The sequence below is a fragment of the Lynx rufus genome, unplaced genomic scaffold (assembly GCF_022079265.1).
Source record: "Lynx rufus isolate CCGP_SWC_20201006 ecotype Redwood Valley unplaced genomic scaffold, mLynRuf1.p SCAF_2, whole genome shotgun sequence".
NCBI lineage: Eukaryota > Metazoa > Chordata > Mammalia > Carnivora > Felidae > Lynx > Lynx rufus.
Window position 1 is genome coordinate 146832728 of NW_025814834.1, and position 72089 is coordinate 146904816.

General features: G+C 39.1%; 1 protein-coding gene across 2 annotated transcripts; it reads left to right on the forward strand.

The window, feature by feature from the left end:
- Window positions 1–19883: 19883 nt before the first annotated feature.
- LOC124515004 (guanylate-binding protein 6-like) lies at window positions 19884–40073 on the forward strand. 2 transcript variants are annotated; one of them, XM_047083475.1, is made up of 12 exons: window positions 19884–20015; window positions 27308–27436; window positions 28129–28345; window positions 29572–29699; window positions 31302–31411; window positions 31613–31809; window positions 33903–34148; window positions 35273–35553; window positions 36256–36468; window positions 38198–38300; window positions 38622–38815; window positions 39809–40073. In XM_047083475.1, exons 2-12 carry the CDS (start codon window positions 27416–27418, stop codon window positions 40034–40036), a joined length of 1938 nt encoding a protein of 645 aa, XP_046939431.1. In that variant the 5' UTR covers window positions 19884–20015; window positions 27308–27415; the 3' UTR covers window positions 40037–40073. The 2 variants fall into 2 exon arrangements, with proteins under 2 accessions (XP_046939431.1, XP_046939432.1); XM_047083476.1 differs by lacking the exon at window positions 27308–27436 and having other exon boundaries at window positions 19885–20015.
- The last annotated feature ends 32016 nt before the right edge of the window (window positions 40074–72089 follow it).

Here is a 72089-nt window from a genome sequence, read left to right on the forward strand (position 1 = left end):
ACAAACACAATCGCAAACAGAAATTCCCAACTTCAGAGATTCTGTGGCCACTGATCCTTTCCACATAATGTGAGCCCTGTGGGCTAGCAAGTTCATTCTGATGTGTTCAAAGCCTTAATTCTGGAGCAAGAGATCAAAGATACACTTTCGGGGGTGTGTATCTACAGTTATCTAAATATTTATTTCACTCTGGAGGCACAGTTATTTAAATATGACCGTGTATACCAGACAGGACTATTGCACAAAGACAGATCTCTATCTCTAGGAACAAATATTCTGAAAAAAGCAACCATGGAGAGGTATTAGACAGAAGGCATTTTGCTCTAAGTACAGTTGGCGTGGCATAATCTTTTGCAGCGGCCACGTCTGCCTTGAGTACCAATCTTCTAGAGAGATACATGTCCATTTACCATTTTTCATATTCTTGGTCTCACCTGCCCTGGTCATTTGGGTCTCAGGAAGTAACCTAAAACTCATCAGATCCAGGTGTAAAGTATCCACAAGGTGTAACGGCGGGCTCTCCCAGCGATATCTGCATTTGAACAGAAATCCCAGTCTCAAACTGAAGATGTGGCTCTGCAAACTGGGCAGCGATCCCTTCTGAAGCCCCTAAAATTGTAACTCACATTCCATTTACGCACCATCTCAGTTTTGGAACAAAGGAAAGGATGGCAGCAAAACCAAAACACTCAGCTGGTTAGACTTGCCATCAATTAAAAAAAGTGTGCTGTAACCAGGTTGCCTGCAGTGACTACAAACTCAGTGCATCGCTGTGCCTTTCTGCCAGCCCAACAGGCCAGCTTTGCGCTGAGACTGTGAGACTGCGAGTGAATGGTATGGAGGTTGTCAGTCCTCTCCCCACTCCTCTCCTCCCGCCCTTCTGCAGGAGAGTGAGGAGGGGTCCGAGCACAGAGTTCCAGGAAGGCTGTGGGACCCACCCGAGCACATCCTGGCCTTCCTGGCTCAAAGCCCATCCAAGAGAGGGGAACTCTGAGGGTCATACCCTTGGATCCGTCCTAGGTAATTACAACCGCCTATAAAAATACATCATCTGGAAGGTATCTGGCATTCTCCAAGGAAAATTTGGCTTCAGTCAACCTTTCTGAAAAGTAACCAGTCACAGAAGAGGTTACTTCCAGTTAAATCAGTAAATTCGGAAGATATCACTTCACTACTACAGTAGTTCAACTGTAAGGAATATGACGGTTGTTTTGGTTGAATTTCACTCAATATGATTCAACTTAAGCTTTGACAAAAAGCTTAGGTCAACAATTAGTCAGCACCTTGGTTTCTGCCAAGTGTAGACTGAATTTTCCAAAGCCAAGTTGGGGGTGGAAAGAGCCAATGGGAAAAAGAAAGCAAGGGGTCACACTGAGTTCAGCCCAGGATTTGGGGTGTGCTTTCCCAAACTCTGCCATTCCATGTTGCCCGTGGATTAAGCAGGGCAAAATGATTAACGGAAGTGTATGTATGTGTGTGTATTAGAGACACAGTCAACCATTTCAAAAATGCCCTGACTGACAAGAATGCATTTCTCAACCATGGATCAAGAGGAAAATGATCACACTTCATAGCAGATTTTGGACATGCCCTGCTTGCTTCTGGTGAAAGTTCCAGAAAATTAACTAGGGAGCTGAATAACTTCTACTCTGTCCCTTAAAGACAATGGCTTATTTGTTTTGATTCCCTAACATGCAGCACAATGTCCAGCGCATAGTAAGTGCTTAATTAATATTTGTTAAATGATGGGATAACATCAACAGACTAATGCAGGGGAGCAACTTCATAATCTGGCTATGCTGTGAGGTTCCTCAGCAGAGAAGGATGTGCACATGTAAGTGCAATGGAAGGAAAAGCCTTCTAACTTACAGCCATCACTTCTGTGCTTAGAAACCACAGCACAAACCACATAAAGCCATATATGAGTTTATCACAGACGACAGGTATCACCTGGCATTGGATCCTAAGGAATGTCATTATTTAGGACAGAGTGGAGAGCAGAAATCGGTGCGAGGGGAAAACGTCTGGGGCCTGAGTGCAGAGAAGAGAGAAGAAGGCACTTTAAAGGAAAAAGGGATTAGAATGCCTAAGAGGTCAGAGGACACAGTTCTACAGTGTCCACAGTGTTCCACAGTGGATGATGGGCCTGCCCTAGTGGATATTCAGACTTCTGAGCTTGTAAGACTATGAGAACAGGTAGGCTTCAAAGCCTTAAAACAGTCCAGAGAGCAGAAAGCAAACGGTCTTGTTTTTATTCAAACATTTAATACAATGCAGCATTGAGCAAGAGGAATGGTATGGGAAAAAAATGAAACCTACAGACAACACATCAAATTTACTTTCTCCATGATAATTCCTCTCCCTTTTTCCCATTAGATGTTGACACGGAAGCTCTTGTCTTGAGTGTTCCTGCCCTACTTTTCTGCCACGTCGGCCTCTGTGATCAAGGAAACGGATGGAAGGGGTTTTAAGTGGAAAGCCAAGGGACTTGGAGGCTCATACCTGGATAATAAACCTCTGGGGAGAAAATCAGAATCAGACATGATTGAGGAAGGATGGGATTCTCTGTCCCTTTCCCCATTCGTTCTTCCCATTCTCTAGTTGATGAGGGTCTGTAAGACCTCTCTGTAGTTATGTGACAAGGGGTGGTCATGACCACTGGGGGAATCGTGTTGTTGATGAGCCCCACTTGAGCACTGTAAGGGTGTGACTTTGCCTTCACACATTTCAGCCAGGAATGGCAGTCCTGAGCCTCAAATGGACCTATGTGGGTCTCTTTGGGTTTTACCACAGGCCTTTTGCAACTCGGTGCTTGATCTCATTTGTCTAAAATGGCACAGTGGTTGCTTTCTGGGGTCTTGGCTCTCCCCTGTCCCCCAGGCTTCAGGGACCCGTATCTTTTCTTGTTACCCCTCCCCCTTCACTCCACCACTCCCAGGAAATCCTTTCCTGGACTGGGACAATCTCCCTATCCTACTTACTTCATCCAAGATACTCTACTTATAAATTCTCTTTTATATTTTTTCTCCTCCACACATCTAAATTTTCCCATGGGCTTACGTTTTGTGAAATAAAACCTAGAGACTATTGCTTTGGGTTCTGCTACAGACTTCTCCAAAACCAATGAAGCAGAGCCTACTTGTTTGAAAGTGGGAAAGGAAAGAAAAAAATAGGGTGAAAAAACTCTAATTAAAGGTCTAAAATATATTTTTTCAAGTACCTATGTATTTGTAGGTGCTTTAATCCCAAATAATCATAGAACATAAAGGCATAAAACTTTGGGCACTTGAAGGAGAGATATCTATAGACAGATAGGACTTACAATGTCCCTCAGACGCTGCTATATATGAATATAAAACTACCCCTGAGTACAATATCCTTGAATATTTGGTTTGCTGACTAATATTTCCTGCCATCTCCCAAAAAGTTGATCTTTCTTTATTCTCAACTTCCTTTTATCTCTTTTTTGTTTTCTTAATAGCAGGTTCTGGTGGATCAGATTTCCTTACCTCTTTCTTCTAGCATCTTTGGCTTGTTTGTCCTGAATCTCTTATGTTACAATCTTTTACAAATCTTACAAGAAGTTTGTAAATTTCTTACAAACTTGCGTGTGTACAAAATTTATTTTAAAATCTCTCCCTCTCCCTCTCCCCTCTGTCTTCCTCTCTCAAGATCTACAAATGACCCCAGCTCTTAAAAACAAAAACAAACGTCCGGGGCTAAAAGCAAAAAACCTTCTGCTGCCCTCTTGTGGCTATCTTCTGACAAGCAGGCATGCTCCTCAAAATGAGTCAAACTAGTTGACAAAGTGGTTAAGGAAATTTGGTGAGATTATTACCTGGCTCCCACCAATGGGAGTTGCTTCCCTCTCTGGCAGCAGTTGGGACATCAACCTGAAGTCACAGCTACACTAGTTCTTTGATTTAATTTGATAGACTCAGCTAGTTTCCTGTTGCTGGTAGCATATTAGTAGTTTCTTTTTTCCTGTCTCAGTCCCAAGGTTTGGAGTCCAGGAAGAAAGCAAAAGCATTTCTTCATTAAAAATGTATAAAGCCACTCCTTGTGGAGAGTAGATGCCTCACTTTGGAACAGGGCAAGTTGCCACTTGGTGGACTGTCACCAGGTGGGATCAGAATGGTCATTCTCTGGTGTCCCGACTGACTTTCATTCTGGGCATCCGAGAGTTACTGGGGGCTACTTCTGCTGCTGTTTTTTTAGCTTTTATCCCCAGGGTGAGGCATAAATCTTCATTTTATTTATTATTATTATAATAAAATAACACATTTATTTGTATATGCTTTAGGAAAAGCAGATAGTGAAAAACAATAAAAAGTCACCTGTAAATGTCAACAGACTGCCATGCTGTTGATAGTTTGCACTACATCATTCTATATGCATACATATCTCCAAAACAATATATCCTACTGTAGAAGTGGTTTTACATCACTCTGTTCACACAATGACATTCCACAAGCACCTTTCTATGCTCTGATACATAATTTCCACCAACCTTTCCAAGTTGCGAAGACTTTGTCACACTCACATTAGTGCCTGTGCGCTGGGCTTTCCTTTGTGAAGACAGGAATATTAGGAAGGCGTCCCCTTGATGGGCTCCTCACTGTCATTGAAATCTCAGCTCAAATACTGCCACAGCATGCGGTCTTCCCTAACCCCTCAATCTAGGGAGCCTCTTTTGACATTTGGCATTCCCTTCGTGCCACCTGTCATTCCTGAGACGATCTTGCTCATTTGTTGGCTTGTTGTAGCTGCTCCCCTAGGAGAAGGTAGACTCCGGGAGAGCTGAGACTTTATCTTCTTTATGACTCTATCCTCAGGGCTTAGAATTTGGTGGGACAATATTTATTGACTGAATTCATTCTATGGCTGGACTGATTATCATGCTTAAGCAATTTCTTATTATAGAGTGTACCCAGTGTTTTAATATTTTAACAGCAGTCTAAGAATGTTTTTGTTCACTTGGATGTTTCTTTTCTCCCTCCCAATGTTAAACTGAAATATTTTACGGGGCACCTGGGTGGCTCCATCGGTTGAGCCTTGGACTACAGCTTAGTTCATGATCTCACAGTTTGTGAATTCAAGTCCTGCATCAGGTTCTGTGTTGAGAGCTCAGAGCCTGGAGCCTGCTTCAGATTCTGTGTCTCCCTCTCTCTCTGCCCTGCCCCTGCTCTCTCTCTCTCTCTTTCTCTCTCTCTCTCTCTCTCCAAAAATAAACATTTTAAAAAAAAATTTTAAAGAAACATTTTAAACATACAGAAAAAGTAGAAAGGATAGTGAAATGAACCTTTCATCAAGATTACATATTTGTTAATACTTTTCCACTTTGTTTGCACTTTTTTTTGGATACCATTTAAAAATAAGTTGTAGACTACAATGTACTTCACTCCTAAATGTTTCAGCATGCATCTCCTAAGAACAAATAAGTACATTCAGGGTGTCTGGGTGGCTCAGTTGGTTAAACATCTGACCGGCTCAGGTCATGATCTCACAGTCTGTGAGTTTGAGCCCCACATCGGGCTCTGTGCTGACAGGTGGGAGCCTGGTGCCTGTTTCAGATTGTCTGTCTCCCTCTCTCTCTGCCTCTTCCCTGCTCACACTCTGTCTTTCTTTCAAAAATAAATAAACATTAAAAAAAAAGAATAAGTACATTCTCCTAAATAAGCACAATGGTATTAGCACATCTTGTAAAGTTAATAATAATTAGTAATTTGCGAATATAGCCTGATAGCCTATGATCAAATTTCCTTAATTGCCTTTAAAAATACTTTTATAGATGTCCTTTTCATTTATATTTTTGATCCAGGATTAAACCATTTTTTAATTTATGTATCTGTTTATACTTGATATAGAAGAATCATTCTGTATTTTTATTATTCACTTTGAAATGCCATTGACCTTTTTGGAGGAACTACATTAGTTTTCTTATAGAATATTCCACAGAATCTACCTGCTCACTTCCTCATGGTGTCATTTACCTTGTTTTTGTTTCCCCCATATTTCCTGTCACTGAAAGTTAGATCTAGATACTTGTTTCATTATACAATTATAATGATCACTTATACTCATGATTTTTTTTTTTTGATGTTAAAATTGGCCCAAATTTGTTCACAGGGTGCTCATTAAGCTAGTTTCTCTACCCTTTTTTATATGATCCTATTCATCTTTAAGTGTGCTTTTGCTGTCTGGCACAGAAATACGTCCTAGCCACACCTTGTGTTTTCCCCTTAAACCTAGGATCTGTGATTTCACCAAGGAGCATTGTTTCTTTTTAAGTAAACAAAAATTACTTGAAAACAAAAATCCAGGTGCTGGATTTGCTCATTATTATAAGAGTGCTATTGCTACAAGAAGTTTTTAGTGGGCTAAACTATATATACGATATACATAAAATTATATATATTATATATAATTATATAGCACATATAATTATAAAATTATATAAAATTATAAAGTATAAATTATATATATGAAATATGAATATATAAAACTTTTTAATTCCAATCTATATTATAAAAGTTTTTCTTAACTTATTTTATATTTTTAACATTCAGCAGCCAAAATACACCAAGGGAAAAGTTAGATTTATTTGGCTTATTGCAGCAAGGGAAATGCACACCACAGGAAACCATGGGGGACTCTCCAATGTGGGTACTAGGGAGGGTGGGAAGATGTTGGAAGTAGACACAGGGAAGAGTCGGCAGGGGTTACCTGAAATTCATGAAGCAGGTGAATTGCTGATACAGTTGTAGTTTTATCGTTAGAACACATGAGTTCCCAATGAATTATTGTTAGATCAGTAGGACTATGGTCTTTTTCAAAACCTGTGGGCTTTTAGTTAGGTGTCTGACTCTTGATTTCGGCTCAGGTCATCATCTCATGGTTCTTGAGATCAAGCCCTGCCTCTGGTTCCACGTTGACAGCACGAGCTTACTTGGGATTCTCTTCCTCTTTCTCTGCCCCTCCCCTCCTCTGTTCATGCTCTCTCTCTCTCTCTCTCTCTCTCAAAAAGAAATAAACATTAAAAAAACCCTTAAGAACCTCCCAAAGACCCCACCTCCTAATACCATCATCTTTGAGGGCTAGGATTTCAATATATGCGTTTTAGGGGGACACAAACATTGACTTGTTCTAGTCTCTATTTTGTTTGTTTATTTTTGCTCTAACATTTATTATTTCCTTTCTTCTGCTAATTTCAGGCTTAGGTTGCTCTTTTTCTAGTTCCTTCGGGTGTAAAATTAGATCATTTTTGAGATCTTTCTTTCTTGTTAATCTGAGTGTTTATGGCTATAAACTTCCAACTTGGTACTGCTCTTGATGCATCTGATAATTTTTGATGTTTTATTTTCATTTTGTCTCAAAATACTTTCTGATATCCCTTTTGACTTTTTCCTTGACCTATTAGCTGTTCAGAAGTACGTTGTTTAATATCTACAGAACTGTGAATTTTACAGTTTCTCCCTGTTACTGATTTTTAGTTTCATACCACTGTGGTGGGAAAAGATACGTGGTATGATTTTAATCTTCCTAAATTTGTTAAGACTTGTTTTATGGCCTCACATGTGAACTAAATTTCCCTCTAAACTCTGTTTTTGCTGCATCCATCCATTTTGGGAGGTCATGTTGTGTTTGTTTTTATTCTTCTCAGACTATTTTCTATTTTCCCTTGCAACTTCTTTGACTAATTCATTATTTAGGAGTATGTTTAATTTCCACATATTTGTAGATCTCCAAATTTCTTTATATTATTGATTTTGAATTTAATTCCACTGTGTTTGGGGAATATACTTTACATGATTCAAGTCCTTTTTATTGAGGTTTGTTTTACGGCCTAGCATGTGGCCTTTTGGAGAATGTTTTATGTGTGTTTTAGGATAGAGTGTATTCATTCCACTGTGGTCAGGGACAGTGAGCTACGGAAGCCTATGAGGTCTAGTGGGTTGATAGTGATGTCAAGTCCTCTATATCCCTGTTGATTTTACTTTTAGTTGTTCTATCTTACCACCTAATTTTGAGATTTCCCTTTGTCCTTGTGGTTCTGCATCTTTACGGGGGTGTGTCTATGTGGGGATATTTGGAAATTATTCTGTTTGAATAATTGGTCTTGAATCTTTCAACATCTCTGGAAAACATCAGCCAATATTTCTTTCAGCCTGCATTCGTTTCTCTTTTGTTCTGGAATACCCATTCAACATAGTTTAGGTTTTCTTGCTTTATCTTCCCTGACTACTCTTCATTTCTCATCTATATCTTCTTCTTCCTTTTTATTTATTTATTTTGTTTTGTGCTGCACACTCATGATATTTTATTCTGAACTATCTTTCAGATACCAATATCTTTTCAGTATACCAATTCTTCAATTCTTTCCTCAGATGTCTTTATTCTGCTTTTAATAATAATGTTGGTGTTTTTTAAAGTTTATTTATTTATCTTGAGAGAGAGAGAGAAAGCACAAGTGGGGGAGGGGTAGAGAGAGAGAGAGGGAGAAAGAGAATCCCAAGCAGGCTGTATGATGGCAGCACATAATCTGATGTGGGTTCAAACTCACAAACTGTGAGAACATGACCTGAGCCAAAACCAAGAGTCAGAAGCTTAACCGACTGAGCCACTCAGTCATCTTTCAGTTTTAATTCCAGCTATTCCGTTTTCATTTAAAGAAATTTCCATTCCTTTTGAAATGCTATGCCACTTTATATAGTTTGCTATTGCAAGTATTTTAAAGTTTGTCTTTTATTTATTTAAACAGGGAAAGCCTATGGTAACCACTGTAATCTGTATTCAATATATCGATGTTTCAACTTTGTTAGTCTCCATTTGTGTGTGTGCATGTGTGTGTGCACGCTTGCTCATTGCATTCTTTAAACTTGGTTATTTTTCTCTTCATTTCTATTTAATTTCTTAAAAACTTTCCTGTGAGGATTGTTTGAGAAATAAAGTAAAATTATCAAACTACTTTTCAACTACTTTTTTATTGAGGAATTATATATATATATATATATATATATATATAAAACATATAACAACATATATGTAATGTAACATATATATGTATGTGTGTGTACAACATAATGATTTGATATGCATATATATTGCAAAATGATCATCCCAATAAGCCTAGTTAATATTTATCACTACACAGTTATAATTGTTATTTCTTGTAGTGAGAACCTTTAAGATCTATTATCTTAGCAACTTTCAAATATACAAATATACAAAACAGTATTGTTAATTATAGTCATCATGCTTATATTACTTCCTCATAGACTCTGCTTCAAGCAAGCACTGGCTTTTGAACTCTGGCCCCTCATCTCATAATGCTTTCAAGACTGATGGTACATTTCCTCCTTTGCCAAGTACACTAGGAAAAAGCAGCTTCAAAGCTCCGCCTAACTCTTTGAGTTCCCACTTTCCCTGGAAATTTGGCCTAGTAACGTCATTCACTGCCAGTTTGCCAAATGTTTTATTGCTTTTAAAAAGGATTAAACTTTTTCTTAGTCTAGAATTTTAAATTGCGTTTGGCACTAGGCTTTGTCTGAAACATTATACAGGCTAGATCACCATATTTCCCAATTCCTGGGCTTCAGTTATTTCTAATGTTTATTGTCTGTTCATCCTGTCTCTTGCCTCTATTCTCAGACTCCAGGGAGCAGTGCAGTCATGGTTCCTGTCAGCACACTGCTCTGTCCCAACTGAAGCATATTTCTCCTCTTCTTCAGGCTTTTTCTTCAAGCTGTGAAAGGCAGCCGATTTTGCATAATCTTGGCCTGTAAGTGTAGCAGGTGTTTAAGACCACTATGGCAGCTCTCAGTCAAATGGCATACATAGGCTGTTGGATAAATCCCCACAGTGCCCTTCAAGGGGACAATTCTGAGATGCATTCTATGTGGTTCTTCAGAATATCCACATTGGGACTGATCTCTAGTTTCCCACAACGATAATCAGCTCAATAATTTATCTTTCTGACTTTCCCAATTCCAGTCTTACTCTCCCTTTTCTCCTTCTCCCTTCCTCTGGCTTCGTGTCACCACTTCCCAAATAAACTACATGCATTTCCAGAAGGGAGAGCCCAAGTAGAAACACATTCTTTCCATAGGCACTTAAGACCTTACTACTTTGCTCATTTCAATTAACATTAAAAGAACCTACATTATAGCCAATATTTATGTTAGGAAGTTACAGGCAATATTATCACTGCATATGTAGGATGTGTTTGTATATGTGGATTTCTACTTTGTTATAATCAAATTTCTATAAATTCTATATTGATATCCATAAAGCACTTTTGACAGGAAAGTTCACTCATTCATGTGTTACTGGATAAATTATGATTTTGAGTAACCACATGATGGCAGTGCCTACAAGCCTTTATATCTTAAGTATGACCTTGTACTGTATCCATGAAAATCTGTCTCTTAATCGGTGCTTGGGAAAAGGGCATGCCTAGCAAATGTGGGCAGAAAAACCCCTGAAATGTCTGCATAACCTTCACCAATGCCCAGCCCCCTCGGGATGGCTGAAGTCACCTTGATATATACCCAAGTGTTAGGCTTCCTCACTCACTCACAGAGGCCTATAGACCTGGGTGGTTGTTCCCACCTCCCCAACCAAACCAGCCTCTTCCTTATTACCACTGACTATGTTCCAGCACCACTTTTTTCTCTTCGGCCTATCTAGGAGCTACTGGCAATGCTATTTTTTGGGAGTTAGGCAATTAGTTGTGTAGACATGTGAACGCACGGCCTAGGACCCAGGCAGGCACTCACTTGGATGGTGCTCACACAGATGGAGTTAATACACTCCTTTTCTAGATCTCTGCTCCAAAACAATAAGAATTATTATATACCACTTGACCCAACTATCCATAGGATGAGACACTTAGGCTGAGATTCTGGAACTGGAACTTGTTTATAAGACAATGATATGTGGAGTGATCACTCCATGACAACCTCTAGCATGTAGTACACCATATTTGTCTAAACCAAGGGTGAGCAAACCATGGCCCACAGGCCAAACCTGTCCCATTGCCTACCTTTGTAAATAAAGTCTGAGTGGAATATAGCCACACCCATTTGTTTACCTACTGTGTATGGATGCTCTCACTGAATCTTTGTGACAAAGACCCAATGTCTGGCAAATCCTAAAATATTTACTGTCTGGTCTCTTACAGAAAAGTTTCATAGATGAGGAGGATGGTGAGTTAAGTGGAGGAGAAGGACAAGACTCCCCTATCCTTACACAGCCTGGCTTCCGCAGGAACGTCCCCCTGCACCTCTCTCTTTCCTGCTATGCACTTGTTCCATTTCTTTCCTTCTCTACTGAAAAAGTAATTTTCAACTTTCAATGTTCACAGGCCCTGCTCCTTGGCTTCCTAGGGAAGCTATACTTTAACATCTACCAAGGCCCAAATGACTCAGCAAAACCTCAAAACATGGGCTCTATTTCTGCTCCACGGACACATTATACATTTGCTTCTTTAAAGAAAATAACCAGAAAGGAGCATCTGAACACAAAAGATGAGAAACACTTCCCTAGTTCCCATTAGATTAAGTCATACAGTCCTGCATACACCAGAAACTCAAGGTCTGCAACTTTCTGAAATGTCTACTAGTTTGTAACATTTGTAACATCTTATGTAAAAAATGTATAAATATTTATATATATGTATAAATGTATATATAACCCTGCACCAAATGTTCCTCTACAAGCATACCTTGTTCTTTATGGAGACTGTGTATCCCAGGGGCGCCTGGGTGGCTTAGTCGGCCGAGCATCTGACTTTGGCTCAGGTCATGATCTCACCGGTTCCTGAGTTCAAGCCCCACATCGGGCTTTGCACTGAGAGCACAAAGCCTGCTTCGGATTCTCTGTCTCCCTCTCTCTATCTCTCTGCCCCTCCCCCATGGCTCATGCCCTCTTTAAAAAAATAAATAAACATTAAACAAATCAAAGAAAAAAAAAGATTGTGTATCCCAGGCAACTGTCCTAATTGGGGTTGAGTAAACTTTCCTCCTTCTTTATAGCAATTCTAGGGATTTCTGGGAAGATAGCCAGGTAGGAGGACCCTAAGCTCACCTTGTCCAATGGATACAGTTAGATAACAGCCACTACATGGGTAAATAACCCTGAAAATGACCTGAAGGCTGGCAGGCAAGGGGTAGGAGAGAGAAACAGATTATCACACTGGGAAGCCCGCATGGGAAATCTCCATACTGTTTGGCTTTGAAAACCAGAGGGGCTGAATTTCCTGAGTTCTTAACAACCAGTAGGACTTTTAAAAATCAGCAGACTCGCTCTGGGAGAGCCGAGAGGGCCAGAGGGAACTAAGTCCTGGCCCTTGAAGAGACAGCACACTAAACAATCCCACTGAGGTACAGCATAGAAACAGCAGCTTGAAAGTGCTTGAGCTATACAGGAGGGAGGGGTGTTTACTAATCTCAGAGCATGTCCTAGAGGGACAGAGATCGCTGGCAGACTCCTCCAGGAACAAAAGAGCAGGCAGGCACAATTTCCCTCCCCTGCCACTCAGCATAAAACATGGCCACCTGTGGGAACCAGGCCAGAGCTCATACTCCCACCTAACTTGGTAACAGTGCACCCAGGTGTCCTCCCCTCCTTTCCCCCACCCTGAATTTTGGTGGATCTGCCCCTTCCTGACAGGCCCGCCTCAGTCCCGGAGACGCAGGTCCCCTTCCCCAGAAGACTGTGCAAATCTTGACAACACTGCATCTACCCACCCAAGTGCTGCACTAGGTCTTGATCCTAGTGGTGGCAGAGCCCCTCTAGTGGAGAACAAGCACGCAAATCTTGTTAAAACTGTATTCCCAGCCCCCGCACTTTGTGAACTCGCCCCCTCTAATATACTCTTGGCCAAAGCCCATCCAAACAAGAGCCATAGCCTGGCAGTGTGCATGTTGCCTCAACAGGAGCCAGCACCAATCCAAAGTGACTCCTGCCCTGGAGAGAGGGAAAGATAATCACACACAGCAGTCAGACTGAGGCCTCAGCAGTGGGCTGTGGGTAAACAGGTGATCTGATTGCAGGCCCCACCCAGCAATGAAAATTTCTCAGGGTATAACATAAGGAAAGCACCTTGCAGTTTGGTGCTACTGCATCTCTGGCAGACACCTGGTCTGACTCAACTCAAGCCCGGAGTTTCCTCAGACTGGCCCACTAACACCACAGGGACCAACAGTGCCCACAACAGGCAAAGAGACCCAGTGCGGATGACTGGACTGAAAAACAAAGTGGCTCAGCCACAACAGCATGACACATGCAATACACATAAGAGACACCCCTGAGGTGCCAGGTTCTGATAAACAGGGGATGTTGCCCTGAAGTAGTGGCCCTTTCTTCGTAAGACCACTACTTGCAAGAATAGGAGATATAGCTGACTTTCCTAACACACAGAAACAGACGCAGAGAGTTATACAGGATGGGGAGACAGAGGAATATGTCCCAAACAAAAGAACAGGACAGAATCACAGCAAGATACCTAAATGAAACAGATAAGTAATATGCCTGATGGAGAATTTAAAGTAATGATCATAAAGAAACTCACTGAACTTAAGAAAAGAATGAGTGAGACCTTTAACATAGAGATAAAAAAGAACAAATCAGAGATGAAGAATACAATAAATGAAATTAAAAATATACTAGATGGAATAAATAGTGGACTAGAGGAAGCAGAAGGACCAATCAGTGACCTGGAAGACAGAGCAATGGAAAGTAATTGAATCCCTGAGCAGCTGAGTGGGAAAAAAAATATGCAAAAAAAGAATAGACTTAGGGAACTCAGAAATTCCATCAAATGTAATAATATTTACATTATAGGGATCCCAGAAGCAGAAGAGACAAAACAGGGGGCAGAAACTTTATTTAAAAAGATAATAGCGGAAAACTTCCCAAATCTGTGGAAGAAAACGGAAATCCAGATCCAGGATCCACAGAGATCCCCCAACAAAATCAACCAAAGGAAGTCCACACCAAGACGCACAGTAATTAAGATGGCACAAAGTAGTGATAAAGAAAGAATTTTAAGAGCAGCAAGAAAAGAAGAAAACAGTTACATACAAGAAATCTCATAAGGGGGCGCCTGGGTGGCGCAGTCGGTTAAGCGTCCGACTTCAGCCAGGTCACGATCTCGCGGTCCGTGAGTTCGAGCCCCGCATCAGGCTCTGGGCTGATGGCTCAGAGCCTGGAGCCTGTTTCCGATTCTGTGTCTCCCTCTCTCTCTGCCCCTCCCCCGTTCATGCTCTGTCTCTCTCTGTCCCAAAAATAAATAAAAACATTGAAAAAAAAAAAAAATTAAAAAAGAAATCTCATAAGGCTACCAGCAGATTTTTCAGTAGAAACTTTGCAGGCCAGAAGGAAGTGGTATGATATATTCAGTGTGCTGAAAAGGAAAAATCTACAACCAAGAATACTCTATCTAGAAAGGTATCATTCAGAATAGAAGGAGAAACAAAGAGTTTTCCAGACAAACAAAAGTTAAAGGAATTCATGACCACTAAACCAGCCCTACAAGAATGTCAAAAGGACTCTTTGAGTGGAGATGAAAGATCATAAGTAAGAGTAAGAAGTGTAGGAAGCACAAAAGCAGCAAAAATAAGTATATCTGTAAAAATCAGTCAAGGGACTCAGAAAATAAAAGGATATAAAGTATGATACCATACACCTAAAACACGGGTGAGGAGGGGAGAGGAGTAGTGAATGGTTCCAAGCTTAAGCAATTATCAACTTAATATAGATAGACTCTATGTGCTGAAGTTGTTATATGCAAACCTAATGGTAACTGAAAATGAAAAACTAGATATGAAAAAAATAAAGATAAAGTATCTCATTAAAGAACGCTAACTTATCATGAGAAAAGAGGGCAAGGGAAGAAAGAAACAGAGAGGAACTACAAAAACAACCATAAGATAAATAACAAAATGGCAATAATTACATACCTATCAATAGTTATTTCAAATATAAATGGACTCGACTCTCCAATCAAAAGATACAGGATGACAGAATGGATAAAAAAACAAGACCCATCTAAATGCTGCCAACAAGAGATTCATTTCAGACCTAAAACACATGCAGATTGAAAGGGAGGGGATGGAGAAACATTTTTCATGCAAATAAATGTAAGAAGAAAGTCAGAATAGCAATACTGATAGCAGACAAAATAGACTTTAAAATGAAGACTGTAACAAGAGACAGAGAAAGACACTATATAATCATAAAGGGGACACTCCAATAAGAAGATATAGCAATTATAAGTATTTATGCACCCTAAATGGGAGCACCCAAGTACATAAAGCAGTTAATAACAAACATAAAGGAACTAATTAATAGTTATATAATAATAGTAGGGGACTTTAATACACCACTTACATCAATGGACAGATCATCCAAACAAAATCAACAAGGAAATAGTTTAATAACACATTGGACCAGATGGATTTAACAGATATATTCAGAACATTGCATCTTAAAACAGCATAATACACACTCTTTTCCAGTGCATACAGAATACTCTCCAGAATAGGACACATAATAGGCTATAAAGCAAATCTCAACACTCAAAAAGATCAAAGTCAGACCATGCATCTTTTCTGACCACAAAAATATGAAATTACAAATCAATGACAAGAAAAAGTCTGGAGACAGCACAAATACATGGAGGTTAACTAACATGCTACTATACCAAGAAATCAAAGAGGAGACAAAGGATGCATGGAGAGAAATGAAAACAAAAACACAACAGTCCAAAATCTTTAGGATGCAGCAAAAGTTGTTCTAAGAGGGAAATTTATAGCAATAGAGGCCTACCTCAAGAAGGAAGAAAAATCTCAAATAAACAATCTAATCTTACACCTAAAGGAGATGGAAAAAGAACAACAAATGAAATCCAAAACCAGTAGAAGGAAGGAAATGATAAAGATTAGAGCAGAAATAAATGAAATTGAGACAAAAAAAAAAAAGAGAATATATCAATGAAAACAGGAGCTTTTTCTTTGAAAAGATCAACAAGATTGATAAATAGCCAGACTCATCAATTTTTGACTCAAATTAGCAAAATCTGAAATAAAAGGACAAACAACAACTGAAACCACAGAAATACAAACAATTGCAACAGAATATTATGAAAAATTATATGCTAAAAATTGGACAATCTAGAAGAAATGGATAAATTCCTAGCAATACATAATGTCCCACAACCAAATTAGGAAGAAATAGAAGATATGAACAGACTGTCAGCAATGAAATTGAATCAACAATCAAAAAACTCCCAATAAACAAAAGTCCAGGACCAAACGGCTTCACAGGTGAAATCTACCAAACATTGAAAGAAGAGTTAATAGCAATTCTTCCCAAACTATTCCAAAAAATAGAAGAGGAAGGAAAACTTCCACATTCATTCCATGTGGCCAGCATTACCCTGATACCAAATCCAGATAAAGACACCACAAAAAAAGAGAACTACAGGCCAATATCTCTGATGAAGATAGATGCAAAAATCCCGAATAAAATATTATCAAACCACAGCCTATAATACCTTTAAAAAAATCATTCACCACGATCAAGTGGGATTTGTTCCTGGGTTCCAAAGATGGTTGAATATTTGCAAATCAATCAATGTGATACATCATATCAATAAGAGAAAGGATAAGAATCATATAATCATTTCAGTAGATGCAGAAAAAGCGTTTGATAGAGTACATCTGTTCATGATAAAACTCTCAACAAAGTAGGTTTAGAGGGAGCATACCTCAATATAATAAGGGCCTTGTATGAAAAATCCACAGCTACCATCATACTCCATGGTAAAACTTGAGAGACTCCTTCCCAAAGTCAGGAACAAGACAAGGATGTTGACTTCTTATTTAACACAGTATTGGAAGTCCTAGCCACAGCAATCAGACAAGACAAAGAAATAAAAGGTATCCAGACTGCTAAGGAAGAAGTAAAGCTTTAAGTTTTTACAGATGATATGATATTATATATAGAAAACCCAAAAGACTTCACCCAAAAACTACCACAACTGATAAATACAGTAATATCACAGGATATGAAATAAATCTGTAATCCATTGCATTTCTATAGACTTATAATGAAGCAGCAAAAAGAAAAATTAAAAAAAAACAACAACAATCCCACTTACAATTGCACCAAAAAGAATAGAATACCTAGGAATACACTTAATGAAGGAGGGAAAGATCTGTGCTCTGAAAACTATAAAACATAGATGAAAGAAATTGAAGACAAAAAAAATGGGAAAAAATTCCATGCTTATGGATTGGAAAACAAATTGTTGTTAAAATGTCATACCACCCAAAGCAATCTACATATTTAATGCAATCTCTATCAAAATACCAACAGCATTTTTCACAGTCCTAGAACAAATAATCCTAAAATTTTTATGGAACCACAAAAGACCCTGAATAGCCAAGGCAATCTTGGAAAAAAAAAAAAAAAGCTGGAGGTATCACAATTGTAGATTTCAAGTTATATTTCAAAACTGTAGTAATCAAAACAGTATGGTACTGGCACAAAAAAGGAAGACACTTACATCAATAGAACAGAATAGAGAGTCCAGAAATAAACCCACCATTATATGGTCAATTGATCTTCAACAGAGGCAAGGAAATGCAATGGGAAAAAGGCAGTCCCTTCAACAAATGGTGCTGGGAAAACTGGACAGCAACATGCAAAAGAATGAAACTGGACTACTTTCTTATGCCATACACAAAAATAAACTCAAAATGGATTTAAGCACCTAAATGTGAGACCTGAAAGCATAAAAATCCTAGAAGAGAGCACAGTCAGTAATATCTCTGACATTGGCTGTATCAGTTTCTATATGTCTCTCCTAATGCAAGGGAAACAAGCAAAAAGACAGTATTGGGAGTATATCAAAATAAAAAGCTTCTGCACAACAAAAGAAACAAAAAACATAACTAAAAGACAACTACTGAATGGGAGAAAATATTTGCAAATGATATATCCTCTAAAGAGTATCCAAAATATATAAAGAACTTACACAACTCAACACCCCAAAAACATAATCCAATTAAAAAATAGGCAGATGACATGGCCAGACATTTCTCCAAAGAAGATATACAGATGGCCAACAGACACATGGAAAGATGCTCAACATCACTCATCATCAGGGAAATGCAAATCAAACCACATGAGTTATCACCTCACACCTGTCAGAATAGCTAAAACCAAACCAAAACAAAACAAAAAAACAAAAAAAAAAACAAGAAGCAACTATCAGCAAGAACATGGAGAAAAAGGAACCCTCGTGCACTGTTGGTGGGAATGCAAACGGTGCGTCCACTCTGGAAAAAAGTATGGACATTCCTTTAAAAGTTAAAACTAGAGGGGTGCCTGGGTGGCTCAGTTGGTTAAATGTCCAACTTTGCCTCAGGTCATGATCTCACAGTTTGTGAGTTTGAACCCCACCTCGGGCTCTGCGCTGACAGCTTGGAGTCTGGAGCCTGCTTTGGATTCTGTGTCTCCCTCTCTCTCTGCTCCTCCCCCACTCATGCTCTGTCTTCTCTCTCAAAAATAAACATTAAAAAAAATTTGAAAAAGGGGTGCCTGGGTGGTTCACTTGTTTGAGTGTCCAACTTCAGCTCAGGTCATGATCTCATGGTTTGTGAGTTCGAGCTCTATGTCCAGCTCTGTGCTGACAGCTCAGAGCCCGGAGCCTGCTTCAGATGTGTCTCCCTCTCTCTCTCTGCCCCTTCCCCATTTGCACTCTGTCTCTCTCTCAAAAATAAACACTACAAAAACTTAAAAAATTTTTTTAAAAGGTTAAAACTGGAATTACCATATGATCCAATAATTACACTAGTGGGTATTTACCCAAAGAATATGAGAATACTAATTCAAAAGGATATATGCACCCCTATGTTTATTGCAGTATTATTTGCAGTAGCCATACTATGGAAGCATTCCAAGTGTCCATGGATAGATGAATGGATAAAGAAGATGTGATATATATATATATATATATATATATATATAATGGAATATTATTTGGCCATTAAAAATGAAACCTTGCCATTTTCAACAACATGTACACATCTAGAGGTTATAATGCCAAGTGAAATAAGCCAGAAAATGACAAATACCACATGATTTCACTCATATGTGGAATTTAATAAAGAAAAGGAACAAAAAAAGAAAAAAAGAGACAAACCAAAAAACAGACTCTTAACTATAGAGACCGAACTGATGGTTACCAGAGGGGAGGTGGGTGGGGATTGTGTAAAATAGGCGATGGGGATAAAGAATACACTTATTGGGACGATCACTGAATAACATATGGAAATGATGAATCACTACATCAAAACTAACATAACACTGTATGTTTACTACACTGGCACTAAAATTTAAAAAAAATAAGTAAAATTAAAAATATATTAGTCAAGAAAAAAAAAGAAATTCTAAAAGGTTTGTTCATTTTGCATGGACACTATATCTTGGGGAACATATTTAAAATGTTAAAAGCTCTCCACTAACAAAAGAACCCAGGAATTCCCACTAAGAGAAAAACAGTTGAAATATTCTTGTTTTATACAGCTTTGCTGACATTTGTGTCATGAATTTTCTGTTTTTCCTGTGTGCTAAGAAAACTTAAGCCAAACGAGAGAGACATATGGAGAACAGAGGCCAGGAAAACACTCCAACATGGGGAAGACAAAAGGAAGTTGATGGAGTGTGTTTACTAAAAAGCCTGACTGTTGAGTAACTGTGGGGTTTCCCTAACCCCATCTCATCATGCACCAAACAACCATATTCACGCCCGAGGCTACTGATTCAGGGTGCCTGAATCGCTTTTACTTTCAATTTCAGTTTTAACACATGATTAAAAGAGTAGCAATGTCTAACTTCCTCAGTTTTTTCAAGCTTTTATAAAGGAGGGACAGAAAGGTGAAGGATCAAGTGAGCAAGCAACGAGCAGCTGAGAACTCTTCTTGGACCGCAGTGCTGAAGAGCAGGTATGCACATCTTCTTTCACATGCAACGTTGTCTTGAACTCAGGACCTGATTTCTGGTTCAAAGTGACAAGGGAGGAATGAGCAGGAAGGGCAGGTTGCCTTTTGTCTGGCCCATAGGCGTCTGTGGCTGGCTTTAGTGTTGGAGTAGCTTAGCTTCTCCGTTTGAAACAGTAGCAGCTGCAAAGTGACAGCCAGGCACACCGTGTCTCCCTGGATGTGCTGCTTCCAGAACAATGTCAGCCAGGGCAGCTGCAAGTAGAGTGGGCCAAGCCCCCATGGGAGCCTCCCTAGTTTATTTTTATCAGGCTCTGTAACAGGCATTAGAATCCATAGGACAAGACAGTGCCCATCAAGGAGCTTCTAGGCAATGATAATCTAAAAGAGATAGTTTCTCTCTAATCTTTCTATTAGTCATACGTAAGAAAGCTTGAGATTGAGAGTTCTGTTTAGTCTCCATGTAGAAATAAATTCAGTTCCCACATCACTGGTCTTTATTAGTTAAAAATAACTATCTTGTCAAGTCTTTCTGTCTCTGTTGCCCTCTGATGTTTGTTGGCTTATTTTTCACAGGAACATCAGAGTCACCTGTACCGTTTGGTAAATGTGTAGAATCTGGGTGTAATGGTATTTTTTTAATGCTTTATTTTGAGGGGCAGGTGGGGTGGGGGGAGAAGGGTAGAGAGAAAGGGAGACTGAGAATCTCAAGCAGGCTCCGTGCTGTCAGTGCAGAGCCCGATTTGGGGCTCCAATCCATGAATTGTGAGATCATGACCTGAGCCGAAATCAAGAGTCCGATGCTTAACCAATTAAGCCACTCAGGTTCCCCTAGAATCTGGGTTTAACAATTTCTTCAGATGATTCTTCATGTACATCGAATTTTGAAAACCAGTCCTGAACAGGATCCAATGGCTGTTCATTTGAAATTACAAGTTCTGTGGCTCATTCACAGCTAAGAACCCACACACCTGTTTTCATAACGTTGTTCAATAGTTCCCATCACATCTTCCTCAGCTTCCTCTAATCTTCACTCGAAAGAGGGGACTGTAAGTTTCAGTCGTTAGAATGGAGCTATTTGAGGCGGGCATTTTACTTCCACATTCTCTGCTCCCCACACTGAAGAAACAGACAAAAGGAAGTGGTACAGGGCAGCCTGTTTGAACTTGCCTACTGTTTTGATCCGACAAAAAATTTGTATGGTGGTCTTGTTTCTTAGTAATCTATAGTTTACAGAGCATGTCGAAATGCATAGCCCAATGGACCAAATTGCTCAATGCAATTGTTATAATCTCCATTTATTCAGCAAACGTACACTGAAGTCCTATTTTGTGCTGCATGCTATGCTAAGATAAAAGCTTATGGCATCTAGTTTAATTATCAAAATATCCTCTAGGTTGGACCTATAATTGTATTCCCATTACCCCTATAATTGTCTTTAAAAACTTAGGTATAGCTAGGTGAGGCTCCTTGTTTAAGGGCCCATAAGTAGTATATGACAGAGTTGGTGTTAGATGCATTTTGAATATGTGACATATTAATATAAAACTGAATATTTGAGACATTTGAATATTCATCATAGCATGCTTACACATTCTGATTATGAAAAATATCTAGATATTATCAACTGAGAAAAGGAAGTAAAATTTAAAAAGAACAAAGGCCTTTATTTGCGGTCTCAGAATTGCAATTTGGGGAGCACAGTTTCTTTTCTTTTTTTTTAATTTTTTTTTTATTTAAAAAAAAATTTTTTTTTTCAACGTTTATTTATTTTTGGGACAGAGAGAGACAGAGCATGAACGGGGGAGGGGCAGAGAGAGAGGGAGACACAGAATCGGAAACAGGCTCCAGGCTCTGAGCCATCAGCCCAGAGCCTGACGCGGGGCTCGAACTCACGGACCGCGAGATCGTGACCTGGCTGAAGTCGGACGCTTAACCGACTGCGCCACCCAGGCGCCCCTTTTCTTTTTTTTTTTAAATATAATTTATTGTCAAGTTAGCTAACATTGAGTGTGTACTTGGTTTTGGGAGTAGATTGTGCTCTTGGTTTTGGAAGTAGATTCCCGTGATTCATTGCTTACATACAACACCCAGTGCTCACCCCAACAGGTGTCCTCCTTAATACGTATCACCCATTTTCCCCTCTCTCCTGCCCTACCCACCCCCCCCCATCAGTCCTCAGTTTGTTCTCTGTATTTAAGAGTCTCTTACGGTTTGCTTCCCTCTCTGTTTGTAACTATTTCTCCCGTTCCCCTCCTCCATGGTCTTCTGTTAAGTTTCTCAAGTTCCACATATGAGTGAAAATATATGATATCTGTCTTTCTCTGACTGACTTATTTCACTTAGCATAATACCCTCCAGTTCCATCCATATTGCTGCAAATGGCAGGATTTCATTCTTTCTCATTGCCAAGTAGTATTCCATTATATATATAAACCACATCTTCTTTATCCATTCATCAGTTGATGGACATTTAGACTCTTTCCATGATTTGGCTATTGTTGAAAGCACTGCTATAAACATTGGGGTACATGTGCCCCTGTGAATCAATACTCCTATATCCTTTGGATAAATTCCTAGTAGTGCTATTGCTGGGTCGTAAGGTAGTTCTATTTTTAATTTTTTGAGGAACCTCCGCACTGTTTTCCAGAGCAGCTGTACCAGTTTGCATTCCCAACAACAGTGCAAGAGGGTTCCCATTTCTCCACATCCTCACCAGCATCTGTTGTTTCCTGAGTTGTTAATTTTAGCCATTCTGACAGGTGTGAGGTGGTATCTCAATGTGCTTTTGATTTGTATTTCTCTGATGATGAGTGATGTTGAGCATGTTTTCATGTGTCTGTTAGCCATCTGGATGTCTTTGGAAAAGTGTCTGTTCATGTCTTCTGCCCATTTCTTCACTGGATTATTTGTTTTTCCAGTGTTGAGTTTGGTAAATTCTTTATAGATTTTGGATACTAACCCTTTATCCAACATGTCATTTGCAACTATCTTCTCCCCTTCCGTTGGTTGCCTTTTAGTTTTGTTGATTGTTTCCTTTGTAGCACAGAAGCTTTTTATCTTGATGAGGTCCCAATAGTTCATTTTTGGGGAGCACAGATTCTAAACTGACCAGAAAGGTGTCCTGCTCATGTGGGAAAAGCAAGGGGTTTTTATAGGAAATAAGGAAGGGGTAATTATACGATTTAGATAAAGAAGAGAAGAGGGAAAAAAACCCCTAATTTGGTGCTGACTGGTTAAGCTGCTTCTGATTACTATCTTGTTCATAAGGTTATTGGTGCTATCACATGAAACTGTCCCTGGTATGTATTAACTTTACTATCCTCATATGATCTAAATGCCAGTTGCTCTATTGAAATTTTATGAGCAATTGCTTGAAAACTATTGCCACTCTGGCCCAATTAGAGAGTTCATTATTTGGAAAAGAAAATGGAGCTTCAAAATGGAGCCTCTTATGTCCAGACATTTTATACAATTCTACAATATCATTAAAAAAATTAACTATAATGCAATCAAAAATATGCCAGGAGATTAAATTGTACTTTTAATATTTAATTTTTTATATTAAAATTTACCTTGAAAAACAATTACAAGAGAATCCCATATATCTTTCACCTAGATTTATCCACTGGTGACATTTTGCTAGATTTGCTTTATCTCTCATATACATATATGTCTCCCTATATAATATAAAATTACATTTACATTTTTATTTTTATGCTTATTCATAGGAGTAATTTGCAGAAAACCTGACCCTCTCAGCTAAGGACTTCGGCCTGTATCTCTTAAGATTCAGGACATTCTCCTGCCTTCCCTTATTGAAAGGGAGGCTACACTCTCTAGACTGACCTCATTCCACTCCCAACACTTGTCAATCTGTAGACAAAAGATGAGCACATGGGTCACACGAAAGCATTGGAGAGCACATTTTGTTATGTGATGATGATGAGAAAGCTACCATAGGTTACAGATAAAGGACTTTACAGGATAATCAATGTCTTTGAGGAAAAATATTCTGTCCAGTAAGTGGCTGCAGTAGCATGGACAGAAAAATAGACTGTCCAGTGTTGCTTTTTAAAAACTTTAAAATTGTGATACAAACATATTTAACATAAAATTTCCCAATTTTACCATTTTAAGAGTATTGTTCAGTGACAATAAATACATTCTCATTGTTGTGCAACTATTACCACTACCCATTTTCAGATATTTTTATCACCTCAAATGGAAACTCAGTACCCTTTAAGCAGTAACTCCCCATACCCTCTCCCTTAGGCTCATGGTGAACACTATTCTACTTTCTGTCTTTATGCATTTGACTATTTTAGGTACCTCTTATTAGTGGGATCATATAGTACTTGTCCTTTATGTCTGGCTTATTTCACCTAGAATAACGTCTTCAAGGTTCATCAGTGTTGCTACATGTATCAGAATTTCATTCTTTTTACAGCTGAAAAATATTCCATTGTATGTATATGCCACATTTTGTTCATCCATCCATCCCTTGATGGACATTTTCACCTTTTGGTTATTGTGAATACTGCTGCTATGAACATTGGTGTACAAATATCTGCTTAAGTCCCTGCTTTTAATACTTTTGTCCATACACTCTGAAGTGGAATTGCCAGTTCAGATGGTAATTTTATGTTCAACTTTTAGGGGAACCACCAAAGGGTTTTCCACAGTGGTTGTAACCATTTTATATTCCTACCAGGAATGCACAAGTGTTCCAATTTCTCTGTATCCTGGCCAGCACTTGTTGTTTGATGGGTTTTTGGTTGTTTTATTTGTTTTTGTTCTCGTTTTGTTAAATAACAGCCACCTTAATGGGTGTGAAATTGTCCTTTATTGTGGTATGATTTGCATTCCCATGATTAGTGATGTTGAGATCTTTTCATGTATCTATTGGCTATTTGTATATCTTCTCTGCAGAAATGTCTGAGTCCTTTGCCCATTTTTGAACTGCATTATTTTTGTTGTTACTATTGAGTTGTAAGAGTTCCTACAGATTCTGGATATTAATCCCTTACCAGATATGTGACATGCGCTTATTCTCTCTTACTCTGTGGTTGCCTTGTTACTCTGTTGATGGTGTCCTTTGATGCACAAAAGTTATTAATTTTGATAAAGTCCTATTTACCATGTTTTCATATTTTGATCATGCCTTTGGTGTCGTATCCAAAAAATCATTGTCAAATCCAGTGTCATGAAGGTTTTCTCCTGTGTTTTCTTCTAAGAGTTTTTATAGTCTTAGCTCTTATGTTTAAGTCTTTGATATATTTTGAGTTAAATTTTATATCTGGTGTTAAAGAAATGGTCCAACTTCATTCTTTTGTGTGTGAATATCACATTTACCCAGCACCATTTGTTGAAAAGACTGCGCTTTCGCCACTGGATGATCTCAGCATGCTTGTCAAAAATCATTTGACCATATATGGGAGAGTTTACTTCTGGCCTCTTTCTTCGATTCTATTGGTCTGTGTGTCTATCTTTATGCCACTGTGACTGGACCAATTTTGTTTACATCTCATTTTCCTGATTTACCTTAGTTCTTTGTGGTTTCCTTTAGCCTTTTGAGCATATTTAAGAAAATTACTTTAGTCTTTGCCTAGAACACACGCAATGCTTGTGTTTCTTCAGGGATGTTTTCTGCCACATTTATTTAAATCACTCTCTTTGAATGGGCCATATATTCCTGTTTCTCTATATGGCTTGTGATTTTTGTTGTTGCCGTTGAAAACTGGTCATTTATAGAAGAAGCCACCTTCTCCATTTTTTGCATATTGGTTTTGTGCCAAGGAAATCTTTTGCTAATTAGCAGGGTCTTGGTCTTGAGCCTTAGGAATAACCTAGGGAGAAATCTTCAAGTCTTTTTAGGTCTTTTCTGAGCGTGCATCTTCCCTGAGCGTTAGTGTGGCTTTTTTCAATTTTCTCAGATACATGCTGCTTTTAAATGTCTCAATTTCCCTCAGAATCTCCCCTTGGGGCCTTTTATGGTCTATTGTTTGTCTCCACCCTGAAAAGGAAACAATTCTACTTCTCCTCTCAACACTCTATTCTCACTACTTCACTTCTGGTCACCACATGTATGGGCAATTTTCCACACCAAGCAACTGTGATACAAACGGTCTGAGGTCAGTGCATGCCCTACAGGTTAAGGTCTCAAGACTGGCCCTACTTCAGATGACAATTGCAAGTCCAGGGTGTAACGTGTGCTCTGACTGGCTATGTTTGCCATCCCTACCCCAGGCTCAATGATTTGGTAAAATAGCTTATAGAGCCCAGGAAAAAGAGTTTACTCAATAGTTTACTGGTTTAGAGAGAGAGAGAGAGAGAGAGAGAGAGAGAGAGAGAGAGAGAGAGAAAGAAAGAGAAAGAAAGAAAGAAAGAGAAAAAACAAGAGAAAAGAAAAAAAAGACGAAAGGAAGGAAAGAAGGAAAAAGAAAAAGGATACAACCCAGGAAGAACAAAACAAAAAAGCTGCATAGGGCAAGGTATCAAGGGTGTGAAACATCCATGCTCTCTCTGGGAACACCACTCTGAGCACCTGCACATGTTCACCAACCTAGAAGCCCTTTAAACCCCTTCAGCTAGGGGTTTTTAATGGAGTCTTCACTAAATAGCCACAATTGATTAAATCATCAGCCTCCGGTGATTAGCTCAACCTTCAGGCCTCCTTTCCCCTCCCCTGGGAGATGAGGCTGAAATTTCTAACTTTGTAGTCACATGCTTTGTTACCCGAGCAACCAGCCTTTGGGGTTTTCCAGGGTATCTCCAAAGTTACCTCATTAACGTAACCTTGGGTGTGGTTGAAAGGTGCTTGTTATGTATGACAAAAGACAACTTCTTTCACCTTCTTTACTCTGGGACTATTTTAGGAACCAAAGACAAAAGAGCAAATATTATAACAAAAGATACTTCATCACTTGGGAAATTAAAAGTGTTTTGGAAGCTGTGTGTCAAGAGCAGGGACAAAGACCAAATATATACTTCTTATTATACATCGCAATATCACACACTCATAATATGTTGCCAGAGGGGTCCGCAGGTGAATCTCCAGCAGCTTTCCCTAGCAATGCCCATTGCTTCTCCTTGCCAGAGATCCCAATTAGGTGAAACAAAGACCAGTAGTCCTTCAGGCAGCTTGGAACAGATTAGAACATTATAAACTCAGTGTGTTCTGTTCCATCCAGTCTAAAGGAGGGAGATATGAACTGAACTATTGCCTAAGATGGTCTGTTTTATGTCTTCACGGGTGATCTCTTGCCCCAGGCAACTGCAGATCCATCTCTCTGCAGCTTTCGTGAGCAATGCCCATGAAATCAATGCCAATGCTTCTTTCCATCTGACATCCAAGTTATACCACTACATCCCCATCCTCTGCCCCTGCCTGAGATCCATGTGAGATGAACCGGAGACCTGAGGAGGTAGGCCCCAGACAGATTAGAACACTGTGAACAAAGTCTGCTCTGTTGTCTCTGGGTCTAGGGAGAAAATTGGGAACTGGGTTACCACCCCTTCCAGACCAAGACTATACCACACCGGGGACAGTGTGGGCCAAGGGCAAGCAAAAACACCACAGAATTTACTACCATTTTTAATGTGGCATTTTCTTGATTGGGTGTTTGCTTGGTTGCTTTAGGTCTTTCACTGTTTTCACAGAACTACTATAAAGTTATTCTAGCCAATATTTTGATTATTTTTAATATCTCCTTAGGGAAATAAGAACTTAGAGCTTCCTAGCTTGCCATTTTGCTCAATTGTCTAGGCTTGATCCTGGCTGTATGACTTACTCAGCTTTTGTGAGGCATATTTATCTTATTTGCAAAGTGGGCGCAATAATTGCTAACTTGTAGGTTCTCGGAAGTATCAATGAGGCTGGGTATGTGTCACAGGGGTTGGTATATTGTAGGCCCTCAGTGCATAGTAACAATGGCTTGAATTCTATTATTACTATTGAAGCAAAACTTTGGAGTGTACCCTATGTTTCATCACTAATGTTAACTGTAGGTTACATTTTGTCCCATAGAAAGTACAGAAGTTTCACCTACTCCTATATTGATGGATGCTTTTGGTAACTCGAAGTCAGAAAATGACTCTGAAATCTTATTTCTACTAGGAGACTTTTCCAGGTTGGCAGGTTGCCATGGCATCTGGACCCAATATGATGGCCCCCATTTGTCTGGTGGAAAACAACAATATGCAGCTGTCAGTGAACCAGAGAGCTATACAGATTCTTGAACAGATTTCTCAACCAGTAGTGGTGGTGGCCATTGTAGGACTGTATCGTACAGGCAAATCCTACTTGATGAATCGTCTTGCAGGACAGAACAGAGGTGAGTGTTGTATTGAGTCTGGGGCAAATTGATTAACTCTAGCTATATCTCAGATCCTTATTTTTCTTCCCCAGTCACAAGAAAGGAGAACCAAACTCCTCTCAATAAACCAAACTTCCAATTCTAATTCTCACCACTAAATTACTCTTATTATAATTACTCTTATAATAATCTGTTATCATACTGTTTTACTGCTGTTAAGGAAAATCTCTCCTGGTAATGCTCAGGATCCTACCTTCTTTTACCTGACCAAATACTGGGCTCTTATAATTGTATCTCCTTTCTCTCTTGAAACATATTTTCTTTTTTTTATGGGATATTCCCATCAACATATAAACATGTTTGAATATCTATTGAGGAGGGGTGGAATCAGAAAAATGTTCATGGTTAGCTCAGAAGGCTGACCTACAGCCTACCTAGTTTCAATAAGTATCAAATATGTACTGGCTGCTACATTCTTAAAGGGTTTCATGACTGCCTGTTCATCTCACCCATACTTAATATTGAACTGAATGACAAGCCCCAGAAAATCTTGTGAAAGTTTTATGAGTAGAAATTCAAAGAAACATTTATGATCTAATACTCCCTGCATGTCCCCTCCCTCGTGAACACTGAGCATATAACCACCAAGTTCACACCGCAAAAATGTGGCTCTTTCTGTCCCTGGGTCCTGTCCCCATGCTACGTGAATGAACTTACTAAGATGCACCATAAAACTTCTCAAGAATTCTTTCTTGACTGTTGTGCTCAATGATCCTGCAACATCCATCATCTTAAAAACCTTTCCTAGATTTCACACCCCATTGTAGCTACCAAACCTCCTCCCCCCACCTCTTTTTTAATCACTTTGGCAAAAAATATGATCTCAATTTCCTTTTTCCACTTTTTATTCTCCCATGTTTCTCTTTAATCCACTGCTCTCTGGCTTTGCATCTCACCATTCTTTCAAAATTCTCCTGTTACGGTTATCAATGATCTCCACTCTTTGCTGATGCACGAATGCCTCTGTCTCCATCGTGAGCACTTGACTGGCATCATTCTCATAGTTAACGTCCCCTCCTCCTTGAAACAGAATGCCACACAAAGTAGGACATTCTTGAGGAACTCGAGAAAGAGCCATCTTATATGCTGGGACACTTACATTACAGAAAGTCTGACTTTGTGACCCTTTGGCTGTTCAGATTGTCTCCTGTCACTGTATGTTGCCTTCTGCCCTCCCCTTGCAGGTTTCCCTCTGGGCTCTACAGTGCAGTCTAAAACCAAGGGCATCTGGATGTGGTGTGTGCCTCACCCCTCCAAGCCAAACCACACCCTGGTCCTTCTGGATACTGAGGGCCTGGGTGATGTGGAAAAGGTAAAGGCAGAGTGTCACACATAAATCCTTTTTATTCTGGATTTGCTCTTGACCCCTTCACGATATTTTATAATTTAACTGCTGTGATCTATTTGCAAAATCTAGAAATCCAAGTATAGTAAATGAGGCATGCTGGTTTGTTAGAATCTCACTTCTAGATAAGATATTAGATAAAATATTTTATTTCTTGGCACTGGGTGAATTATTTGATTACGTTTAAGGAATAATTATTGAATAGCTGAATGGCAGCCTCTTGGCTTAGAACTATAGATATTTGTCACCACAGTAAAGGTCCTGCTCTCAAAACATCTTCAGTCCAGTTGAGAAGACCCCAAATATGCCGTCAGATTTAATAAAATATGATTGAGAAAGAAGCAAGTTGGAGACAGGAAAAAGTTGCACAGCAACGCAATTACTAACCTCTGTCAGTTCCATGGGAGTTATGTGGCTGCGATGGCTCTTTTGAGTTATCTTGAGTTAGGACAAGGGTGCTGATAAATCACTAAAAGAGGGTTCTAGAAGCCTTTCTAATTAAAAGGGGTGGCATTTGGGAGCTGTCTTCCATCAGCACTCCCACTAGCTGGGAGAACAAGTCCTTCGATGTTATAAGGTGATCCAGGCAGCACACCATAGTTTGCACCACAGACTATTAAGCATAAGGGTGCCTTGGCAGGAAAGAGGAAGAAACATCATTTCCCTCCCAAGAGATGAAATATTTCTTTCTTTCTTTTTTTTAATGTTTATTTATTTTTGAGAGAGATAACATAGAGAGAGGGAGACACAGAACCTGAAGCAGGCTCCAGGCTCTGAGCTGTCAGCACAGAACCTGACCTAGTGTTGGAACTCATGAACCGTGAGATCATGACCTGAGCCCAAGTCAAACACTGAACCTACTGAGCCACCCAGGCGCCCCAGGAAATATTTCTGATGTATCTGCCAGATGAAATGTGTATTTGAGGTCTGGAGTTAAGAGTCAGGTTTACATTTCTTGTTGTGAACTGCCCAAAGAGCATTCTAGAATGCTCTAATACATCTAAGATGTAAGGTTACTAAAACTTTTTATATTGTCATCTTTGTTACATTCATTGTTACGGATGTTTGTCACCACTTTGAAATAGTCATCTTGAAAGTAACAGTTGCCATTTTCAAGTTTGCTTTTAAATATAAGAACAATGGGAAACATTCAGTAGTTCCCGATAAACATTTGTTGAATTTAACCGAATATAATTTGAATCCCCAGTTATGGCAATTATGGTGTATTTTATATAGCTATATATAAAATGAATAAATGAATTGAATACTTAATTGCATACCAGGTAATGTGCTAGTTTTTCTATATATGTTCCTTTATTTTCTCCAATTGAGGGAAAAGAAAGCTCTGTGAAGATTAGAATCTTTGTATATATGAAAAAAGTCACAATCACAAGGAATGTCTCTATAATTGTCAAAGTTGGTATCTGTATTTATGTCTGTTTTCAAAGTTATTTCTTTGCATGACAAGTATGTTAGCTGATATAATAAATGAGAGACTGACAAAATAAGTGTCTGAATGAATTTCTAACGAGCAAAGTCCTAAAACTCTTGCTCGAATGTGCTTTGCAGGGTGACCCTAAGAATGATTCCTGGATCTTTGCCCTGGCTGTGCTTCTGTGCAGCACTTTTGTCTACAACAGCTTGGGCACCATCAACCACCAGGCCCTGGAGCAGCTGCAGTATCCTTTAATGAAACAAAGCACCATGTTTCATTAGGTTTATGGGAACAGAGATCAAGTTAGTTTCTCCTTCCATGCCACTTCGTTGCCTCTGGTGGACCCGAGGGGACCCAGGGCAAAAGGAAGTGTTCATAATAACTTTTTGTTAGAGAAATGTGGGAATTTGGGGTACGAACTTCTTCTTCCTTAACTGAGCCCTAGTTATGTGACAGAGCTCACAGAACTAATCAGGACAAAGTCCTCTCCAAAAGAGGATGGAACAGAAGATTCCACAGAGTTTGTGAGTTTCTTTCCAGACTTCATCTGGACTGTGCGGGATTTCACCCTGGAGCTGAAGTTAAATGATGATCCTATCACAGAAGATGAGTACCTGGAGAATGCCTTGAAGCTGATTCCAGGTATCAGAGCATGGCCTGGGTAGTGGGTAGTCCAACAGAGGGTGGGAGCTCTTAAACACAGACCATTATCTTTGGGGTTGCACTTGTGTTCAAGACCAGAATGAAGTCTATAGAAATGGTGACTTGAAGATGGGTTGAAAAGCTCCAGGGACTGGAGTTCAAGTTCACTTAAGAAAAGCAGAGCCTAGAGGGGCGCCTGGGTGGCGCAGTCGGTTAGGCGTCCGACTTCAGCCAGGTCACGATCTCGCGGTCTGGGAGTTCGAGCCCCGCGTCAGGCTCTGGGCTGATGGCTCAGAGCCTGGAGCCTGTTTCCGATTCTGTGTCTCCCTCTCTCTCTGCCCCTCCCCCGTTCATGCTCTGTCTCTCTCTGTCCCAAAAATAAATAAATGTTGAAAAAAAAAAAAAAAAAGAAAAGCAGAGCCTAGGCTACGGTGAGATTATTCAACACTGATTTGTTCTTTAATCAATTGCTAATTTAGCTACCAGATTACAACAGGTGCTTAAACATTCCAAAGACCAGATACATGTACCTTATTTTGGCTTCTGTTTTTCTGTGTTGAAGAATACAACTGACTAGATGCTTGTTATGTGTGAAATTACAAGGAAAATCAATGTGTCACCATATACACAACATATTTCCATAAAAAATACACTTCACACAGATATTAATCTTATCAAAGAAGGATATAATTTTCTAATGTCTGTATGAATATATCACATATAAAAATGACTATGTGTTCTAAATAAACCTGAAGAAGTTTGTCTTTTCAGTCTATGCCTTTTCAATATTTCTGATAATTATCAGAACATTCATCTTACTTTCTATGTCATAGTTTTCTCTTAATTCCCACATATTTATCCATGATCTAATTTTGAAATGATAAATTACTTGAATAGGTTACATTTATAATGATGTATATATCTCATTAAATCTTGAGAAAAATATCAATTCTGATTTATCCATTCTTGCTTTTGTTTTTCTTTTCTTTTTAATTTTTTTAAATGTTTATTCATTTTTGAGAGACACAGACAGAGCATGAGTGGGGGAGGGGCAGAGAGAGGGAGACACAGAATCCGAAGGAAGATCCAGGCTCTGAGCTGTCAGCACAGAGCCCGATGTAGGGCTGGAACTCACAAACCACGAGATCATGACCTGAGCCGAAGTCGGATCCCCCAACTGACTGAGCCACCCAGGCGCCCCTTTCATTTTTCTACTTATACTTTCCCAAAACATTTAATGAGAGATTGCCTAGGCAGAAGAGCCAGGCTGTTAAATCGAGTGTGGTCCTTTACCTCAAGAAATTTGTAGAGTAGTGTTGACATCCTAAAATTACATTTTAGTTACATGTATTCTTCAGAGGTTTTTGCTTAAAAAAAAAAAAAAGCTAACGTATGAATTATTTTTAGCATCAAATGAGTTTTCCTTAAATAACCAGAGTGTCCTAATATGCCCAGTACTATTGTTCCTAACATTGCTCCATTATCTCTTGTACGTGGCTCTTGGTCCCACAGCTCAATTTCTACATTAGACCAAAAAGTTCCACTTGACCTTTCATTCTTTTAACCATTCATTCAGTAAACACCTAATAAACAACTGCACTACCATTTTCAGGTCTGGAGTTACCAGCGATGGGTTTCTTTCACCTGGATCAGATGTCTCCCCAAATTTCTCTCCAGCATTATATCATTAGTGTGAGTTTGCTGTACAAGGAAGTATTGAATGTCTATGTTAAAGGTGTTGTAAGCATAGAAGACATAAACAATTCTTTGTTGTAAGCAAAGAATTGAAATCTCTGTCATAAAAACCTTCAGCTCCCTTGAGGCACCTGGGTGGCTCAGTTGGTTGAGCATCCAACTCTTGATTTCAGCTCAGATCATGATCCCAGGGTTGTAGGATTGAGCCCTGCATCAGGCTCCGTGCTGAACTGGGGCTTGCTTATTATTCTCTCTCTCTCTTCCCCTCCCCCACTTGCACGCACGTGCATTCTCTCTCTCTCTCTCTCTCAACCCAAAAAAACAACAAAAAAAAACCCCTTTAGCTCCCTTGCATCAAGACTGTTCCCACAGTAATCTCTGTTGTTCTTATCCCTCAGGCAAGAATCCCAGAATCCAAGCATCCAATCTACCCAGAGAGTGCATCAGGCATTTCTTTCCAAAACGGAAATGTTTTGTCTTTGACCGGCCAACAAATGACACAAAACTCCTAGCCAATATTGAGAATATACCTGAGAATCAACTGGATCCTAAATTCCAGAAACAAGCAAACAATTTTTGTTCTTACATCTTCACCCAGGCAAGGACCAAGACTCTCAGAGAGGGAGTCATGGTCACCGGGAATCGTGAGTCTCTTTTTCCACCATTTCTATGGGGCTTAATATATGTTGAATATATTATATAATGTGTTTTTCGGCATTTTTGTTTGATTCTTTATGGAATTCTGGATATACATACATTCACACTCTATGAAGAGATGCATGTATCTTATCATTATCTCACTTTTGGGGCTCTACAAACCCCTCTCCAAAATTGCACACTTTGTCACTGATATCTATGGCATCTTTCTTTCAATTATTTGAAAGAATCCTTCACTGATTAAAAAAAATCAATAACTAGGTATAAAAACAGAATGTATTGGGCACCTGGGTGCCTCAGTCAACTAAATGTCTAACTCTTGATCCCAGCTCAGGTCTTGATCTCAGGGTTGTGAGTTCAAGCCCCACATTGGGCTCCATGCGGTCATGAAGCCTAGTTAAAAACAAAACAAAAACAAAAAACAAACAGAATATACTGTATGGGCTCTTTTTTCCTCAAGGGAAGTCCTATCTGATAAGTGTTATTTGTTACTTAGAGCATCCCCACAAATCAGTGAAAATCCATTGGAAGCTTCATAATTAGGAATAAATATAATCTGACTTACCTTGCCTCATCTATCTACCTATATAATTTATTTTGTTTTTAATTTTGTTTTTAATTTTTTTTAACGTTTATTTATTTTTGAGACAGAGAGAGACAGAGCATGAGCAGGGGAGGGTCAGAGAGAGAGGGAGACACAGAATCTGAAACAGGCTCCAGGCTCTGAGCTGTCAGCCCAGAGCCCGACGGGGGGCTCAAACTCACAGACCGTGAGATCATGACCTGAGCCGAAGTCGGCCGCCTAACTGACTGAGCCACCCAGGCGCCCCTGTTTTTAATTTTTAATGGTGAAGTATGTTTTCCAGATACCCTTTTAGTATGTTAGATGAAGGTATATTTTTAAATTTTTTTGGCTGTGTGGCCTGGAAAACCATAAAAATTAAGAGTCAATAGGAAAACAAAGGTGAAGATAGAAGGAGGCAGGGCTCCTGTGGGGGAAGGTGGGGGGATGTGTGTTCATGTGCATGACTTCAGAAATGTAGTCTCAGAATCTGGGATCCTGTGGAGTGATAATTTGATATTTTTCCCTTCAATATCCTGGCTCATTCAGGGTTGAGAACTCTGGTGGTGACCTATGTGGATACCATCAATACTGGGGCAGTGCCTTGTTTGGAGAATGCAGTGACAACTCTAGCCCAGCTTGAGAACTCAGTGGCCGTGCAGAAGGCAGCCGACCACTACAGCGAGCAGATGGCCCAGCGAGTGAGGTTCCCCACAGACACGCTCCAGGAGCTGCTGGATGTGCATGCAGACTGTGAGAGGGAAGCCATTAGGGTGTTCATGGAGCGTTCCTTCAAGGATGAAAATCAGGAGTTCCAGAAGACTCTTGTGGTAATTTGTCTTAGTTTTTACTCTGTGGGTCCTTTCCCTTTGAAGGATGAAGTCTAGAAATACCTTTACTGACCCCATGGCTCATCTCTTACTCAAGGATAAAAAAAATCTGGATTCTCATGAGAGAGTTTCAAAGGACTACATTTTCTTCTTTCTTTTTTTCTCTGAAACCTGAGGTACTTTATCTAGAAATCTCTCTGATTTCTGAAGCAATTATCAGTACAGATATCCTCCTGATCTGAATACTTCTATGGATTCCAAGCCTGCCCAGAAGACCCAAAAGTCATTCCTGGGCATGGATGCTTTCTGTGAACACAATCCCCTTGTCAGGAAGCAAACTTTCTCTTATCAGATCCTCATTCCAGGCCATTTTCAACTTACATTGCTCCTTGTTGTATCACTGTATCATTGAAGATAAAATCACTGAATGCAACAGCTGCAAGGAACCATAGAGATTAGGTAACACAACTCCAACATTTCAGAAGAACCATGGAGGTTAAGAAACTTTCCCATAGTCTTGCAGGGAGTATTCAAGGTTGTCAGTAAATCAAGTCTTGTGATTCCTGTTTTATTCCATGTCCTTCGCCAACAGAATGCTTTTCTCACGGACCACAGTTAGATCAATCCTTCTACCAGATTCTTTGGAATCTTACCTTTTCCATTCCTTTCTTCTGGTGACATCTCTCTACATTTCCCTTGTAGGAAATCATAAAGGATAAGAAGCAACATTTCTTGCAGCAGAATGAAGAAGCATCAGTTAAATACTGCCAGTCTATGCTTGATCAGCTTTCAAAGGCCCTAATGGAAAATATTTCCATAGGAACTTTTTCTGTTCCTGGAGGGTACAAGCTCTACAGGCAAGCAAAGGAAAGTATTGAATGGAATTATTCACAAGTTCCCAGGAAAGGAGTGAAGGTGAGGAATAAGGGGAGCATGGGGGAGCCTACAGAATAGAGTCACAGGGGTCTCCTGAAAATCTGAGAGGACAGCACCAGTTGTGGGTGATAAGACAGCATTGGGATATCATGACAGATTTAGCTTTTAAGGTCCACTATGTGTTATATACTCCTGAAGAGAGTGGAAATGCCCATTCCCAAGAAATGAGTATGGATTTCTGGAATCCACACGAGATAGAAATTACTCATTTCTTTATTTAACCACATGACATTGAATATGCTAAGTGCTGACAATTTACAAGGTAAAGTCAGAGTCTTTGTACTTAAGTATGATCAAAAGTAAGAGAGAAAGTCAAATACACAGATAATTGCATACAAAGTTATAACCCATATGAACCTATGGAAATGGGCTACATGCGACTTAATCTTATACAACCATAAAAAGTATGAGATCATGCCATTTGAGACAACATAGATGGACCTAAGGGATATTATGCTAAGTGAAATAAGTCAGACTGAGAAAGACAAATACCATATGATTTTGCTCATAAGTGGAATCTTTAAAAAAAGCCCACAAATGAATAAGCAAACAAAAAGCAGAATCACACCTGTAAATACAGACAACAAACTGATGGTTGCCAGATGGGAGGGGGATAAAGGGATAAGCAAAATGGGCAAAGGGGAGTGGGAGACCCAGGCTTCCAGTTATGGAGTGAATCAGTCATGAGGATGAAAGGCACAGTATAAGGAGTACAGTCAATGATGTTGTAGATATTGTAACAACGATGTACAAGGCTGAAGGTAGCTACACTTTTGGTGAACATAGCATAAGGATAAACCTGTCAAATCACTATGCTCTACACTGGGAACTAAGGTAACATTGTGTGTCAATCACACTCAAATTAAAAAAGAGTAATAAACAAACAAACAAATAAATAAATGCAAATGGGCTACATAGGTTGTGGTAACAAACAATAATAATTTAAAAATAATGATAATAATGCAACTAATATATATTAGACTGTTATTTCTTTTTTTTAAAGCTTATGTATTTATTTTGAGAGAGAGACAGACAGAGAAAAAGGAAGGGGCAGAGAGAGAGAAGGAGACAGAGAGAATCCCAAGCAGGCTCTGTACCATCAGCACAGAACCCAATGTTGGGCTCAAACCCACAAACCATTAAATCATGACTTGAGCCAAAGTCAGATGCTTAACTGACTGGGCCACCCAGGTGCTCCTAGACTATTATTTCTTATAGCAATCATGTAAAGCTGTTTTCCTAGACTCTAGTTCAATCCTTCAAACAATCTAAAGAAACATCTACATTTATTGTCAATATTCTACAGATCTGAACTGAGAGGCACAGGCAGGTTAAAATAACTTGCCTAAAGTTAAAGCCAGCAAACAACAGGAGATCAACAGTACAAATTAGAGGCAACATTTCCCAGTGAGAAGGCAAACCTAAAAAAGCAGCAGAGATTATGGATTTACAGAACTGAACATAGTTCTGACTGGCTGAAACCTAGAGTGGGTAGAAGGGAGCAGCATGGGGGGGGGGGTAGACACTGGAAGGAGACAGGAAGCAGGAGATATGGAGAGTCTCTGGTCACACTACGGAGCTTGAACACTGTAGGGAGCCACCATAGAATTTTAAGCATGAAGCAAAAATGACATGGACATACATACTTGTTTTTGTAGCACTTATCTCTGTAGTGGAAATCTAAGTTCTTGTCTCCTTGGTTCCTCAGGCAAATGAGGTCCTCCAGAATTTTCTACAATCACAGGCTTCGATAGAGAAATCCATCTGGCAGGCAGATAAAGCCCTTACCGATGGGGAGAAGGCCATAGCAGGTACGGGGCCGGGCTTGGCTCACAATGGCTTGGGTAGGTCCCTCTGTCAGGTGTGAGTGCAAAGCCTTCCTGAAACAAGGAGCTTCCTCTTCTTCTGTGGAACAGCTCTGCTAAATCTATAAACAACAAGGAGAGTTGTGTTTGTATGTCAGCCAGTAGGGCCTTTACCCTAATATTCTGAAATGTGCTCCCGATGGTGTGGACACGAGGAACACAGAGATTTTCTGTCTTCCCTTCCAACTTTGTTTTGTCTCTGAGTTCAAGAGGGTAGAGATCAGTCTTCACTTAATTTTCTTCCCTCTTGGAACTTTCCTGGGGCAGCGGAGAGGGCCAGCAAGGAAGCAGCTGAGAAGGAACAGGAGGTGCTAAGACAGAAACTACTGGAGCAGGAACAGCAGATTGAAGCACAACAGAGGAGTCTCCAGGAGAACATAGCTCAACTGAAAGAGAAGATGAAGAGAGAGACAGAAAACATAATAAAAGAACAGAACATGATGTTGGAGCATAAGCTGAAGGTACGTCTGCCCATGGCCTTGGTGCTGCTTGATGGTCCTCCTGGTACCTCAGGAAAGGATGGGTGAAGGTTACAGTGAGCTCATGGAAGGAAGCATCATTGCCATTAATTGCTTGTGACTTATTAAAATCCTGAAACCTTTGAATTCTTCTTCTTCTCCCTCTCCCTCTCCTTCCCCTCTTCCATCTCCTCCCCTCCTCTTCCCCCTCCTTTTCTATAAAAGCCTTTGAATTCCACTCTATATGTAGACTCTAGAGAGTTCAGGATGAGTATGGCCCCTCCAAGCTCTACAAATAGCATTTGGGGGTTTTAAAATGATCTCATGAGGCTTGATTAAACATATATTCAACCATATGATTTAATATGAGTAGCAACTGCTTTACCAAGATCACTGACAATTATCAGAAACCCTACTGCTACCCAAAGACCCTGAGGTAGATATATGCTGACATAAAACTATCAGAAATGTAAAGACTTAAAAATGCAGGGAAGTGACAGCTTCTAAAATTACTCTATTGTCTCCAAGGGTGGATAGTCTACCCAATTTATCAAATGGCATAGGGAGGAAATCACTTATTGTCCATCAGAACATATTTATAACAGATTTCTAGAACAGCTTGTAAGTTCCCTTCATTTCTACTATTTGGGTGACCATACCAACCCAAGTGGGACTGAGAACTAGTGCAATCAGACCAAGGCTACCTATCAATTGGCATTTTTTGGCTGAAAAATGTTACATTTGTCTTTGTGTCAGGTTTAGCATCCTAGCAAAACCTTAGTGGTATGTGAATTTTAGAAAGGCTTTAAACTATGCTTCCTCTCAATGTTCAGGTCCAAGCCAGGGAGATATTCCTCATTGCAAAATTCTCCTTTCATGCTTGAGTAAGAAATAATTTTATGAGTAAAACATAGTTTGACCAAATTTTCAAATACCAAGTGCAAATCTTTAAAAAAATGATAATTTTAAAAGTTTTCCTTCTCCCCTTTTATTTAGGTCCAAGAAGATCTGCTCAAAGAAGGATTTAGAAAGAAATCTGAAGAGATGGATGAGGAGATAAGGCAGTTGAAACATACGATTGACATGACTAAAAATAATGAAGCCTCCTGGTTTACACAAGCCTTAGACAGATTTGGCAGTGAGATTATTTCAATATTTGCTTCTCCTGTTAGAGTTCTTGATACTGTTGTGAGAACAGTGAGCTCAATTTTTAAAAAGAATTAGCTCTCCTTTTAAAGAAATTAAAGAATGTGGCTATATACTCTGGCTTATTTTTAGTGTGTATGCTTTTCACTTTTATTCAGCAAAGTTTCAAATATAAAAAGTACCCACGAGAGGATGGTGATGACTGGCCTGCATTAGATAGAATAAATGCATGTACATTTTGATATAGCTATATCATTGAGAATTTAAAGCAATGGTCATTGTTGATGGAGAATTTAAAGCAATGATAATAAGGATACTCACTGCACTTAAGAAAAGAATGGAGGACACCAGATTTAGGATTTATAGATTTAGGAAATCTACATGTGCAAAATCCACTGAGGCATCATCTTAAATGGCAAAAGATTGCTAAATTAGATTAAATATCTATCTATACAAAGTGGTAGTATAAACTTAACATGTGTATACCCTGGGATACTAGATACTATGTAGTCAATAAATAAATTGATAGTGGAGCTCTATTTGTAAAAACATAGAAAAATCTTGAAAATATATTGTAAAGAAGTAAGGTATGAGAGAGTGCATATAATGTGTTCACCATAAAAAATGTATTATGTGTAGTCATACCTATGTACACATAGAATAGCTCTGGGAAATTTTTTAGAAACCCGTGTCATTCGTTCCTTCTAAGGAGAACTGAGTGGCATCAGGGTGGAAGAGACAGAGGCTTTTCATTATATACTCTATCTTTTGACTTTTATAAAGAAATCTTGAATCGCCATTTTATAAATTTTTTTTAAGGTTTATTCATTTTTGAGAGACAGAGAGAGACGGAGCATGAGCAGGGGAGGGGCAGAGAGAGAGAGAGGGAGACACAGAATCTGAAGCAGGCTCCAGCCTCCCACCTGTCAGCACAGAGCCCGATATGGGGCTCAGATTCATTAGCTGTGAGATCATGACCTGAGCTGAAGTCAGACGGCTAACCAACTAAGCCACCCAGGCACCCCTTTTTTCTCCTATTCCCCATTTACATGTTTTTTTTAAAATAGTTTGGGCATTCAATCTTGTAAAAGGCTTTTTGTGCATCATTTGGACAATCATTTTGCTCCTTTGTTCTGTTCACAGGGGTATATTATGATAATTTTTAAAATTTTGAGCTAACGTGATGTAATCTACATTTATAGAATATTTCATCAAAAACAGCAGAATAAACATTTTTCTCAAGCTCACATGCAACATTCATCACAGTAGACCACATAATGGGCCATAAAGCACACCTTAACAAATTTAAAGGAATAGAAACATTACCATATATGTCTCAGATCACAATGGAATTAGACTAGAAACCAATAACATAAAGATAGCTGAAAAATCCTAAAATACCTGGATGTTAAACAACACATTTCCATATCATACATAGGTCAAACAAGTCTCAAAAGAAATTTAAAAATGTTCTAAACAAAATGAAAACAAAGAGAGTGTGGGGGAGATGGTGGTAGAGTAGGAGGACCTGGGGCTCACCTTGTTCCATGAATTCTAGATAACTATCACATCATCCTAAATAACCTGAAGTAGACCTGAAGACTGGCAGAAGAAAGTCTCATACTAAAGGTAGAGAAGAGGTCACATTGAAGAAGGTAGTAAGTATGGAGATGGAGCCTGGGAGAGAACTGGCTCATGGCCACTGCGGTAAGGAGGGAGCTGCGATCTTGGAGACAGGTAAGAGACAGACTAGCACACAGGGGAGTAAACAAGAAAAAAAATTCCCAAGGCAATTGGCTTGGAAAGTAAGAGGGCCCAAATTTTATGAATTATTGCAATGAGTAGGGGCTCAAAGCCTGGAGTTTTAAACGTTGGCGTGCTTGACTCTGGGAGACCTTGGAGGACATTGGGGCTGCTCTTGCAGAAAAAGCAGGGCAAACATCCCATAAACATATATTGTGAAAACAGTGATCTGAAGAGAGCCTGGGACATATGGTGGGGAGGTTAGTTACTCATCTCAGAGCATATCCCAGAGAGGCAGTATTCACAAAGGTACCCCTCAGGGAACCAAAGAACTGGCAGGTGCCATTTCCCTCCCTTGCCCCTCAGCACAGACACAGAGCCACCTGAGGGAACCAGCATAGCACCAACACTCTTACCTAACTTGCTTACACCAAGTCCCGACCCCCCATGCTCCAAAAGAGCTGCCCTTCCCAGCCATGCTTGCTTCAGTCCCAGTGAGGCAGGCCCCCTTCCCCAGAAGACTGGCTGAAACCCATGTCAACACCGTTTGGTCTCAGTGGCCATGGTAAGTCTTGTTTCACAAACAGACCAGAGCACACCTAGTTAAAATGCATCACATTCAGGCCAGGGACTAAACACTACCCACAATAGGCAAAGAGAACCTCTACAGATGACTGACCTGAAGGATAAATCAGCCAGAACACAACAGTAGAGTGCACGTAGCACACATTAGAGACACTCCCAGACTGCCAGGCCCAGAATATGCCAGGCCCAGTGCCCCAGTGCACACTGTGGGGCACTACAGAACCTCTTCTTTATAGAGCTATCACCCTCAAGAATAGGGGATGTAGCTGAGTTTCCTACACAGAAACATATACAGAGATTTAGGCAGAGGAATTTGTCCCAGATGAAAGAACAGGACAAGGCCACAACCAGAGATCTAAGCAAAATAGATACAAGTAACATGCCTGATGGAGAATTTAAAGCAATGGTCATAAGGACACTCATTGGACTTGAGAAAAGAGGACACCAGCGAGACTATTAACACAGAGATAAGGAAAAATACAGCAGAGAGAACGGGTTTAATAAACAAAATGAGAAACACGCTTCATAGGATGAACAGCAGCCTGGAAGAAGCAAAGGATGAATTGATGACCTAGAGGACAGTAATGCAAAGTAACCAAGCTGAACAAAGGAGAGAAAAGAGAATTATGCAAAATGAGTACAGACTTAAGAAACTCAGTGATTCCATCCAATGTATTAATGTTCGTATTATACAACTCCCAGAAGAAGAGAGAGAAAAGGGGGCAGAGAATTTATTTGAATAAATAATAGCTGAAAACTTCCCTAATCTGGAGAAGGGAACATATCCACACACGAGACAAAGATAACCCCCAAAAAAACCAACAAAAGCAAATACATAGCAAAACATATCGTAATTAAAATGGCAAAATACGGGGGATAAAGAAAAAATATTAAAATCAGCAAGACTGGGGCGCCTGGGTGGCGCAGTCGGTTAAGCGTCCGACTTCAGCCAGGTCACGATCTCGCGGTCCGTGAGTTCGAGCCCCGCGTCGGGCTCTGGGCTGATGGCTCGGAGCCTGGAGCCTGTTTCCGATTCTGTGTCTCTCTCTCTCTCTGCCCCTCCCCCGTTCGTGCTCTGTCTCTCTCTGTCCCAAAAAATAAATAAACGTTGAAAAAAAAAATCAGCAAGACAAAAGAAGACAATTACATAAAAAGGAACGCCCTCCCCCTCCCCCATAAGGCTATCAGTGGATTTTTCAGCAGAAACTTTCCAAGTCAGAAAGGAGTGGCATGATACATACAAAGTGCTGAATGGGAAAAACCTGCAGCCAAGAATATTCTATCCAGCAAGGCTATCATTCGGAACAGAAGGAGAGATAAAGCATTCCCCAAACAAAAGCTAAAGGAGTATATGACTACTAAATCAACCCTGCAAGAAATATTAAAGGGGACTATTTGAGTGGAAAGGAAAGACCAAAAGTGATAGTATGAAAGTAGGAAACACAAAAGCAGTAAAAACGAATATTTCTATAAAAAATCAAAAAACTAAAAATAAAAGAATATAAAATATGACACAATATACCTAAAACATGGGGAGGAGAGGAGTAAAGAATGGGTTGAAACTTAAACAACCATCAACTTAATATATACTGCTGTATGTAGAAGATGTTATACACAAACCTAATGGTAACCACAATTCTAACAAAAATGCAAAGAATAAAGAGACATAAATCCAAATATATCACTAAAGAACACCAGTAAACCATGGAAGAGGGAAAGATGAAAAAGGATTAGAGAAAATCTTCAGAAAACAAGTACAAAGCAAGTAATAAAATAGCAATAAATATATATCAATAATTACTTCGAATATAAATGCACTAAATGCCCCAATAAAAAGACATAGGGTGAAAGAATGGATAAAAAACAAGACTCATCTATATGCTACCTACAAGAGACTACTTTTAGGTCTAAAAACACCTGCAGATTGAAAGTGAAGAGATGGAGAAACATTTACCATACAAATGAATGTGAAAAGAAAGCCAGGGTAGTAATACTTGTATCAGACAAAACAGACTTTAAAACAAATGTTGTAATAAGAGACAAAGAAGGATGCTAAATAATCGTAAAGGGGACAATCCAACAAGGGGATATAACAATTATAAATATTTATGCACCCAACAAACCAACTAATAAACATAAAGAAATTGATAACAATACCATAATAGTAGGGGACTTTAACACCCCACTTACATCAATGGACAGATCATCTACACAGAAAATCAACAAGGAAACAATGGCTTTGAATGACACACGGGTCCAGATGTATTTAACAGATAAATTCAAGACATCCCATCCTAAAATAGCAGCATACACATTCTTGCAAGAGCACATGGAACATTCTCCAGAATAGGATCACATATTAAACAACAACACAAGCCTCAACAAATTCAAGAAGATCAAAGTCATGTTATGTATCTTTTCTGGCCACAACATTGTGAAACTAGAAGTCAACCACAAGAAAAAATCTGAAAATAACACAAATACGTGAATGTTAAATAACATGCTACTAAACAATGAATGGGTCAACCAACAAATAAAACAATTTCTCTGATATTGGCCATACCAACTTTTTTTCTAAAGGGGTGCCCTGAGGCACAGGAAACAAAACCACACACTATTGGCACAACATCAAAATAAAAAGCCTCTGCACAGCAAAGGAAATGATCAATATAACTGAGAGACAACCAATGGAATGGGAGCAGATATTTGCAAATGACATATCTGATAAAGGGTTAGTCTCCAAAATATATAAAGAACTTATTAAACTCAACACCCAAAAAATAAATAATCCAGTTAAAAAATGGGCAGAAGACATGAACAGACATTTCTCCAGAGAAGACATACAGATAGCCAACAGACACATGAAAAGATGCTCATCATCACTTATCATCAAGGAAATGCAAATCAAAACTATAAGGAGATATCACCTTATACCTACCTAGTCAGAATGACTAAAATCAACAATACGAGAAACAACAGGTATTGGCAAGGATATGGAGAAAAAGCAAACTTATGCACTGTTGGTGGGAATGAAAACTAGTGCAGCCACTGTGGAAAACAGTATGGAGGCTCCTGAAAAAGTTAAAAATGGAACCAGCCTATGATCCAGCAATCACACTACTGGTTGTTTACCCCCTCTCCCCCAAAAAAACAAAAACACTAATTCAAAAGGATACATGCACTTCTATGTTTACAAGAGCATTATTTACAATAGCCAAGATATGAAAGCAGCTCATGTGTACATCAGTTGATGAATGGATAAAAAAAGATGTCACACACACACACACAAATATTATTCAGCCATAAAAAAGAATGAAATCTTGCCATTTGCAATAACATGGATGAAGCTAGAGAGTATTATACTAAGTGAAATATGTCAGTCAGAGAAGGACAAATACCATATGATTTCACTCATATGTGGAATTCAAGAAAAAAAAAATGAGCCAAGGGAAAAAGGAAAAGAGACAAACCAAGAAAAAAGTCTCTTAACTATAGAGAACTGATGGTTACCAGAGGCGAAGTGTGTGGGGCTTGGGTGAAATAGGTGATGGGATTAAGGAGTGCAGTTGTGGTGATGAGCACCGAGTGATTAAAATAAAAAGTTAAAAAAAGAAAATAAAAATACAACATCAAAATTTATGAAATGTGGTGCAAGTTGGTGAATGAGAATTGCAAGCTTTACCTTGATATGTAATCTTACAGAGACTGTGAACTAAATTTTAGGAGAGGGACTAAGGAGACACTAAGCAGCTGGGTGTATCTAGAATTCATCTAATTGGTAAAATATCCATTGTTTGCTGTTAGTTTTCTCAGTCTCAGATAGTTGTTTTTGGGGTCCTTCAAGAGCCCTCAGTGGAAAAAGGGTGCCTAAATCTTGAGTGACTGTAGACAGCGGAGGGGCTGGAGTGTGAAGGGAAAAGTCTAACAAGGGTGGATTGAAGGAGGGAGTATGTAGCAGTTTTGGAGTGACATATTAATAGAGTTCAGGGGCACCTGGGTGACTCAGTTGGTTGAGTGTCTGACTTCAGCTCAGGTCATGATCTCACATTCATGGGTTCAAGCCCCTACATCGGGCTCTGTGCTGACAGCTCAGAGCTTGGAGCCTGCTTTAGATGCTGTGTCTCCTTCTCTGCCCTTACCGTGCTCGTGCTCTGTCTCTCAAAAAATAAAATAAAACGTTAAAAAAAAAATAGAGTCCAGATCTTTTAACAACCAAAATGGAAGTGTTGCACGGTCTAGAAGTAGGAACGCGAAGTCTGTTATTTAGTAATCCCTGAATTATTGGCTAAGTCCCTCAAGCCCCTCTGTTATAAATTATATAGGGGAATCCTGGGGAGCAGCATGAATGGATCTAACTATTATAGTGTTCTATTGTGGGGTTCCATACCCCATGAATGCCTGATATCCGAATTCCTTGCCTACAAAAAGGAGAAACCCTGCCCACTAATTGATTTAAATCTTCAATAAGATGGATAAAGAGGAGTCAGACAAAGCGATCAGGGGACACAGGTGTGAGGGAGACGAATAGGGGGTCTTTCAAGGTCACAATGAATTCAATATCCCATTTCATGAAGCTATTGGGATAGTTAGGCTAACAAAAAAGTTGTGTTGAGCCTTAAGAGATCCTATAGAGATAGTGAGGGACTAAGGGGCAAATTGTGAGGCAAATTTTCAAAGATGGCAATGTTTGGTGACTTTGAGGAAGAGGGAGGGAAATGAGGCAGTGCTAAGGGGGGAAAGCATTACCCCAGTAATAATGAGAAGTGTGATAGGTGCCCTTCAACTCATGATGGAAACATAATCTTGTGGATTTAGGGGCAATTAAGAGCATGGAATGTCTGCTTTCTCAGAGCTGAGTTAGTATTCCTCTTGTGAAAAAAAGAATTTGGGTCTTTTCCCTCCTTTCCAAACCCAATGGCCTTTTTCTTTACAATACCAGCAAATATCCTGGTCAACAGAGGCCTATATTTTTGGGTCCTGTCTTTTTTTCTAGTTGTTTTCAATGTAAAGCCATGAGCTTGGATTGTGTATTTTATATTTTCTTAAAAATGGTATTCTCACAGTGCTGGGCTAATGTCTGAAATTCAGATATCTCAGCATTATATCAGGAGAATTTTTTTTTTTTTGGTAGTGTTATGAAGCACACATCTTAGGTCATTCCAAAAGCCCGTGGTAGAGCAAAGCCTGTTTGGTAATTAAGTTCAAGCCCTGAGTGCTTTTTCCAAGTAGTTTCTAATTGGTGGTGGTAATTTGCCACAATTTCATTCTTTAGTTGTTTATAATTTTGAATACATGACAAATCATTTTTAATAAGATAAAACTCAGAATGGGCTTCAAATACTTTTTCCTTGATTTTTTACTCTCTCTCTGGACTCAGTAGTAGTTTGAGATCCCTTAAGATCTTTGAAGGTCTTTCACTTAGCTTTCTTAAACCAAGGAGTGGCATCTCTAGGTCCCATAAAAAAGTGGGTAAGTTGATAAAAGTTGGAGAATCTCAGAGAGTAAGCACCCAAGAGCCCCTCAATTGTTCAATAGATTTCTCTTTCTTTTTGGGAACTAGGAAGATCTTTAACCAAGACCAAGGTTTAAATGTTACTTCTTCAGTTTGGTCTTTGTTGGGAATAGGTTGTGGGAGTGGTTTGAGCATCATGTACAGAAGGTGGAGATCCAACAAATTAAGTTGTCAAGGGAAACTGAAGGGCAGGAGAGCATTCTGAGACGGTAAGGAAAAGGGGGAGTGAGGAATATGGACACATTGGAGGATGGGATCTAGGGGACTGTATTTGGGGAGAACCAAGGGGGGTCTCAAGGTCCAAAGCAGTGATCTTGGAACTTTTTGTTCCAGGGCTCCTCTATGATGCCAGTAATCAGCAGAGATTAAAGACGGGGGATTTTCAGTCAACTGCAAAGCTACCATTTTCAAAATCCATGGTAAAAAAGAAGGCTGGGATTCTAACCCAGATTCAAGAGTACACTCAGACTCTTAAGAATCAAAATCCGTCCTCACTGTGCTTTAATGGACTATCATCTAGAGCACTGGATCAGGAGTCAGACTCACCAAAGGATCCCTGGTCAATCAGTCAGGAATGAAGACAAAGGTCTAACAGGTGTGTACTTGGAGTCTCAGGTGAGAGTTTTGGGGCTATAATGAAGTTGATTTTATCTGAGTTGCAGCACCAGAATGTAAAAGAAACATTATTCTGACACTTGTTATAATGGTAAGGAGGGCTTTATTCAAGACTATTGCAATAGGGGTCAAGGCTGTTGCATCAGAGGAGAAATACTGAGCCCAATTCCAAATATAGTAAAGCCAGCTAGGAATATATAGCTGACAGAGTGACAGGTCCTGTGAATGAAAAAGTACTAAGTGATGAGGATGGGGAGATTCTTGCTAAACTGGCTTAATAGGATTCTTGCTAAAGACAGCAAAGACTTAGATGTTAAGAGTCTTAGCCACTTCAGGCTGCTATAACAAAAATACCATAGATGAAGCTTAAACAACAGAAATTTATTTCTCATAGTTGTGAAGGCTGGGAAGTTCAATCAAGGTGCCATCAGATCCTGTGTCTGGTGAGAGCCCAGTGCCTAGTTTGCAGATAGCTGTTTTTTCATTCTATCTTCACATGGCAGAGAGCAGAGAGAGATTATGTTTCATCTAGTTTTTGTAAGTGCATTAATTCCATTCATGAAGGCTCTACCTTCATGACCTAATTACCTCCAAAAGGCCCTGCCTCCAAATACTATCACATTGGAGATTTAGGCTTCAACATATGAATTTTGGGGAAACACATTCAGTTCATAGCATTATTTTATGTTTGGGGGGTTTTTGGAGTGGGGAGGGGCAGAAGGAGAGGGTGATAGAGAATCCCAAGCAGGCTCCATGCTCAGTGACAGATCCCAGCTTGGGCCTTGATTTCACAACCCTGGGATCATAACCTGAGCGGAAATCCAGAGTTGGCCACTCAATCAACTGAGCCACCCAGGTGCCCCTAGTCCATAGCGTTTTACCCCTGGCTACCCCAAACTTATGTCCTTCTCGTGTGCAAAATACATTCATTTCATCCCAATAGTCTCAAAAGTCTTAACTCATTCTAGCATAAACTCTAAAGTCCAAAGTCTTGTCTAAATATCATCTAAACCAGATATGAGTGAAATTTGAAGTTGAGATTCATTCTGAGGCAAAAACTCTCCAGCTATGAACCTGTGGGACCAGACAAGTTACAAGCTTCCAAAATACAATGGTGGGACAGGGTCAAAATACACATTCTGTTCCAAAAGGGAAAATTAGGAAAGTAGAAAGGTGTGAGGAGCCCAAGCAAGTCTATGGGAAACTCTATGACATCTTAAGACTCAAGAATAATGCTCTTTCTTGATACTCTGCTTCTGGATCCATTGGGACGGTGGTCCTGCCTCCACAACTCGGCATGGTGGGGATTGCATGGCTGCGTCTCAGCCTGGCAGGGGTCATGTGCCTGTATTTCTATGGAGAGAGGGTCATACCTCTACAGATCCTCCACTAGGTATTGCTACCACCCTTTGAAATCGAGGTGGAGGCAGCTCTGCTCCCCATCCCCCCCAGGGTCATGTGCTCTGGGGCTGTCCTGAGAGTGGCAATCCTGCTAATCTCTGAATTGCATTCAGGGTAGTTCTTCTCTTACCTGAAAGAATAGCACACATTAGCAAAAGAGCTCTGTGGTCATTCTGTTGGGTCTAAGAGGTCTGACGGTCTTCTTAATTTCATACTGTTTTCTGTTTCCTTTAGTTCCAGCTAGCAGTGTTTCTGCTGGTATAATCCCATTTCCATTCTCGCCTTTTGTTGAGATGGCTGATTAAATCTGTGGTTCATACCCACAGTGATCTCCTTATCAAATGGTCCATCTGCCACCACACCCTTTCTGTTCTCTTCTGAGCACACTTTCTTATTTTTTGTAATATGAAAAGCCTGACAATTTTCCAAATCTTTAAGTTCTGGTTCGTTTTGCTTAACAATTATGTCTGCAACTACTTTTTCTCTTCTACATTTTACTATAGGCAGTCAGAAGGAACCAAGGCAATCCTTCAATATTTTTCTTAGAAATCTCTTCAGTTAAACATCCAATTAGCTTCTACAAAATGGCAGAACATGAACTTAACTCAGTGAGGTTATCACTTTATGGAAAAGATCATCCTTCCTCCAGCTTCCGATAGCATGCTCCTCATTTCTATCTGGGTTCTCACCAGAATCACCTTTCCAGTTCTCTTCATGGCAATATTGGCGTCTTCTAGCATATACTTCAAAATTCTTCCAGCCTCTATCCATTAACCAGTTCCAAACCTGCTGCCAAATTTTTAGGTATTTTTTTTAATTTTTTTTTAACGTTTATTTATTTTTGAGACAGAGAGAGACAGAGCATGAGCAGGGGAGGGTCAGAGAGAGAGGGAGACAAAGAATCTGAAACGGGCTCCAGGCTCCGAGCTGTCAGCACAGAGCCCGACGCGGGGCTCGAACTCACGGACCTCGAGATCATGACCTGAGCTGAAGTCGGCTGCTTAACTGGCTGAGCCACCCAGGCGCCCCGTAGGTATTTTTTAAAGCAGCACCTCCTTTCTTGATACCCAGTTCTTTCTTAGGAGAACACAAGTATTCAATCTATGCCAAGGAGAACAGGTGATGAAGAATCTGATCAGATAGCAAGGAAGGGGGGAATCTTAATAAACTAACCTGGAAGGATTCTTATTAAAGTTGGGCTAGGCAAGCCAAAGACAGGGACCAAGGTCAAGGCCTCGTTGAGGAGAGAGAAGAGCTCAGAGGGACCCTCACTAAAGATTGGTGAAGGAAGAAGTCTTTGTCCTTGGGTACAAAGTATATGTACTTTCCACTCAACTTTTCTGTGAACCTAAAATTTCTCTAAAAAATAAAATCATGGGCAACTAAATTTTTTTAAAAATTAAAAATCATGGGCAAAATTCTTGAACAGATACTCCACAAAAGAAGATAAATGAATCGCCAATAAGAACATGAAAAAATGTTTAACATATTTATGTAAGTTAAATGGCAATGAGCCAGCACTAAGTACCCATCAAAATGGCTAAAACGAAAAGACTACCAAATGTTAGTGAGTATTTGGTGACAGTTATAGGACTATCATATATTGTTGGTGGGAGTATAATATGTTACACTACTTGGAAAACTTTATGACAGTTTTTATTAAACTAAACATATACTTACCCTATCACCCAGCAATTCAATTCATAGATATTTACTCAAGAGAAATAAAAACATACATTCATATAAAAATTACGACGAAATAACTTGTTTTAAAGTAGGACTGGACAAGAGAACCAATATGTTCCTGGAAGAACCTGGTAAAATCCTCATTAAGACTCAAAGAATCCCATAAAATATTGATATGGGGAAAAAAGAAAGCAGCTCAGAGTTAACATAACTAAGTACACAATACAAAGATGCACCATGAATAAGAAGAAGCAAAAACAAAAGAGAGCACAGAATCATCACAGCCTTTAGACACAGAATCATCAAAAGTGTATTAAAAAAAACCTTTAAGTTCTCTATGCTTAAAGAAATAGAAGACAAACTTTAAAATATCTGCAGGAAATGATGAATTACAAGATTACATAATATATTTGAAAATGAGCTTATAGAAGTTCCAAAACAAAAATTAGGATAATTCTTTCTGAAAAACTCAAAACATGGGCTTAGAAGTAGATTAGACCCAAATGAAGAGAAATTGATTGACCTGAAATATATATCAGAGAAAGCAATTTAGGGTGAAAGACCGGCTGGTAATAGGATAGAGCAAGGGGGTCCAACCAACATGTAGTCGGAAGTTGCATCTCAGGAAAGAGAAATGGCACAGAGGAAATATTTGAAGATACAATGTTAGAGAATTTTCCAGAACTTTAAAAATCATCCATGTGGAAATGAAAGATTGAATCAAAATAGAAAAAAGTAGGGGCGCCTGGGTGGCGCAGTCGGTTAAGCGTCCGACTTCAGCCAGGTCACGATCTCGCGGTCCGGGAGTTCGAGCCCCGCGTCGGGCTCTGGGCTGATGGCTCAGAGCCTGGAGCCTGTTTCCGATTCTGTGTCTCCCTCTCTCTCTGCCCCTCCCCCGTTCATGCTCTGTCTCTCTCTGTCCCAAAAATAAATAAACGTTGAAGAAAAAAAAAAATTTAAAAAAAGAAAAAAGTAGTAAATCTAGACCTGGGCAATCAGAGGAAAATTATAGTATACAAATAAGAATGTCTTTAAAATATCTACAGAGGAAATGCATATTTACTTCAAAGCAAGACAGAATGAAAGCTTACTTCTCAGTAGCATGAGTGGAATCCAAACAACAGTGCAAGAGAGAATGTGCAAGGTAGAGAAAAAAATAATTGTTAACATAAATGTATGAGGAAAAAATAATTTTCAAAACTGTGTGCAAAATTCATATTTGGAGGAGAGTTTACTATTAGCAGATGGATTCTGAAGGAAGTTCTAAATATTTTACTTTAGGCAGAAGTGAAGAGATCCCAAACAGAAAGTCTGAAATGCAACAGCAAAGACAGAAGTAGATACATGACAGATCCAAGACAGAAGTAGATACATGAAGCAATGAATTAACACTGACTGCATGAAGCATCTGTAATAACGTACTCTGGGATTACAAAAGAGAAGACGGAATTAACAAAATAACTCAGGAAGTGCGGGGATATAAATCAAGTGTTCTAAAATCTCTGAATTGTTTTGGAGGGAAGTAAAGGAGAAAATTTTGAGTTCGTTAATTTAAGTATGAATATGTCATTTATAATGTAATCAATCAAAGAACAGAGAAAGTTTTAAATTTCCATACTAGGAAATGCAAAAACAATGTTAATGCATCTGAGTAATTCAGGGGAAAAAAAATAACAGACCAAAAACATCAGTAAAGTTAGAGAATGTTTTTAAAACACGGTGAACAAATTTGGCCTAATAAATTAACTTAGAAACCTGCATCCAACAACAGAATACTCATTCTTTTGAGGAACACCAGGAACCTCCACAGGAAGTTTGCATATAATAAACCACAAAGTAGGATTTGTAATGCCTTCGGTCAGATTCCCTAGAAGCAGAGCCTCAGCGACAGATTCTTGTACAGGTGACTTATTGAGAGGAATGCTTTCAGAAGTGGCCTCAGGGAAGGAGAGGACAAGAAAATAAAAACTGAAAGAGGGTGCAGTGTCCCTTCAGGCTGGCCGGGTAGGATCTCAGACAAATAGCACCAGAGTTGGTCCCTCCCTGAAGCAAAGGGTCAGACATCTGTGAGCCATCTACTGTGGGCAGAGTAGTTCCCATTTAGTCAAGCAAAATTCTCCTGAGAAGGAGGCTAACTCAACCCAGTGTGACAATGAAATGTTTCTCCAGACATTGCCAAATGTCACCTGGGGGCAAAATCACCACTGTTGGGAGCTACTGAACTGGAATAATTACAACCATTTCTATTCAATCACAGTCCCATCTAGTAACAGGTGTTCAAAGGTCTAAGCAGCCATAGGGCTGGAGAAAAACATGGAGGGAGGGGCCACTTGACAATGTCTGAGGAAAGGTCTTCTTTGCCTTAAAATGTTTAAATTGCCTGACTATGGAGAAAATAAAAGTGACATGATCCAACCGGACTCCTGCTGTACTTCCTCAGGTCTTTGTTTTTGTTGCTTTATCGGTGGGTAAGGAAGTGTGCCCTACTTTATTAACATTTTTCAGTTTTTTGTCCTTTTATTTTTATTCAGAACGATGTTAAGCAAATCATTGAACTCGAAATAAAATGCCGAACTCACAGTATTGATGCAAAAGAAAGCTAAGCAAAAACCCTAAACTGCCTGAGTTTTGTACATTTGTCTTTGGGAGAGAGTGGGTTTTTTTGTTTTTTGTTTTGTTTGTTTGTTTTTTGAGTCAGGGGACCATCAAACACAAGCCTGATTATAGTGATCATGATGATGAGAACAACACATCCAATACTAACGAGAGCTCACCTTCATCAATTCATGTTTTGTGTATTGCCCGTGGATTTCTCGTATTTTTTTACAAGGTTACAATTCAGACAGCAAAGCTCATTGCATAGTCCCCACTGACAAAAATGCACTGACCGCTGACCTTGTGCTGGGCGCTGTGGAAGGCACTGAGGATTCTGTGGTTAGCATAATAGTGGTGGTTCCTGTGCTCATGCATGTTTTAGTTCAGAAATAAGACATTAAAACAAGTTATGCAAACAAACATAATTGGATTTCTGAGAAGCACTGTAAAGGAATAATACAGGGCGCCACAAGTAAGTGTGGAAAGGAGAGCTAATTTAGATTAGTCAGTCAGCCATCTTACCCTGATGAAATGAGAGTTAAGATGAATTTTTAATAAGAGTGCAATTAGGGAAGAAATGAGGGGAGTTATTTCCGGGCAGAAGGAAGGTTTGTGTGCAAAATTCCTAATTGCAGAAGCGTTGTGTATTCAGTACCTAAATGAGGTCCACGCGCTGAAGCTCAGATAATATGTAATGGGAAGAAGAGCCAGCAGCAGCCAGATTATAGGATCTTGTAGTCCCAGTATGGCGACCGCAAGCTTTTATGATCGTGCAGAAAAGTGACATGACTTATCTCTTTTACAAAACTCACTGCCATGACTGGGTGAGAGTGAACTGGAGACTGCCCAAAATGATGATTCCTGGCCATGCTACCACCCCTAAAAATAGGCTTTGTAAAATTACTATCCTGTTTATAAAAGATTTAAAATGCTAAGTGGCATACACTTGCTTTAAAAGCAACAAGAGGTGTTGGAACTCTTAAAATGTAACATTTTCCCCGTTGATCCCTCCAAACTGGGCACAATTCCAATCGTTACTTTGTTTCTCAGCCTTAGTAAGATATAATGGACATAAAACATTGTGTACATTTAAGGTGCAGTAATTGGGTTTTTAAATGATCTAATATAAAGGTTTTCTACCCACAAAAATAATCTCTTTGGTCATCCAAGGCCCTTTGCAATGGAATTCAAATAAATAAATAAATAAATAAATAAATAAATAAATAAATAAATAAATAAATAAATGTATATATATGTGTGTGTGTATATATACACACACACACATATATATAATTTATTGTCAAATTGGTTTCCATACAACAGCCAGTGCTCATCCCAGCAGGTGCCCTCCTCAATGCCCATCACCCACTTTCCCCTCCCCCCACCCACCATCAACCCTGTTTGTTCTCAGTATTTAAGAGTCTCTTATGGTTTGTCTCCTTCCCTCTCTGTAACTTTTTTTTCCCCCTTCCCCTCCCCCCTGGTCTTCTGTTAAGTTTCTCAGGATCCACACATGAGTGAAAACATATGGTATCTGTCTTTCTCTGCCTGACTTATTTCACTTAGCATAATACCCTCCAGTTCCATCCACGTTGCTGCAAATGGCTAGGTTTGATTCTTTCTCATTGTACAATGGCATTTCCTATGAACAGAGTTTAGATTGCAACCGAAAGTAATGAAGAGCTACTTTTATAATAGACTTATTTCCAGGAAATCAGGTGCCTTCCTGTATGAGCAAAACAAGAGCCTATTTGTGATAATCTAAATCCACAGTAAAACGTATTAGAAATGTTCAGTTAAACCACCGTCCCTAATATGTTTTTGAACACTCTTAAGACACCACATTCTTCCACTAGGCACCACCTGCATTTCACTGGCCAGAAAAAAATCATGGACTATGCAACTGCTGCTTGGCCCAGAACTCCACTAAAACCCCAGAGTGCTGCAATTCAAAATGCATATTCAATTGAAGCTGCACGGCTGTTTCTGTGATATATTTTGCTATAGAGTTTCCAAAGCAATGGTATCTGGGCACTGTTTGAACTCTGAGTTTTCCACACACAGCCTCCTTCTTTCTTATAGCAGAGTAGATCCTGGGGTAACATAAAAAGACAACACAAAGAGTTATTATTTTAACACCTGACCCCCTTGATAGGCAAATGTGCGTATTTGTAAAAATTCATAGACACGCCTACTGGAGCAAAGGGGGCGAATACAAGGATGTGAAATCTAAGGAATAAAAAATGGTGTTAAATTTTTTTTTTTAATTTTTTTTTTTCAACGTTTATTTTTGGGACAGAGAGAGACAGAGCATGAATGGGGGAGGGGCTGAGAGAGAGGGAGACACAGAATCGGAAACAGTCTCCAGGCTCTGAGCCATCAGCCCAGAGCCTGATGCGGGGCTCGAACTCACGGACTGCGAGATCGTGACCTGGCTGAAGTCGGACGCTTAACCGACTGCGCCACCCAGGCGCCCCGAAAAAAATGGTGTTAAATTTTAATTGTTCCTAAAAGCAAGATAGAGAGTAAACAAAAGAATAGAATAGGCAGAGGAAAACAGAGCCAGCAAGATAGAAAGGGGCTGGGCTTCAGTGAGTGAAATGCACATGGCACGGTTCCCTTCAAAGATGTGATGAGCAAACAATCTTAAGGAAAAAAGATGTCCTTCCTCATCTTCAGTAGCATCTACTACATTCACATGAGCTTTATGGATAGTCTTGCATTTAGCAACGGGGTTATAGGATGTGCTATAAACAGCTCTAATCTCTGATTGAATTACCATCTAAAAGGTAAGAAGTCGGCTCCCCCCAGTATCGCAAAAAAATACACTGCAAAGAATCAGACAATGACCCAGCACGGTCTTAGCTAGCTAGCCCTTGAAACCACATGAACATTACAGGAAAATAAAGGGAATGACTCTTTGATATGCCTTCCCTTTTGGGAGTCTGTGTAATTAAAGACAGAATGTTTGAATTACATAAATGGGTATTTCTGCCAATAAATGATCTTAGTAGAGTGAAGAAGTCCACCATGAACTAGCAAACAAAAAAACAGCTCTGAAAGTGAATTCCTAGGGAAGGGAATGGAAGCCTATGCCACATACTATTGGACTCTTCAAAGTTCTTTACTATGTCTCATATGTCAAGACAGAATGACCTAGAGACTGGCTACCATGCATGAGATGGGCTCTTAGCACTGGAGGATAAGCTACAGATTGAGTGCTGCCCCAAAGTAGGGATGTTCTAAGAAATGTTAAAAAAAAATGGGGCGCCTGGTGGGGGGGGTCAGTTGGTTTAAGCATGGGACTTAGGCTCAGGTCATGATCTCATGGTTGGTGGGTTTGAGCCCTGCACTGGGCTCTTGTGCAGAGCCTGCTTTGGATCGTCTGTATCCCTCTCTCTCTCTGCCCCTCCCCTATGCTCTCTCTCTCACAAATAAATAAACATTTAAAAAATAAAGTAAAAAAGAAGTGTTAAAAAAATGAAAACAACCTAAAAGTCTTCAAGTGGATTTCAATCAAATCCACAAGTATATGCATATCTATTCAAGCAACTGTTCAAGAATACATTTACTAACACACCAGGTCTCAAAACAATTATTGTGTGAAAAAAGAAATATTAAAAACAGGTACACACTAAATGACATCATTTTTATAATGAAATAACAAGGATATCAGACAGCCAATAAACATACGAAAAGATGCTCAAATTATAAGAGGCATTAAAATCACAATGTGTTACCAATACACATCTGCCAAATGAAAGAGAAGGATCGATAAGGCTACAGAGCACACACAATGCTCTTCACTGCCAGTGCAAACAGGAATTAACACAACTATGAAAATGTTTGACGGTATCTGCTAATGTGGTAGGTATGTCTTTACAACAATCCTTTTTGTATATACCCAAGAGGATGTGCACATAAATGAATGAGAAGATATGTAAAGAATGTTCACAAAGTTTTGTTTATACTAGTCAAAAAACTAGACGATGCTCAAATGTCCATGAACACTTGTATCAATACATATGGTGGTTATAGAATGTAATACTATACGGCAATGAGAACAAATGATCTACAGTTACACACAAAAGATAGACTAACCTCACATAGTACTGAAAAAATACACTAGATACTAGAAAGTACATAGTTTATGATTCAATTAAATTTTTTTTAAGTTCATTTACTTACTTTGAGAGACAGAAAGCACTATGTACTAGAAAGTACATAGTTTATGATTCAATTAAATTTTTTTTTAAGTTCATTTACTTACTTTGAGAGACAGAAAGCACACAAGCGGAGGAGGGGCAGAAAGAAAGGGAGAGAAAGAATCCCAAGCAGGCTCTGCACTGCCAGCACGGAGCTGAACATGGTGCTCAATGTCATGAACCATGAGATTATGACCTGAGCCGAATTGAGAGTTGGATGCTTAACAGACTGGGCCACGCAGGTGCCCCTAAACCCTGGCATTTCTACATAATGGTGAGAATATGGAGTACCGGAAATTATATACATTGCTGGTGAGAGTATAAATTGGGACATTCATATTGAAAAACTGTTGGATTTTATCTACCACGAAATGAACACCACAGGATCAACTAATTTCAGTCTTAGACGTATGCCCAACTAAAATCCTCATGCATGTGCTGAGTGCCATAAACACCACCCCAAGTTCTCATCATCAATAGAATGGATACACAACTGCAGTATACTCATCAAATGGAATACTATACAGCAAAACACATGAATAAATTATGACAAAAAACTAACAACTTGAACAAATTATAAATCATAATGGTGAAGAAGCCAACATAAAACAAATCATCCTGTAAAATTCCATTGATGTAAAAATAAAAATGGACAATAGTAATCTATGGTGATAGAAGTCAGATCAGTTTCTGTATTAGTTATCTATGACTACACACTACACACTCCCAAAACATCATTTGTCATTTCAGAGTTTCTATAGGCCAGGAATCTAGGCATGGCTTAGTCTGGTCCTCTGCTTCAAGGTGAGAACAAGCTACAGTCAGGGTGTGACTGGAACTGTAGTCATTTCAAGGCTCAACTGGGGAAGGATTACCACCCCAAGCTCATTTCATGTGGTTGTTGGTAAAATTCATCTCACCGTGTGTTGTTGGACTGAAGGCCTCAGATCCACACTGGCTGATGCTTGGAGACTAGTCTCAATTCCTTGACATTTGGGCCTCTCCACCTGGGCAATTTGCTTCATCAAAATGAGCAAGTCAAAAAGACAAGACACAGAGTACTAGTGATACGAGAATCAGTTCTTTGTAACCTAATCATGGAAGTGACACTCTGTCACTTTTGTTATATTCTGTTTGTTAGGATAGAATTAAAGGTAACTAAGTTAAGCCCACACTCAGGAAAGGATTATGCAAGCGTCTGAATACTAAAAGGCAGAGATCATTATCAAACTCTGCCTACCAGTTTCCTTGTGGGAGAAGGGAAGGAGTTGAAATTTGGGAGGTGCCACGACTAGGCTTTTTGGAGTTTTTGGTAATAACCCAGTGCTTGACTTTGGTTATGGTAGAAGGGCATGCCTACTTTTTGTAAACTATCTACTGTAAGAATATAATTCAGTTACTGTTCTTTATATATGTAATTTCTAAATTAATTTTTTTAAATAGAATATCATTACACCTAGAATAAAATTTAGGAAGGCAAAAGTGAATACACTTACCAAGTTTAAAGTCTAGTATCAGATATAAAACAATGAAAACAATACTTTTACAAAATATGAAGTGAACTGGGGCTCCTGATGAGGGACTAGCCATGCAAGGCAAGAACCCAATCTGGAACTACTGAATTTGTGGGACGAGAGCTGACTATGCAGAAATAAATAGAGCCCTTATAGTCACACTATTGACTAGAGAGCGTGCTGTTGGTATAGAAGAATCAACAGAAAGTCCCTGTAGTTTACGGATCAAAGAGTACATGGGGTAATTAATGTTTTAAAGGATTATTCTGCCAGTGAATTGGCTGCAAAGAATGACATAGTGAAACAGATCATCCAGTTTTCAAATTCTGGGTTTACCACTTATTCACTCTACCTTTGGGGAAGGCACTCAGCCTTTCCTGAACTTCATCTACATTTGCAAAGTGAGTATAATATGTCCTAAGTTGCAAAGTTCTTGTAAATATCAGTGAGGTCAGGTATGGAAGGAATACATCGTAGACCTTAGCACAGAGTAGATACTCAATACATAATAAGTATGGCTTCAATTTTATTTTTATTATGGAAAACAATCAATGGAGACTGATAATACCCTGCATTTCAACACTGACATCATCAGAGAATTGGCGAAAGATGGAGGAAGTGGTCTGCTGTTTACCAACTAGCCTACGTTTTGTGCCATAGAAAAGTAGAGAAGTCCCACCAGACCTCAGCTGGTGTACATCTGCTTTGAATACATAAAATATGCTTTGGTGTACATAACCTTGAGACATAAAATGGATGTGTGATTTTATTTCTCCTGAGAGGTTGTTCTGAGTGTGCAGGTTACCGTGATATCTAAATCCACTATTTGGACTCCCCTGTGTCTGATGGAAAAGAAGACTGAGTACCTATTTGCTGTGAACTAGAAAGCCGAAAAGATTCTTTACAAGATTTCTCAGCCTGTGGTGGCTGTGTTTATTGTAGGACTGTGTCATGTTGGATAATCCTGCTCGATGAACTTCTTGGAAAATCCTTGATGGTGAAATCCTAAGGTAAGAGACTCTAAATTTCTTATTTAACAAATCTTTTCATTCTAATTCTCACCAGCAAAATTGCAACCTTAGCTTCTTCTGTCCCCAGATAGAATGACTACCATCCCCCTTTTTTTCTTTTTACCCCTCTTTGAGGCAAAAGTATATTGTCTCAATTTCCTCTTTTCACTTTTTTCCCCCACTAGTTATTTCAGTTGGCTGGTCTCTGGTTTTAAACCCCAACACTCTATGATACTGCTCTTGTTATATTTACCAATGACCTCCATTTTGATTAAATGGATGTTTCTTTGCATCCATCCTGGTCCTCTGCTTGGCATCATATTTCATAGGTGACTTACCCCTGCTACTCTCAACTACTTTTCCTTTCTTGGCTTCTGTGGTACCACATTCTTCAGGGTTTCTTCCCATTTTCTTTTCAGTCTCTTTACCAGGCTCTAAATTTTCTTCTAGGCATCTAAATTATAAACTCTTCTGGGACTTGACCCCAGGATCTTTATTCTTCTCTGTTTATATCCTCTTTGAAGTGATCTCATCTAATCCTAGGACTTTTTAAAAAACTTTTTTTTAGTTTATTTATTTAGTTTGAGAGACAGAGGGAATGCACACACAAGTTAGGGAGGGTTAGAGAGGAGGAGAGACAGAATCCCAAGCAGGCTCCACACCATCAGCACAGAGCTCGATGTGGGGCTTGAACTCATAAACCTAGAGATCATGACCTGAGCTCAGATCAAAAGTCAGATGCTTAACTGACTGAGCCACCCAGACGCTCCTAATCCTAGGGCTTTTAATGCCAGTTTTATTGTGATACCTCTCACATTGATATTTCCTGCCTTAATACTCTTCTGAAATTCAGGCTCATAAATCATACAACACCTGAATTTTTCTTTTGAAAGTTATCAGGTTCTCAATAAAAGAATTGATAAACCCTGCTCCTATGCCTGCAATGCTTCCTGCTGCTTCTTCTCTTCAAGGCTCTCCACAAATGTAGTTCTCCAAGAGGTCTTCCTTGACTATCCTATCTCTTTTTAATCTCACCTTTTTTGTTTCATTCCTGAATGCAATATTAAATACTGTATTCCTCTTTTTATGTCACTTTTTTTATCTTGCTCCTCCTCTTTTTATCCCACCTTTTTTTTTCATTCCTGAACACAATATTAAATATTTTGTTCATCTATATCTTTACTTATTTATTGTCTTCTTATATTAAGATATAAACCTGTAGGATAAGAATGCTTATCTGGCTTTTCATCTGCTAGATTTCCACCAACAAGAACAGATGTGAAACATAGTAGGCACTCAATAAACTCTTCTCAACTTCATTAACAGAAAAAAAATAACCATGATGCTTATATCTCGGCCCACTGTTATCAAAATGTGGTGTTAGCTAACCTTCATGAAAATTCTGATTAGGGCACTGTGCCTTGGTGTTGCTGCTTGTGTTGCAGGTTGGCATATCTGAATATTACCAAGCCCATGAGTAAAATTTGGGATAAAAAGGGTGCCACCATGCATACAAAACATATTGAGAGGGGCACCTGGGTGGCTCAGTAGGTTAAACTTCCAACTTTGGCTCAGGTCACGATCTCACGGTTCATGAGTTGGAACCTCGCTTTGGGCTCTGTGCTGACAGCTCAGAGCCTGGAGCCTGCTTCGGATTCTGTGTCTCCCTCTCTCTCTGCCCCTGAACTTAAGGAATGGCACTGGGGACTCCTGTGCCCAGTTGATCTTCAAACTGGGATTTTCTAGAATGATCCTGACTCACTGAAACATAGAAAAAGCATGGTTTGGAAAAAGGAAGAATGAGTAGGGGTGTATTATAAGATGGTCTCATTTTGTCCCAGTTAAATAGAGCCTTAGCCTTCTCTATCTATAATCTTTAGAAAACCATGAATATCATTCTTGCTAACAATCACCAAAGAGATCTAAAATAGATCCATCCAATATTGAAAGAATCAAATTTCACCTGATATGAAATTTGAGATGCTGACAGCTCTAAAATTTACTGCATTTGTTTCTAGATTTGTGCCTGGGTCATCCTATTATAGCACAGAGGGAAAAATCCTTTTTTGGCTCAACAGGAAGCTTGATAACCAGTTTTTCATACAGGGTCAGCATTCCATTATTTTTCAGATGTGAGATGTACCTCAGTCGGAACTGAGAATTAATTAGCACTGAATCTACATTACCTCTCAAAGGGTATCATTTGGACTGGAACACATTATAAGGCTAGTTCTCAGGACTGGCCTTGGGTCAACCTCTCCCTACCTGCTGTGAGATGGTGCTGAGGGTAACTTCGGAAGGGTCACACCACAGATACTCTAAGTATCTAGGTCCAAACGTATGGAAACATTAGACAAACTCATCAAAGAATACTCTGAGGTGGTAAAGAAATAGACATACACGCTTAGTTGTTGACTTTGGTAAATACAAAACCCATGCTCCTGATAATTAGGGGTTTTCAGAAGTGAATTCTTTTTCTTCTTTGATAAGTCCAAGAAGAACTGCTTAATGTAGGATTTAAAATGAAATCTGAGGAGTAAATAAAGAAATAAATCAACTAAAAGAGAAGACACTGAAACAATTCAAGACAATGGAAGCCCAGAGTTACACAGTTCGTGGTGCAGCTGGCACTGTGGGAGCAGGAGGCTATTTGGAATAGGGAAGGGAATTCTCAGGCCATAAACTTGGAATTCCTGTTAAGGAAATTATACAATGAGTCTTCTTTTTGCTTTCCCAGCATAATGCTGTGGCTCACTTTTGACACCATATATTATGCCTCTTTCATTCAACACAAGTTTTAAAAATAAAAAGTAATTTCTAGAGAATATCAGAACCTGTAATACAGAAAACAAATTGCATGTTTTTTGAAATAATTAACTTACATAAATGGGAAACAAGTCATAAAATGTAATGAAAGAAAGGCCAAGTTTGCAATATCATCAAAACAAAGTGCTGTAGAATAAAATCAACAAGTATAAGGCGTTCATATAAAGAAGTATTAAAATGTTACTGAAAGAGACAAAAATTTGTAAAAGAGGGTTAGAAATTAAAATGTCAATCCTTACAGTCAATGTATATATTTAATATGATTCAGATAAATCTGGCAGAAAGATACTTTGGGAAGCAGAAAAACTTGTTTTAAGGCAGACATATAAAAACTAAAAGCAAGCTGTGTGCCTGAGCGGCTCAGTGGGTTAAGTGTCTGACTCTTGATCTCAGCTCAGGTCTTGATCTCATGGTCGTGAGTTCTAGCCCCACATTGGGCTTAGTGCTGAGTGTGAAGCCTACTTAAACACACACACACACACACACACACATACACACACACACACACACACACACAAAAAAAAACTTAAAGCAAGAATATCCAATGAAATTCTGGGGAAAAAATGGGGGTGGGGAGCACTCACTATAATCATACAGTAAAACATCCCAACAATTACCACATTGGTACTTAATTTTAAACATCAATAGGGGCGCCTGAGTGGCTCAGTCAGTTAAGCTCAGGTTCATGATCTCTGAGTGATACTGAGCCCTGTGTTGGGCTCTGTGCTGACAGCTTGGAGCCTGGGGCCTGCTTCAGATTCTGTGTCCCTCCCCTGCTCACACTCTGTCTCTCTCTCTCTCAAAAATAAATAAACATTAAGTATCAATAGAACAGACTTGAAAGCTTAAAAATAGACTCAAATTCATACTGAAATACAGTATATGATGAATTTGGTGTTTTACATTAGTGAAAGAATATGGATTTTTCAGTAAATGGTATTTGGACTATGAAAAAATATAAAGTTAGAGCTTCCCATATTCCTTTTACAAAATATATTTCAGAAGGATCAAAGTGAAACATGAAAATTCAACTAAAAACTTAGATAATATATCTGAACTTAAAAAAACAGTACTATAATCAGGAGTCCCTTTTAAGATGTCACATGAAAGACATAAAATAAAAAATTAATAAATCCACCTACATAAAAATAATGAAATTATTCATTAAAATATATAAGCCAAACAAAAAGACAAATGGCAAGATGGAAAAAAATCGCAATTTATATCAGACAAGGAGATAATTTCTTCATGCTAAAAGGGAGCCCCTCAGATAACAGTGAGAAAAAGAACAACCCCATGAAAAACTGGGCAAAAATAGTAGAAGAAAATAAAGATGTAAGGGTCATGAGGAGATGTGCAAATTAAAACTATAAGTTACCTGTTTTACTTCTAAAAGCAGCAATAAATAACACATTCATTGGGACATCAGGTTGTCAAGGGTTTGGGGAAACAGGCGATCTCTCATATTTGTTAGCAATGGCATAAACTGGTACAAGTATGTATCAAAATTTTAAATGCACAAACCTCTGACCCAGCAAGTTCATTTTTTAAAAATGTGTAATTCAGTGTTTTTATTTATTTTAATTTACATTCAAATTAGTTAGCATATAGTGCAACACTGATTTCAGGAGTAGATTCCTTAGTGCCCCTTACCCATTCATTTTTAAGGACTCTATCTCATAGAAAATCTGCCCTAGTGGAAAATGACAGAGGTACTAGGATGTTTGTGGCAGCACTATTGTAATGGCAGAAGACGAAAAGAACTCTGAAGTCCGTCTATCAGGTACTGGTAATGCAAATTATGGGACATGAATAGAACAGAACACTCCTCAGTCGCTAAAATAAAAAGAGAAACACTATTTAATGATTATGAGATAATATCCAAGATTTATCATAAAGTTAAAAAAAGAATAATACAGAAACTGTGCGATTTCAATTATCACATGGATAAAAGAATAACTTGTTCCAGTCTGGAACTGCTATTGTTACGAAGTTTTGCCTCCTTCTTGGCTTGCTAGGATAAAGCATCTTTTCTTTTGTCTTTGCAAGTATATCAAATACCCAGGTTCTATCTAAACCATGGAGGCCACTACAATCCCTTGCTCCAGGTGACTTTTCCTGTCTGACCCAGTTTAATATAAATAACTTCAATGTGCCCAGTTGAGCGCTAATGTGTGAGATTTGGAATGTAGTCAGTGTTTATTAGATACTTCTCTAAAAAATATATGACTGATTGATTTGTAATACATGATACATGGAAATTACTCAGAAAATAATACTTGCAATGACATAATTTTTCCAAATGGAAGATATTTTATTATTATACGTAGGTACTTCTGTGATAAAAATAATTGACATTCATTGAAGATAAATTTATAAAGCACACAAAACTATGAAAATAAACTTCAATCTCTTCAATGTCCTAGAAATCATGTTAATTTTAGCATACATATTCTTCTAGGGTTTTATCTATCTTTATTGCTTTTTAAGTATATTTAAAAAATAGAATCAAAAAGTACATACTACAAATTAAATTATTCTAACCAACTTTTCCAAGTTCATCTGCATAATGAATAATTTTAATTTATCTGGAATGGGGTTTACAGGATGGGCAAGAAATTCAGTTTGCAAAGTTCACAAAAACATTCAGTTGTTCCTAGAACTCTTGGTTTCGGGACAACATAGACTTTATTGGTCACCAGAAAAAGCAGCTCATTTCTCTGCATTAGTCTGATTTCAAAGTAACCCTGCCCTACACTGCCTTTTAGGTCACTTATATTAGTAGAAAATAAACTATTAGATTTTGTCCTGAAATTGACACCAGAACCAGAATTTTACATCCATGAAGAAGGGAAGGATAAACTTTAGACCTTATCACTTACTAAATATGAATCAGGCCAACAGGAAGTCAGGAGACAGGGGGAATTGGTGAGTTCTCCCACAGTTTCTCTGAAAGTTCCATTGAGCCTCAAACTCTATTGACAGGCTGGTCATTTTCTTAGCCCGTATTCCTGACACTTTGGATAAGAATCTGCATTTTTTTTTTCAATATATGAAATTTATTGTCGGGGCGCCTGGGTGGCGCAGTCGGTTAAGCGTCCGACTTCAGCCAGGTCACGATCTCGCGGTCCGTGAGTTCGAGCCCCGCGTCAGGCTCTGGGCTGATGGCTCAGAGCCTGGAGCCTGTTTCCGATTCTGTGTCTCCCTCTCTCTCTGCCCCTCCCCCGTTCATGCTCTGTCTCTCTCTGTCCCAAAAATAAATAAACGTTGAAAAAAAAATTAAAAAAAAAAATAAAAAAATAAAAAAAAAGAAATTTATTGTCAAATTGGTTTCCATACAACACCCAGTGCTCATCCCAAAAGGTGCCCTCCTCAATACCCATCACCCACCCTCCCCTCCCTCCCACCCCCCATCAACGCTCAGTTTGTTCTCAGTTTTTAAGAGTCTCTTATGCTTTGGCTGTCTCCCACTCTAACCTCTTTTTTTTTTCCTTCCCCTCCCTCATGGGTTCCTGTTAAGTTTCTCAGGATCCACATAAGAGTGAAACCATATGGCATCTGTCTTTCTCTGTATGGCTTATTTCACTTAGCATAACACTCCCCAGTTCCATCCACGTTGCTACAAAGGGTCATATTTCATTCTTTCTCATTGCCATGTAGTACTCCATTGTGTATATAAACCACAATTTCTTTATCCATTCATCAGTTGATGGACATTTAGGCTCTTTCCATAATTTGGCTATTGTTGAGAGTGCTGCTATAAACATTGGGGTACAAGTGCCCCTATGCATCAGTACTCCTGTATCCCTTGGGTCAATTCCTAGCAGTGCTACTGCTGGGTCATGGGGTAGGTCTATTTTTAATTTTTTGAGGAACCTCCACACTGTTTTGCAGAGTGGCTGCACCAATTTGCATTCCCACCAACAGTGCAAGAGGGTTCCCGTTTCTCCACATCCTCTCCAGCATCTATAGTCTCCTGATTTGTTCATTTTGGCCACTCTGACTGGCGTGAGGTGATATCTGAGTGTGGTTTTGATTTGTATTTCCATGATGAGGAGCGACGTTGAGCATCTTTTCATGTTCCTGTTGGCCATCTGGATGTCTTCTTTTTTTTTTTTTTTTTTTTCAACGTTTATTTATTTTTGGGACAGAGAGAGACAGAGCATGAACGGGGGAGGGGCAGAGAGAGAGGGAGACACAGAATCGGAAACAGGCTCCAGGCTCTGAGCCATCAGCCCAGAGCCTGACGCGGGGCTCGAACTCACGGACCGCGAGATGGTGACCTGGCTGAAGTCGGACGCTTAACCGACTGCGCCACCCAGGCGCCCCTGGATGTCTTCTTTAGAGAAGTGTCTATTCATGTTTTCTGCCCATTTCTTCACTGGGTTATTTGTTTTTCGGGCGTGGAGTTTGGTGAGCTCTTTATAGATTTTGGATACTAGCCCTTTGTCCGATATGTCATTTGCAAATATCTTTTCCCATTCTGTTCGTTGCCTTTTAGTTTTCTTGGTTGTTTCCTTTGCTGTGCAGAAGCTTTTTATCTTGATAAGGTCCCAGTAGTTCATTTTTGCTTTTAATTCCCTTGCCTTTGGGGATGTGTCGAGTAAGAGATTGCTACGGCTGAGGTCAGAGAGGTCTTTTCCTGCTTTCTCCTCTAAGGTTTTGATGGTTTCCTGTCTCACATTCAGGTCCTTTATCCATTTTGAGTTTATTTTTGTGAATGGTGTGAGAAAGTGGTCTAGTTTCAATCTTCTGCATGTTGCTGTCCAGTTCTCCCAGCACCATTTGTTAAAGAGACTGTTTTTTTTCCATTGGATGTTCTTTCCTGCTTTGTCAAAGATTAGTTGGCCATATGTTTGTGGGTCTAGTTCTGGGGTTTCTATTCTATTCCATTGGTCTATGTGTCTGTTTTTGTGCCAATACCATGCTGTCTTGATGATGACAGCTTTGTAGTAGAGGCTAAAGTCTGGGATTGTGATGCCTCCTGCTTTGGTCTTCTTCTTCAAAATTACTTTGGCTATTTGGGGCCTTTTGTGGTTCCATATGAATTTTAGGATTGCTTGTTCTAGTTTTGAGAAGAATGCTGGTGCAATTTTGATTGGGATTGCATTGAATGTAGATAACTTTGGGTAGTATTGACATTTTGACAACATTTATTTTTCCAATCCATGAGCAGGGAATGTCTTTCCATTTCTTTAAATCTTCTTCAATTACCTTCATAAGTTTTCTACAGTTTTCAGCATACAGATCCTTTACATCTTTGGTTAGATTTATTCCTAGGTATTTTATGCTTCTTGGTGCAATTGTGAATGGGATCAGTTTCTTTATTTGTCTTTCTGTTGCTTCGTTGTTAGTGTATAAGAACGCAACTGATTTCTGTACATTGATTTTGTATCCTGCAACTTTGCTGAATTCATGTATCAGTTGTAGCAGACTTTTGGTGGAGTCTATCGGATTTTCCATGTATAATATCATGTCATCTGCAAAAAGCGAAAGCTTGACTTCATCTTTGCCAATTTGGATGCCTTTGATTTCCTTTTGTTGTCTGATTGCTGATGCTAGAACTTCCAGCACTATGTTAAACAACAGCGGTGAGAGTGGGCATCCCTGTCGTGTTCCTGATCTCAGGGAAAAAGCTCTCAGTTTTTCCCCGTTGAGGATGATGTTAGCTGTGGGCTTTTCATAAATGGCTTTTATGATCTTTAAGTATGTTCCTTCTATCCCGACTTTCTCAAGGGTTTTTATTAAGAAAGGGTGCTGGATTTTGTCAAAGGCCTTTTCTGCATCGATTGACAGGATCATATGGTTCTTCTCTTTTTTTTTGTTAATGTGATGTATCACGTTGATTGATTTGTGAATGTTGAACCAGCCCTGCATCTCAGGAATGAATCCCACTTGATCATGGTGAATAATTCTTTTTATATGCCGTTGAATTCGATTTGCTAGTATCTTATTGAGAATTTTTGCATCCATATTCATCAGGGATATTGGCCTGTAGTTCTCTTTTTTTTACTGGGTCTCTGTCTGGTTTAGGAATCAAAGTAATACTGGCTTCATAGAATGAGTCTGGAAGTTTTCCTTCCCTTTCTATTTCTTGGAATAGCTTGAGAAGGATAGGTATTATCTCTGCTTTAAACGTCTGGTAGAACTCCCCTGGGAAGCCATCTGGTCCTGGACTCTTATTTGTTGGGAGATTTTTGATAACCGCTTCAATTTCTTCACTGGTTATGGGTCTGTTCAAGCTTTATATTTCCTCCTGATAGAGTTTTGGAAGAGTGTGGGTGTTTAGGAATTTGTCCATTTCTTCCAGGTTGTCCAATTTGTTGGCATATAATTTTTCACAGTATTCCCTGATAATTGTTTATATCTCTGAGGGATTGGTTGTAATAATCCCATTTTCATTCATGATTTTATCTATTTGGGTCATCTCCCTTTTCTTTTTGAGAAGCCTGGCTAGAGGTTTGTCAATTTTGTTTATTTTTTCAAAAAACCAACTCTTGGTTTCGTTGATCTGCTCTACAGTTTTTTTAGATTCTATATTGTTTATTTCTGCTCTGATCTTTATTATTTCTCTTCTTCTGCTGGGTTTAGGCTGCCTTTGCTGTTCTGCTTCTATTTCCTTTAGGTGTGCTGTTAGATTTTGTATCTGGGATTTTTCTTGTTTCTTGAGATAGGCCTGGATTGCAATGTATTTTCCTCTCAGGACTGCCTTTGCTGCATCCCAAAGCATTTGGATTGTTGTATTTTCATTTTCGTTTGTTTCCATATATTTTTAAATTTCTTCTCTAATTGCCTGATTGACCCACTCATTCTTTAGTAGGGTGTTCTTTAACCTCCATTCTTTTGGAGGTTTTCTAGACGTTTTCCTGTGGTTGATTTCAAGCTTCATAGCATTGTGGTCTGAAAGTATGCATGGTATGATTTCAATTCTTGTATACTTATGAAGGGCTGTTTTGTGACCCAGTATGTGATCTATCTTGGAGAATGTTCCATGTGCACTCGAGAAGAAAGTATATTCTGTTGCTTCGGGATGCAGACTTCTAAATATATCTGTCAAGTCCATCTGATCCAATGTATCATTCAGGGCCCTTGTTTCTTGATTGACTGTGTGTCTAGATGATCTGTCCATTTCTGTAAGTGGAGTGTTAAAGTCCCCTGCAATTACCACATTCTTATCAATAAGGTTGCTTATGTTTGTGAGTAATTGTTTTATATATCTGGGGGCTCTTGTATTTGGCACATAGACATTTATAATTGTTAGCGCTTCCTGATGGATAGACCCTGTGATTATTATATAATACCCTTCTTCATCTCTTGTTACAGCCTTTAATTTAAAGTCTAGTTTGTCTGATATAAGTATGGCTACTCCAGCTTTCTTTCGACTTCCAGTCATGATAAATAGTTCTCCATCCCCTCACTCTCAATCTGAAGGTGTCCTCAGGTCTAAAATGAGTCTCTTGTAGACAGCAAATAGATGGGTCTTGTTTTTTTATCCATTCTGATACCCTATGTCTTTTGGTTGGCACATTTAGTCCATTTACATTCAGTGTTATTATAGAAAGATATGGGTTTAGAGTCATTGTGATGTCCGTAGATTTCATGCTTGTAGCGATGTCTCTGGTAGTTTATATCACAGGATCCCCCTTAGGATCTCGTGTAGGGCTGGTTTAGTGGTGACGAATTCCTTCAGTTTTTGTTTGTTTGGGAAGACCTTTATCTCTCCTTCTGTTCTAAATGACAGACTTACTGGATAAAGGATTCTCGGCTGCATATTTTTTCTGTTCATCACATTGAAGATCTCCTGCCATTCCTTTCTGGCCTGCCAAGTTTCAGTAGAGAGATCAGTCACGAGTCTTATAGGTCTCCCTTTATATGTTAGAGCACATTTATCCCTCGCTGCTTTCAGAATTTTCTCTTTATCCTTGTATTTTGCCAGTTTCACTATGATATGTCGTGCAGAAGATCGATTCAAGTTACGTCTGAAGGGAGTTCTCTGTGCCTCTTGGAATTCAATGCCTTTTTCCTTCCCCAGATCAGGGAAGTTCTCAGCTATTATTTCTTCAAGTACACCTTCAGCACCTTTCCCTCTCTCTTCCTCCTCTGGAATATGAATTATGGATAGATTATTTCTCTTTAGTGAATCACTTAGTTGTCTAATTTTCCCCTCATACTCCTGGATTTTTTTCTCTTTTTCTCAGCTTCTTCTTTTTCCATAATTTTATCTTGTAGTTCACCTATTCTCTCCTCTGCCTCTTCAATCCGAGCCGTGGTCATCTCCATTTTATTTTGCAGCTCATTAATGGTATTTTCTAGCTCCTCCTGGCTGTTCCTTAGTCCCTTGATCTTTGTAGCAACAGATTCTCTACTGTCCTTTATACTGTTTTCAAGCCCAGCGATTAATTTTATGACTATTATTCTAAATTCACTTTCTGTTATATT

What these genes read in the sequence shown, in the direction of transcription:
- LOC124515004 (XM_047083475.1), top strand. Translation starts at nt 27,416, where the DNA reads ATGAACCGGAGACCTGAGGAG. An exon ending in TCTTGCAGGACAGAACAGAG is followed by an intron (nt 28,346 to 29,571) that starts GTGAGTGTTGTA and finishes CTCCCCTTGCAG; the next exon opens with GTTTCCCTCTGGGCTCTACA. An exon ending in CAGGCCCTGGAGCAGCTGCA is followed by an intron (nt 31,412 to 31,612) that starts GTATCCTTTAAT and finishes ACTGAGCCCTAG; the next exon opens with TTATGTGACAGAGCTCACAG.